This window comes from Trichosurus vulpecula, chromosome 2 (assembly GCF_011100635.1).
Source record: "Trichosurus vulpecula isolate mTriVul1 chromosome 2, mTriVul1.pri, whole genome shotgun sequence".
Classification (NCBI taxonomy): Eukaryota; Metazoa; Chordata; class Mammalia; order Diprotodontia; family Phalangeridae; genus Trichosurus; species Trichosurus vulpecula.
In genome coordinates this window covers 328,696,385-328,768,473 of record NC_050574.1, presented here as the reverse complement: position 1 = coordinate 328,768,473, position 72,089 = coordinate 328,696,385, and the positions used below count along the sequence as shown (strand labels likewise).

Below are 72,089 nucleotides of genomic sequence, written 5' to 3'. Positions count from 1 at the left end.
TCTTATAGCACAATAGTATTCCATCACAATTATATACCCCAACTTATTCATCCATTCCTCAGTTGACGGGCATCTCCTTGTTTTCTAATACTTTGCCACCACGAAAAGAGATGCTAAATATTTTTGTACAAATAGGTCCTTTTCCCTTTTATTTGATCTCTTTAGGATATAGACCTACTAGTGGTATTGCTGGATAAAGTTCACGCATGGTTTTATAGCTCTTTAGGCATAGTTCTAAATTGCTCTCCAGAACAGTTGGATCAGTTCACAACTACACCAACAATGCATTAGTGTCCTAGTTTTCTGACTATTTTCTGATGGCTTACTGTGTGGTAACAAAAAGCCTTTCAGTTGACTGCTGTAGGGAAATAGAATTTGCATACAAGAAATTCAGGCCAACACTATCTCACTTCCCCAGCAGTTTTGGAGTCAGGAAGAAGTGTTGGGGGGGAGGTGGGCAGAGGGATACAAAGAATGGCTTGTGGTTGCCTTATCTCCCTACCTGGTCACCAGATAGGTATTTGGCTATGAACACAAGGCCTCTGTTTCTTTTGTCTCTTGTGTTTATTTTTTCCTAATCTTGGATGAATGAGTATCCAGAGATGGAGTGGACCAGATTATGACCTTGTGAAGTTCTAAAGGCTGACAGAGCCATCAGAGGTCTAGCAATGGGATCAATAAAAGAGTCTGGCAGCAGCCCTAGCAACTGAGTTAAGTGAGGAGTCTGGGTGGAGGGGTAAAAGGGAACAAACATTTATTAAATGCTTACTATGTGCCAGATAGCATGCTAGGTGCTTTATAAAGATTATCTCATCTGAACCTCAGAACAACCTTGGAAGGTGTTAGTATTATTTCCACTTTAGAGGTACAGAAATAGGGGCAGACGGAGGTTAAGTGACTTGCCCAGGGTCACATAGCTAATAAATTTCTGAGGCTATCTTTGAACTCAGGTCTTACTAACTTCAGGCCCAGCTGCTAGGAAAGTGCCTACTAGTGAGGAGACTTCAAAGTTGCAGAGTGGAAGATGGCAGAGTGGAAGATGGCAGAGTGAGAGAAGGCTATTTTAGCCTAGATCACCCAGCATGCCTCCTTGACAAAGATCTAAAAAATGCAGACTGAATTTGATGGGTAAAACCAAGAAAACGTCACTGGGAGTCATTTTTCTAAACCAGGGTAGCTTAGGGAGACAGACAGAAAGGTCTAGCCAGGAACACACATTTTAGTGCCCGGGGATCAAAAGAGGCCCTAGACTGGGCAGCAAGGCAAGAGGCATAGGGGCTTAGAGATTAACCCCTCTCTACCACCTCAACTCCCACTAAAAAACAGAAAAAAATAAGCATAATCAATAGAAACAAATCCAAACAGTGGCCACTTCCAAAAATGGATGAGTCTATACCTTGAGTTCATCATTTCTCAGTCAGGAGCGGGGTAACCTACTTCATCACAGGTTGGTCATTTCCTTGCTCAAAGTTGTTTTTCTTTACAATGTTATCATTGTATATATTTTTCTCCTGGGTTCTGCTCACTTCAGTCTTCATCAGTTCATGCTTCCTATAATTCTTAGAAATTGTCTCTCTTGTCATTTCTTATGGCATACTAATATTTCAATTAGTCAATTAACAAGTATTTATTAAGCACTAACTAGATGCCAGGAATTGTACTAAGCACAGGGGATACAAAGAAAGGCAAAAAACAGTTTCTGTTCTCAAAGTGCTCACATCTCACAATTTGTTCAGCCATTCCTCAATTGATGGGCACTCCCCCTAACTCCCAGGTCATTTCTCTCTTTTATTAAACTTCCATCCCCCCAATTCTCAACCCCACCAGCTGTGAGGATAAAGAGGTTTGGTGTTTTGGGGTTTTTTTTTTTTTGCTTTCTACTCTTCTCTCCTCACTATTATCCTCCCATTTAACATCCTTTTTCCTTATCCCCAACTTTTCCCTCATTGAGTTCATTGTATTTATACATTAAATTGTGTGTGTGTGTGTGTGCGTGCGTGCGTGTGTGTGTGTGTGTGTGTGTGTGTGTGTGTGTGTGTTTCAAGCCTCCTTTGTAATATACAAATGAAGTGTCCACTGCTAGGCTATAACCCGGGGAAGTAATTGATAAAAAGAAAAGCTATATACACTGAAATATTTGTAGCAGTATTTTTTGTGCTAGCAAAGAACTGGAAACAAAATTGATGCCCATTGATTAAAGAATGGCTAAACAAATGGTTTTATATGAAAGTAATGCATTTTTATTGTGCTGCAGTGACAAACTTGATAAATACAGAAAAGCAGAAGAGGCTTATATGAATAGATGCAAAGTGAAATAAGTAAAGCCCGCAAAACAACATAAGTAATGCCTACAATTAATTGAGAGAGTGGCAACCATAAAACAGTTGAAATTAAATGTTGGCAAATTATACAGAAATTATACAACCCTGGCCCCTAAGGAGATATATAAAACACTACTCCCCAGTCCTTTGTAGAAGTGGTAGTACCCAGGTGTAAAACATTGTTTATAATGTCAGATTTTTTTTTGAATGTGTTGTTTTTTATTTTTTTTCTTATCTTCCTCTTTAAAAAAAATGTTTTAAGGGATAGCCCTTTGGGTTCAGAAAGGAATCCAGAGAAAATGTTTACAATCATATCAATGTTAAAAAGCTATCAATATAAAGTCATTTAAAAGTACTTCTGATTGTCTACATTTTGTTTTTTTAATGCCCTAAGTCCTAAGATATAGTCAAGTTTTGCAAAGATGCTATGCGCTGCTGTCAAATACATATTATCTTTTCTATTCCCAATCACCAAACATCTGTCATATCTTAATTTTCCTAAAAATTTTGTTCAGGTACATAAATTTACTCTTGTTATATTTATCCAGGCTAAAGGGGGTACATTGAAATCCCCAACTATTACAGTTTTATTGCCTATTTCTATCTGTAAACTTTAATTTTCCTTTAAACATTTAGATGCTATGCCTTTCATTAATCTATATTAAGTACTTACATAAATTTAATGCCTATTTTGAATTTTAAAATAATGTAGTTTCCTTATTTATCTCTTAAATGTATTTTTACTATTCCCTACTCTGAAATCATAATTGCTACTACCCCTGAAGTTTCAAGTTCACCTGAAGTGTAATAGCTTTTGTTCCAATGCTGTATTTTAACTGTGAATCTTTGTTTCAAGTGGGTTTCTTGAAAATATCATTAATTAGTGGAAATGTGGTTAGCCTATGTATATGCCATCTTGGGGAAGGGGGAGTGTAGGGAGGGAGAAAAAAAGTTGAAACTCGAAATCTTATAAAAGTGAGCGTTGAAAACTATCTTTATATATAATTGGATAAAATAAAATACTATTAAGTGGGAGGGGGAAGAAAATATTATTATTGGATTCTGCTTTTCTACCACTATCTTGTAGTTTATGGTGAGTTCATCTCATTCACATTCATGGTTATGGCTAATCACAAATTTCTCTCAGTGATATCCTCTTTCAAAGTCTTCATACTGGCCCCACCCTACCTTTCCAGTCTTTTTACACCTTCTTTCCAAGTACTCTTGGACCCAGGGGCCCTGATCTCTTTCCTGTTCCTCACACATGACATTCCATCTCCTGAATTTAGGCCCTTTTACTGGGCTCCTCATGCTTGGAACACTCACTCTTCATCTCTACCTCTTGGCTCCTCTGGCTTCTCCAAAGGCCCACTTAAATCTCACCTTCTTTGAGAACCTTTTCCCAATCCTTAATTGTGCCTTCCCTCTGAGGTTACCTCCAGTGTATCCTGTCTATGTCCTGTTTGTACACCGTTGTTTGAATATTGTCATTAGACCAGCTCTTTGAAAGCAGGGACTGGTTTGGTTTTGTTTTATTTTTGCCTTTCTTTGTATCCTCAGCACTGAGCACCTAGTAGATGCTTTAAAATGTTAGTTGACTGACTCTTATACTTTTTCCTTTCTTTGTCTCCTGCTTCATTCTTTATGATGAAGATGAGGAGACAGGTGTGCCTAGCACTATTTATCTATACTTGATGTAATCTGCCTCTCCCTTCTTTGTCACTCTTCCCTTCTCCTCCCCGTATATATCTTATACATACCTAGTTATTTTATATACTGCCTCTCTCATTAGCATGTAAGCTCAGGGAGGGTTTTGTTGTTGTTTTTACCTTTTTTTTGTATTCTTAGAGTTTAGCACAGTGCCTGGCACATAGTAAACCCTCAATAAACATTTGTTGACCGATAATCCTGTTTTAGGATTAGATTAGATGTGGTCAGACTACATCCGTAGTATTGAGTTCAGTTCTAGAAGTCATATTTTAGAACAATTAACAAATTCAGGTATATCTAGTAGGAGCCCGGAAATTATACTATAGAGGGATCAATTGAAGGAACTGGGGGGTGGTTAGCCTGGAAAAGCCTTAGGGTGGAACAAATATTTAAAGACTTATTGTGTGGTAGAGCAATTCTTCTTAGTTTTAAAGGGCAGAATTAACATTAATAGGTGGAAGTTACAGGGAATCAGATTTTGGCTCAACATCAAGGAAATGAACTATCCAAAAATAAAATGAAATAAATGAATAAATAAATAAAATGAGCTGCCTTCAATGAAAATAGTTCTCTAGCTCTGCTTGGGACTTCAGTTATTGATGTCAGGGATGCTGTGGATGGATGGATTCATGATTGGGGTGGGGTAGGAGGCAGGAGTGTTGGACTGGAAAACTTTCAAGGTTACTTCCAACTCTGTAATTCTGATTATTAGTAACAGACTCACTCTGGGTCCTAGCCAATGTAAGCAATTAGAGGATGTGGGAGTGAGACCCAGACATCCTGAATTCCAGTCCAATGATTGTCCTCCATTGTCCCCAAGGTACAGGATTGAGGAGGGAGGGGGAGAAAATAAATCATAGATGGGGGTGGACAAAATTCTAAAGGAAAAAAGATTTGAGGAAGAGTTAAGGAGGGAGTGCAAGAGAGATAGAAGCTAGGAAAGATTTTTAAGAGAACTAAATCAGGGGAGTTTCTGGGCTCTTGGATTAGATGGATAACAATGGGAAAAGGACAAAGAGCCTATAAGAATGAACCACATAGTATGTCAGTTTTCTGCAAAGCCACTTGAAAAGAGCATGTGTGTGTGTGTGTGTGTATTGTGTACACACACCATCGGGCCTAGGCCTAGGCCAAAATCATGGCGTTGTAGAATCTAGACTTTCAGCCAACTCCTCTTTCATTCAAGTCCTACTTGGCCTGAGTGCACAAAATCATTTGAAATTAAATAATCACATTGAACAGCTGTCGGGGAACTAAGTTGTCTCTCCAAAGGTGGAAAAGTGGTAGTCCTCAGGAACCACAATAAAAATAAATAAAGAAATAAACAAAAAGGGTCAAAAGGCATAAATTAGGCATTATTTCTCCAGTCTATCGAGCGAATAAAAACCTCCACCCACACATACACAAAGCATTTTGCATATTTCAGACCCATATTTTTCTCTATGAGAAAGACAGCTCCTATCGGTTACTTTCTGCAGGTGTCTATGGCGAGATCCAGCACCAAGGACAGTACCTTAAACATAGTAGGCACTTCATAGAGGGACAAACGAACTCATAAATAGAATTGAACTGAAAGTGAGACTCTAGGCAGGCAGATCTCCATTGCCCTTCTCCTCTTTCCCCTCACCCTCCTTCTCTGACTCCTACTTCTTCTCCCAACATACCCTCTTCACTGCTCCTTGTCATCCAACAACAAATCAACAAATAGTTGATCTCCCACCACATTCAGCTATCTACTGGAAGACAGAGTAAAACTCTAGTCCCTGTCCTCCCCGAGCTTATACTATAACAGATAATAAGAGCTTTCAAGGGTTCAAAAAAGGGAGAGACCACTATGGATTCTGTGCGTGTACACGTGTGTGTTTAGTGAGGAGTGGGGCGCCACGGGGTGGGAGGTGGGAGTTCTAGGTTGGTTGGTATAAGCAAACTGAACACTTTGCACAATAGCTTTGTAAATGGGAACAAATCTTGGTATTGTGATGCCATCTAGTGGACAGAGCACTGTTTGTCAGGAAACCCAAAATACACCATCTCCATTCTCACGTACTCAACCAAAGTATTGATTAAAGCATCTATGTGCCAGAGATTGCCCCTATATCAAGGAGTTTATGATCTAGCTAAGGTCATAAGACTAAAAATTGCTTTTTCCCTCACTACTCTCCCCCAGAGCTGCACTCTTGAAAGTTATTTTTCATGTTACCTACACTTGGGTAGCCCCCAAAGCCCAAAAGGCTTGTTACCAGTTAATCAGGAAGACCAGAAACACCTGCTTCATGCCAGCTATGGTGCTAAGTTCCGGGGATATGAAAAAGACAGTCTCTGCTCTCCAGAAGCTCAAAGTCTAACAGGAAAGCCAACATGCAAACAATTCTGTACACTCAAAAAATAGGATAAAGTGGAAATATCCTCAGATGGAAGATAAAGGAAGACTGGAAATGACTTTTTTTGGAGGCAAGGGTCACATAGCTTGTAAGTGTCTAAGGCCAGACTGGAACTCAGGTCCTCCTGACTTCAGGGCTGCCTGAATGACAGAAAGGGAATGACAGAAGGCTATACTTTACCTGAGACCTGAAAGAGGTCAGGAGGTAGAAAGTTTCAGGCATGGGATTAGATAAAGTGTGCAAGGAACAACAAGAGCCCAGTGTCTCTGGATCCCAGAGTATGTGGAGGAGAGTAAGGTGGAAAAAGACTGGAAAGGTAGGAGGGTTATAAAGGATTTTGCAGCCCAAATAGAAGATTTTCTATTTTATCCTAGAGATGATAGGGAGCCTGTGGAGCATGGTCAGACCTCTGCTTTGGGAAGATCATTTTGGCTGATGAGTGAAAGATTAGAGGCAGAGAGATCAACCAGAAGGCTATTGCAATGGATCAGTTGTGAGGTGATGAACATATGAGAAATGTTAATAAGGCAGAAACAATAAAACATAATTGTGGGAAAGAGTGAGGGGTTGAGGATGACACCCAATCACGGGTGACTGAGAGAATGGTGGTACCCTTGATAGTAACAGGGAAGTTAGGAGAGAATTGGGGGAGAGGGATAATGAATTCATATTGAGTTTAAGATGTCTGCTGGACATCCAGTTCAAGGGGAAGCTAGGTATCACTGGATAAGAGTGCTGGGATTAGAGGCAGAAAAACCTGAGTTCAAATCCAGCTTCAAATACTCACTAGCTGTGTGGCTCTGGACAAGGGACTTAACACTCTATCTGCCCCCGTTTCCTGAAAAATGAGGACAATACTAACTTTTACTTCCCAAGGTGATTGTGAGGGCACATAGTAAGGTTCTACAAAATGCTATAATCATCATTATGATGTGATGTCCAGTAATCAGTTGAAGATGTAAGACTGGGGATCGGGAGATCTGAAAATCATCTGCACAGGAATTTAATCAATGGTAAGATCGTCAATTGAAAGAATATATATACACATTATATATGTCTATTAGACATATATAGAATATATATAGAAGTTATATAGAAGAAAAAGCCTAGGACAGCTCTCTGGGGGCTCACTACCCATGGGCATGACCTGGATGAAGATGCAAGGTAATTTTGGAACTCTGGTACAAGGAACTGGGGAGACTCAAGGAGGGTTTCATTTAGAAAGTGATGCTTGAGTTAAATCCTGAAGACAAAAACAATGGGATTTGAAGAGGAAGAAGGGAGGCGTGGACAGAGACAGGAGATGAAATGCCATGGATGAGAAACAGCACAGCTTTCAGTCTGGCTAGAAAGTGAAAGGCAGGAATGTAGATAACCTGGAATTGGGGTTATGAAGGTTTTAAATGCCGGGGCAATTTATATTTGATCCCAAAGGCAAGATGGAGCCATTGGAGTTTACTGAGCGGGAGAGTTACCTTTTAGCAAAGATCAGACCAACATTTTAGTAAAATCATTTCAGCAACTCTGTGGATATAGTGGGGATTTCTTTTGGGGTTGGACTAGATGACTCCTGAGGTCCCTTTCTCCTTTTGTGACTAACTCTCAAGCTTAAGATGCCCAGTTCTTTCAAACCAAAAGTGATGGAGAGCCATTGGAGTTTACTGAGCAGGAGAGGGACGATGTCAGACTAGCCTTTTAGCAAAATCAGTTTAGCAATTCTGCAGACATTCACTCCTTAGGTTCCTTCTTCTATAACCAACCCTCTATCTTCCATTCTCTAAGCTCAATAAGCTAAATTCCTTCCATCTTTCTTTGTAATGGTCTAGTTTTCCATTGCTTCACCATCATGGTCATTTTTCTTTATGTGCATCACCTCGTCAGTAGCTTTTTCTAAGACTAGGACTGGACTTTCAACTAGACCACAATGGGATGGGACCTCCTTTGTCATGAATACAGCATAAAGTCACAGTAGCGCTTCATTTTTAACTCTTACCAAGCTTGCAGCCAAAAGAAAAGTGGAAGGGAAGGAACACAAATGGCCTACTATGCTGCTAGGCAGGCACCATGCAAATATTATCTCACAATCCTGAGAAGCAGCTGCTGTTAGTTTTTTTAACACTTGAGGAAACTGAGGCAGGTAAGTGACTCACCTGGGGTGTCTTTTTTGTGTGTCCAAGGCCAGATTCGAGTTTAGATCTTCCTGACTCTATGCACTGTGCCACCTAACTACCCAAAGTGTTATCTGAATATGCCTTCTCTACTGTATTTGTGTGATTGATTTTTTAAATTCACTAAAATCTCATTCTACTCATTCATCCTCTACACATCATCATCCTATGGGTTTGCCTCTTGGTTTGATGTTAGATGCCAATTTGACATGCCTCAATTTACTGAAGTCATCATTAAATGTAAAACAGCCAAGAGCCTTTGACAAGCCCAGAGGCATCCCATTCAAAATAGCCCACAAGGCTGACATTTATATTGCTGTTAGTCAATCGGTTCTGAAGATACCCAAATGTACCCAAATTCAGCCCATGTTTCACATCAATTCAAATATTAAATGCCATTCCTCATCACGGGAAATTCAAAGTTCAGACCACCAAACAAAAATATGCTATCAAAACGAGCTAAAACTCTGCAAATCTCAAAGTACTACACCTCCAGGCTAGTTATTATTTATTATTATTGCTGAAATGAAATATACATCTGTGGCATTCTCTTGATCTACGTAGGAACGTGGCAGAACAAAATGACTGCTAATGACTGCATACCAAACTTATCAGCTAATGCATTTAAAAATTGGCACTGACATTGTCCATTGTTTTACTATTAATTTTGTGTTTTGTGGTTTTTTTACATAGTTTGAAGTCAGTCCTCACTCAATCTGTATCACTTCAAGTCTTCCCATACCAATTTGTATGCTCCGTACTCAGAATTCTTTATATAGCACAATTATATTTTTGCAATTTATTTTTATTACATTTTTTGGAAGGGGGAAGGCAAGGCAATTGGGGTTAAATGACTTGCCCAAGGTCACACAGCTAGCATCAAGTGTCCGAGGCTGGATTTGAACTCAGGTCCTCCTTTCACTGTGCCACCTAGATGCCCCCCTCACATTTTTTTGAATCACATTTTTGAAGTATGCTTTAATCATTTGTCACTTAATTTAATCACATCATTGTCACATCATTTAATCCAACATCTCCTTTGCTGAGATGTCCACTGTGCCACTTTGCAGTGTGTTAGTGTGTTGACACCGCTGACAACTCCCGGATTCTTTCTGCTCTCTGGGTTTTTACAAGACTCCTTTCTCCTGGTTCTCTTCCTACTTGTCTGACCACTCAAATCTCCTTTGCTGGCTCCAGACTGAATGAAAAAAAAAACATTTAATTGCTTATTATGTGCAAAGCACTATGCTAGGGGTCCTGAGAAAAGCTCTCAAGGATCTTTTCTGACAAGGAGACCATATAGGAGACTGCAGCTCATGAGGTCCTGAGAGGTCGGCCACACAGCAGACAGTGACAATTTTTGATCACTTCCATTGATAAAGCCATTTCAGTTTCTGATGCTGTACCATTTTACAGTGGCATCTTCCGACCATGGGTGCTTCCCAAGGCTTTGCAAATCCCAGGCCCAATCAGTCCCCATACCTTTACTTCTCTGGGCAGATGGCTCAGATCTAGTCCTCGTCTCTAAGCTCCCACGTTGCCAGCTTCAAACTGTATGTCCCAAGGACATCTCAAACAGAACTTTTATTATTCCCCTTCCGCCATCAAATTTCAAAGGTACCAATCACCAGTGTCCTCCTAATTAGTCTCCCTAACTCAAATCTCTCCTCCAGCATAGTCAGCTGTCTCCAAGTAATGATGCCCACACAACATGAGTGTGGCTTTTACAGCCAACCTGGCCCTAACCTATTTTTCAGCCACATTATACAAATTTCCCTTCCCATGTGCAACTGGCCTCCTCTGGTACACTCTCCTGTCAAGACATGCACACATCCCCTTCACCCTACTTCACTCAGGGGACCCCAACTCCCCCCTCCCTTCCTCTAACTTAATTGCCAGTTTCCTTTCCTGGCTGGACATCAAAGCCCTCACCTCTACTCCGGTAAAGATCCTGTGCAGCAGACACTCAGATGCAACCTAAGTATTTCTGGACCTTGACACCTGCCCAGGCTGAACCCTTGTCCAAGCCCTTGCTTGGCTTTTCCACTGACCCAGCAGCTGAATTCTCTTACCATGTATTGTCTTTCCCAATTGATGTGTGAACCCCCAGAGATAGTCTTTTTCTATTTGTAGTCTGTCCCTTGCATAGTGCTTGGCACAAAAATGCTTCATCTGTGCTTTTTTCATACTTACATCAGACTCTCCCTCTTCCCTGAGGACTCACCTGCTTCCATATCAGGCTGGAACAACCTGCTGCCCATTTGCTGCACACATCTACGTACACATATTTTTCGCAGACTGCCCTGTTCTGCATGAAGTCTTTCCCCATTGCTCCCAATTCCAATTCTCTCCTCTCCCTCATTCCCACCCCCAATGAATACAAACTTTTGCAGAGCATGGATTTAATTTTTTGCATTTGTGCCAATGCTGGTATTCGGCACACATCATAGTTTATCTATTAATTATATAACACATAATGTAATATTAGAATATAATTACAAGTTTCATTACAAGTTTAACTTGGGGAAGAATCCTAAAAAAAGGCTGCAGTGCCTTACCAGGGTCACAGAGTCAGTATGTGTCAGAGGCAATGTAGCACTACCTCTTGTCTTCTAATGTTCTTACTGTTATGGTAAAGCAGAATTCAACCAGCGTTATCAGATTACCAAATTTTCGGTTATGTTCAAATAAAACATTTACAATCCAAAATTTGTGACTCTATATCTAGCATATATTAAATTTTTCAAAATAAAAAAAGCAAAAAAGCTAAACATTTTTAAATTTTAAACTTAGGAAATAAAACGAGCATTTCTCTAACAAAGTGGAACAGAAAAACCACAATCCATTATTGTAGTGACAGTTTAGATTTGAAGATCTTTCCCACCCATTAATAGGCCATGTAACCTGCTTACATCACAGGAAGCCTAAGTCACAGGTGGTAGGAGCTTGCAAGGGGCAAACGTAAGTGTATCACAGGAAATGCAGAGAGCAGTTTGAGCTGAGGGAAAGGGCCACTTGGTGTGTTAGTGGCTAGACCCCAGCAAGAGGGTGGAATGCTAATGGGTGGTGAGGCTCCCTGCTGTGACACTGTCTTAAGTTCCCTGCTGTCATGGGGGAGTCGGCTGCTGCTTGGATGGGTTGGACTTATTGGTTATGGCATCTGGTTCTCTGGTGTCTGAATAAATGTTTTACTCTTCTGCCCTCTATATGGAGTCTCTCTTACTTTGAGATACAGAATTACACAGGTATATTCACAATTGTCTTCAATGTTGTGTTTATTGCCTGACTAATACACTTATGTACAACTTGTTGTCATGCAACATTTTTTCTTCTCCCTCCCTCTCCCCTTCTTCCAATATGACACAAATATTTCAGTTCTCCGGATGCAAACAGCATCTTCCTTCATTTATTCCCAATACCCAATCTTAAAAAGTAAAAGCCTCAAAAATGAATATAGCAGTCACAAAAATTAATGTCTTTGGGCATTTTATTTAGTCAAGTAACAAGAAACCTCTACGATATTTCACATACCGGCTAGTGACTAGTAACAGCAGTAATCTATGCACCAAAAACACAGCTGAGTGTCTAATACAATCATTTTTAACCTGGTGAAAGTTTTAGCGGCTAAACATTGATGAAATACGCACAGTGAGATGCATGCAAGTACTAGACAAATGTCACCCAACACCAAAACAAAGAACCACGAGCACAAGATGTCCCTTCTTTGACCTTAAGCCTCAACTGATGGACTTTTTTACGACTTTTCTGAACATCCCTGAACTCCCAGGGATACATGTCTTGGGCCAATTAATCAAGAACAATTTGAAGCAGAGGAAAAGCATTACCCCTTCCTCAAACCTGTGTACTACTAAGACATACATGCTCTTGGTTCTAAAGAAGAACAGGACATATTAAAGGCTGTAAGTTTAGTCCAGAAGCACTGGGCCCAACTATGTTGCCTCTTTCACATAAGTGGCTATTATGAAATACTGAATTACCCCCCCTAGATCATTGGTGAGGCTAAGATCAGATTGCACAAGAATTCAGACAGGCACAAATTCAAGTTCCTGAATCTACAATCTCACTTGAAGACACCTTAATGGACCTGCCATTGTCTGGGTGTGTGATGATTTTGGATGACCTCCAAGGAGCCAATGGCTAGAATGGGCATTTGCTAAAGAGTAAAGCCCCCATAACCACATATGCCTCCAGATTTCTTTGCATCTACAATGGCCACCATTCTATTAAGCAAATAAACATGTTCAGAGACCCCCGTAAACCTTCTCCCACTCCACCCCCTTTCCGGTTTAAAAAATCCCAACTCAAAAAAGACAAACCCAAGTCGGTTCTAACTTTCATTAGGACCAGTTCACAAGAAATGCAAACAGGTGGAAAGTAAGCACATTCATTCATTGTTAAAAGTAGGCCCTGACATACTAGTCTAACGGAAAATTTGGAGAAACCACAAGTATAAGGAAAATACCCATATTAAATGGGGGGGAACCCACAAAAACCTGAAACAGTTTTTAGCAATGGCTGACTATTTACTAGACAATGTTGACTACAAGGTATGCTTCTGCAACTAAAAAGGGGAGAATAAAAAGATGCTGAAAATACATGTTAGATACTAACGATCTTCAGGCTTTGAAGATGTCATTGCATGAAGAAAATTATGGGAAACACTGTCCCCGATAATTACGTACACCCTTAGTGTAACATATGGAGATCACTGTCTCCGATATAAACACTGTGGTAGGCAAAAACTACCTTGTTCTTTACTCATTATGGAAGACACTGCTTCCGATAATGTAAGCTAGATTTGTAAAAGAGGTACTGGAAGTTTTGCACTGAAATTCTGAGGCAATGCAGGCATGCCTTCACTGCTGAAATCTTTTTAATAGAATTGGGTTTATGTCATCAACCTCATTATCTTTGTGCTAAATACATGTGAGAAATAAGCCAATTTTACTAAAATGTTCCAATCCTGACATGTTCTGTTCAACAATAGGGTATCTCCAAGAATTTGACTTTATCTCATTTACTCAAAAAGTTGTGGTCAGTTTAAATTTTAGAGTCAAGACCTGTCCAGTGGCAGCACACAAATCAAATGCAAAACTTCTAGTATCTGTCCAGTTTTATTAGCAGATGCTGCTTTTAATTCAAAAAAACGACAGTATAACTGTCATAATTATGGAAGGCACTGCTTCCGATAATTATCTTCTATAAAAAAATGAAACACCATTTATAGTGAACTCTGTCACTGATAAATAAAGACAAATAAATATATCTCAGTGCCAAATAATCGAAAGCTTTCCCATGAGGTTAACTTCTTGGCCAAAATTTGGCAAATATATAGTTTAGAGTTGACAAACTGAGCAAGAGTGATATCTTTTCAATAGTCCATATCAATCTGACATAGTTCAGAGGACTGCACGGAAAAGTCACTAAAGCCAATTTTCTTCTTGGGGAAGGGGGACAGGTAGGAGAGAGAGCAGAAAAAAGTTATCAAAAAAAGTTCTTTGGCTTCTAGTCTCCTCTATTAATGAAGAATTCTAGGGTATACCAGGGTTACGCTTCTGTGATAATCACCAAATACAATTTATTCAGGTGAATCACCTCTATCTTAGCCATTCCTGGCAAGGGAGTCCTAGTCTTCTCCCTGACTGGCTCTGTTTCAGAGGGAAGAGAACTAATACATCTCATAACCTTATCCCTCGATCAACAGCAAGAGATAACACATTAAAGTGGACATTCAAGGTCCTTAGTAGGCACCTTTCTTCCCATGTTCAGGGTAACAGTTGTTGGATTAGGGCCATTATTGGATCTGTGGTTCCCCCAACTGCTTTTGGTTGTGTGAAGGGGATCAGCTGGGAGGCAGTTAACACTGCGAATAACCTTAGTTGGAGCCTACAGATGAACTAGAAGGAAAAGTCTTAACAATTTTTCAAGAGACTGAGTTCAGTTTGGCCAGGGTGCAAAACATTTGCCCGGCACTAAGTACAAGTACCTACCTTGTACTAATTGCTAGGCAGGATTTAATTTTTTTTAACAAAGCTTTTTAACTTTTATAGTCCTGCTGAAAATATTGGATAAGACCAGTAATGACTTTTGAGGACTACACTGCCTTACTGTTCTCAGATGAGTTGTGGGAATTTCATCTAAAATTCATTGTCTATGTCCCAAATGTTACCAGCCAGTGAATTTGCAGCCCCCTGAACTGTCCAGGTAGCAAGGGCTAACTGGTTTCTGAACAGTGTTTCATTGAAGTTACTGTCTCTCTTCTTCAAAAGTTTCAAATGGTCTAACAAAGCTGAGAGAGTATGAGAGCCGGATCCCCAGAAGATATGACGAAAAGGAGTTTCCCTTGGAGAGACATAGGGAGAAAGGAGGCTGTATTCCACCTAAAAGATCAAAAAAATTAATTAATTTCTATTAAAGTACACCAATCTGGTAACCACTTCTAAAAAACAAAACTTTTGAAAGGCAGGAATTCTGAAAGAACTGATGCTACTCATCTCCTGACAAGAAAGGGAACAGACTCAAGATGGAAGGAAACAATTTTAGACGTAGCCTAGATGGAAACTCATTATGCTTTACTATCCAAAAAGGAGGTGAAACACAAAATCTTTTTTAAAAAAATTTAGATTCTTGCTCCAAAGCTTAAAAAATATCTGCTACAATCTCCAAAAACACTATCAAGCAATATAACAATAACTAAAACAAAAATTGCTATAATTATGAAATTATAATCATAAATTATGAAGCTATTGACTAGCAACTTTCATTTTAGATTTGATCTCAGAGATGACCACAAAAAGGTCTGTTAATCTCGTGCCAGAGTTGCAAAGACACAATATACAACGGGTCAAAAAGCTGAAGTGGAAGCAGGCATGAAGTCTACAGGATGAAGTCCTTAGCCCTAGGCAGTTATCATGTATCAGGCAGTCAATATACCTGGTGGCCCAAGTTCAGGTGCGGCTCTAAATTAAAGGTTACATTTACAGAAATTTTAAATCTTTTAAGGCTTTATAAATTTGTTGAAATTTTAAGAATTTCTAATGCAGTGAACCTACTTACATAAAGACAAATAAAGCCACTCTTAACAAGAGTCATCACCTGCTGTGATGGTAAGTAAAATCCTATTTTACCTACAATTCAATATGGAGTTCTGCACCTACATTTCCTACCAGTCTCTAAGTTCAATGCCTAGCTCCCAGATCCCCTCTAGTTCAGGATTCTTGGATTTTCTTCATTCTGTAAATGCAATGTTTTTACCAAGGGGAAATTACTTACTTTCATGATACGATCATTGATTTCTCTATTAACAAGCCTATTGGTAGTGTCTGATCGGTAGAGGTCATTTGTGAGGTCATGGGTAGCCCTGCTAAAGTCCCCACGAGCAGAGAACATCCACTCATAATTCAGATTCAGGCTCTGAAACAGACAACACAAAGTTTACAGCCTAAGTAGCAAAGCATTCTGTTCAAAGTCAACTACCAAAGACTTAATGAGTCCTCCCATTCCTAGACAAAGTATTTCTCCACAAATTTAAGTATTCATTTCAGTCAAGTTCTCTACCTTTCATACAGCAAATCTAATAGAGAAGAGAACCTTTATTGAATTAAATACTGGATTTCTCCTAGGGATTTAAGGAACACAAAGCCAAGTACAGTAGTACTTAAATATTTCTCCTTTTGGCACACTCAAACTTCCCAAGAAGATATAAAAATACAAGGATTCTGAAAACCAAAACCTATATAGTACAAACCTTTAACTCTGACTTGTACACCAAAAGCTTCTTGACAAAACTGAATAACTCTTCATTGTACCTTTCATAATCTAGGTACAACTCATGGTCTCGGGTAAGCCTGATCACCATTTGGACAACCACTTCTGCAGCTGCGTACATCAGGTTTCCCAGTGGAGAAACATCTTTTGCCAGTTTATCGTAAGTATCCAGTTTGGTGCCCAAATATTTGTAAGGTTTATCCTAAAAAAACAAACAAAATCTGATTGGTATTGGAAAAAGAGTTTCAGGAACCTTGAATTCAGGTTTTGTTTCTGAGAGAAATAAATAATTTAGAATATATAATAGTTCTAAGGGAACATAATAACTAAAAATAATTATAATTATTTGTGTAACTATAATATTATAATAACAATAATAGTTCTAAGGGGGGAGGGAGCGTGACTGGGTCATTTTACTAAGTGTTTACCTATGTGGCAAAAATGAAAGCTCCTGACCTCAACTAGCTACATCATGGAAGTAAGATGTGCCAGTTGATGGAAACAGAAAGGGAAAAAGGTCCAAGACCTCAAGGCTATTCTTCTACTAGAAAGGGAAACACCAATACAGTTAAATGCACACAGAGTAAATGATGGGGAGGGCCTAGAAGCAAAGGAACCAGGATAGGTCATAATGGGAGAAGAGGCACCTGAGAGGGGCTCTGAAGGAAATAAGGGATCCCATGAAGCCCAGCACTCCATGCCTGTAAGACAGCCTATGCCAAGGCATGGAGACAGGAGATGGGCCATTGTGCCCAGGAAACAGCGAGGCAAGTCTAATAGCCATATCGCAATTAAGTCAATACACCAGGGATCAAAGGAGGCAAAGGACCCATGTGCACAATATTTATAGCAGCTCTTTTTGTGGTGGCAAAGAACTGGAAACTGAGGGGATGCCCATCAAACTGGGGAATGGCTGAACAAGTTGTGGTATATGAATATGATAAATGATGAAGGGGATGGCTTCAGAAAAACTGTAGAAACTGATACAGAACAGAACCAGGTCATTTTTATCCCACAACAGCAACTCTGCAAGAAACATTCAACACTAAAAGACCTAGTAACTGATGACCCACCTCAAGGCCAAAGGACTTGTGATAAAACATACTCTCCATCTCCAGATGGAGTGCTGATGGACCGAACCTACTTCCCTTTTTTGGACATGGTCAATGTGGAAACTTGTTTTTCTTGTCTATACATTTTTTCTCGCCTCCTCAATAGGTGAGAAAGGGGGAGGAGGGAGGTAGAGAATTCAGAACTGAAAATAAAACTGCATCCAGATTGTGAAGGATAGAGGAATTTCTATTTAATGCTAAAGCTACTGAAGCTTCCTGAGCACAGAAATGACATTGTCATAATATTAAATATATTAAATTGGCAGCTTAATCGGTCTGTTGACCCACTGCAGCACCTACTACTGCAAGAGTTCTTCCCTATGACTGCCACTCCTTTGCTTCACCCTCCTTCTTGCTGCTTTCACTTAGACACTAAGTAAGCATCGGTTCTACTTACTTTGACCCCCACCTCTTTATACAACGTCCAGAACCTTTCCTCCCTTCCTCCCATGTGGGCATTCTTGTTCCTAGCTTTGATAAAGCTGGGTGTCCCCTGACCAACACGCCGCCACTGCCCAATCTCACTCCTAAAGCGAGGGTTCTAAGCCTCTTTTTGTCACAGACCCCTCCCCATGTGAGAATGATTTTTAAATGTATATACACAACATTACTAAGAAACCAATGGTGTTGAAGTATAGTTTTCAAAATATTTTTAGAAAGCATTAGATCCCTGAAATCTCTCCCCAGATTTTTCTTCTACTTATTATTCAAAGGTCACTGGAGACATATTTTACAGATGAATGGACACTTGAACTCCTAAGGAAAGTTCAGCACCTGCTCATATTCTTTCCAGTGACTTCACTTCAGTTTCTCCTTCTCAGCTCTGTAAACATGTCTCTATTCCATTCACCCAAATCCCAAGTTCCAACTAGGATTTCAGGCACCTGGGAAAAATTCCTTTGGAGTGTAGTGAGGGAAGGGCAGACTGGGGAAGAGAGCTCAAAATACAAGGCCGTGTAAGGGAGAAATGCCAGGACTCCTATGGGTGGAGCCTCCAGGAACTTCCAGGTGGGGGAGGACAGAACCCGTACAAGGCAAGCTCACTTGAAGCACAGGAAAGCCTCAGGACGTCACCTGTGCCAACATGTCAGGCTAGCGTGATGGATCAAGGGAGCCCTGGCAATGAAATGACCATCTTGAGACTGAACTGGCAGATGATCTTCAGTGAACACCTCCTCTCTGGGTTACCGTGCCAGGGAAGGCCCCGATCTTCCGGCCCTCACCCCCACCAAGGGACTATTCTCTCTTAGGGCTTAAATTTAATACTCTGTTGATTTAGAGTTTAGTCACCATACCCCCAACTGTCCACATTAAGACCGTTACCAACATTTTGCCTAACGTTTATCTACTGGGTGGCTAGATCAGCCGCTTCAATGTTGCTGCCTTTCCATTACTCTAGATTTTTTCCATTACTTTTTGCCTCAGACTTTGAAAGATTTTCTAGCTTTGTATCTTCTCACCTCCTGACAACTCTCCCCATTCCTGGCCCCCAGTTCAGCAAAACCAGTCAATGCATCAGGCATGTCTCACCCATTATCAGTACTGCAAAGAAAGGAAGGCACTTCTAAAAAAATCCCTTTTCTAGAAGCAACCTTGGCCACTATAAATTGTAAGTCATGAATTTACTTTTCTCTCTCCTTCCCAAGAACATCAGCTTTCCTATTTCCTTTCATAAAATTTCCCCCCTCTCTAGTTTCAAAAGTTGTTCCTAGTCTTTTCTACCCAAGTCTATCAAATCTGAATAAAAGTATTTCCTAGTCAGAAAAGTAACCATGTAAATGATGACCAACCAGTATCAGTCAAGATGCCAATTTTATCAACTATACTAACCAGTCAACATAAGCATTTGTTGAGAATGTACTGTGGGGGAAAAAAGGAGATTCAGCTGGAGACCTTAAACTGTATCAAAAATCTGGCACTGGCTAATTAATGTAAAAGTAGATTAGTGGAACAATACACTAAATGTATTATGAATGACTATATTAATTATAACTATAATAACAAAAACTAATGTAAATGACTATAATAACGGTCCAAGTTGTTTTGGTTTGTTTTTAAAGGAACACTCAAACAAACCTTACCTCACAAAAACGGAATGAAATTGATGGGATTCCAGAATAGGCAAGGAAAGGGTAAGCAGCATTTTCCATTGAAAGTGGTTCCCTGTAAGGCAACCAAGTGTTAGCCATTATGACTACTAAGAATAATACCTCTATAGCAAGCATCTCCCTCTAAAAAGTTTTAGTGAAATTAAATACTGAAGTAGCCCATTTTTAAAAAAGGTGTTTTTCAACCACAATATTTTAATACAGAGCTAAGTATAGAGCCTTCAGCTGATACGATTAGGCCGGTGGGCCACTGTTTCTTCACTCAAGTAGCAAACTTACACCTCACTGATCCAGTTAGTGTCTCTGAAGAGAGGCCGTCCTGTAACTGGATGGTTTACCTGCGTAAAAGAAGAAAAACTAAACTGGCATCAACTTCAATTGAAAGCTGCCCGAGCTGGGGCAAAATTCAGTTAATTTTAGAAACATCTTTTAATCAAGGCTTAGAAGATTTTTAACCAAGACTGAAGAGTATAAAAAGATGTAAATTATTCAATTTTTCATTTCAGTAATACCCTTTTAACAAGGTCCACTTATTTATTAATGTAAAAAATTTTAATTCTAGTTATGCCCACAAGTTGTTTCTTTTCCAAGGAATTACTGATCTCTTTACAACAAGAGTTATTTACTCCCCTGGACACAAAGAGACCAACATGAAAAACTTGCTTGGACCAAAGTTATGCTAGTAGCACCCCACCCACCTCTTGATAAGCTTAGTTCATTTTGCAATTAATGGAATCTTGCACACTAAACCATGGTGTCAACACCATGTATTTATTCAATCCTAAAATATAACCTTATTTATATTTGTTATTCTCCAATCTATTCCAGGAAATCTAGTATGGCATTTCACTTCACAGCCCACAGTGGTTCCTTACTTTTTAACTGGGCAAAGGAACTAGAGTTCTAAACAATGTAACCATACAATCTAGCTGGTATGGTTATTTGGCTATTCTAGCGTGTACTTTGTTTCATCTGAATTAGTTCCTCTACATATGTTCATTTCTTATCTGCATGCTTTTTTTTTTGCATTGGAACCTCCTACCACTAATGCTAGTCTTACTTCTCCACTTTTGTGAAACCCTGAACTAAGCCAACCCATAAAGGCCCTTGTCTAACTTGTTCAGTACTCGTTTTTTTTTCAAATAAATGTTGGTCAACCAGACACGATCTGATGAGCCCTACAGTACGCAGTATATGGTGGGGATTCCCACATTCACTGATTAGCAGGTAAGGGAATCTTAAGTGAAAAGTTAGTCCTATTTGTAAATGCAGATGATACAGGAATGCAGTTTACTATTACGTGCATTATGGCTAAATTTGGGTAAAGTCACCACCTCACGGTGCTCTAGGCAACTGCTGGAAGTATTCATTGCCAAGACAGGCATTACACTGACAGATGGAAATTCCTCACCTGGTAGTTCCCTGTATTGATAAAATCAGTCCCTAAATATCCCAATTAACACACTATAAAAACCAATTCAACCAACTGCAGGACTCACCTCTTTCATGATTCTCTCGATGAGCGTGTACAACAATGGACTGGCAGAGACTCTGAAGTTACTTGAACCTGTAGAGTCAGTCAGCAATACTTATCTTTCACAGTAACTTTTGACATACTAATTTTGATGGTGTTCTAGATTCAATTTTAATGTGATTTTTAAAAAGCCTCATAACCTAACTCAAAAAACCTAATAAGTCATTTAGAAAAACAGGAAAAAAATGACAGAACAGGAAAAAAAAGTGTTCAGTAGTGGTTTTCATCAGTTTTATTAAAGACTATGCTAAAACTCTGACCTATGAGAAACCGTATTGAACACTTTCAGAAGTCAAAGGAACATCTTTTCCTTAGCAAGTATATATAGTACAACGTAACAGAACATAAGCCAGAAGCCCAAGAATATTTGTTTTATACGGAATAATAACTTGAGCAATTTAGTGATCAAATGTTAATTTCCCTGTTGCTCAGCAAAACCCTTAAGGCGACAGCTCTAGGCTTAAATGCTACTCAAAGTTAGAGAAAATGTGAAAATGGACAATTTAGAGCTGTTGGTGCCATTTCTATACATAAAGCTTCCGAGGTCAGCTTCATACTGCAACCCCTGGAAATCTGCAGAACATAAGCTTACCAACAACAGCAGCGTCCAGATTGATGTAAGTGACAGCCTTTAGATGCAATGTGGAAAGGTAACCCTAAACAAGGAGAGAATACAAGCAAAATATTGTGACTCAAAAGTTGGTATTTCTGTTAAATATCATTACCATGTCCATGTTAACCAGTACCATTTAATTAAGAACTCTTGATTGGAAAATTCAGTAAAAACAGCATACCTCTAGCCATTCTGTGGCACCAATAGATCCAAATTCTCCACCACTCCAGCTGGCAAAGACAACGCTTCTTCTGGGTTTATACCCACCTTAAGACAAAATAAAATTTAAGTTTTGTTGATTCTTTTTGTATTAGACCTTAGTTGTTCCCTAACAGACTGCCTCCCTCCAATGAATTCTATACTTTAGGAGGGGTATATAGGAGAGAGCCATTAAGCAAAACTGACCAAGCTGGACAGCGTACAAATACCCAGAATCCTCTACCAAGAAGTATGTTATCTTTTCTTCAAGAACAAGATTAGTCATTTCAACAAATTTTAATCTGATTGCCTGAGAAAAGGGTATTCCTAAGTTTCACTTTTCCTTAAAAATTTAGTTTAAAAAACTTTAGAGTGAGGGTGTAAATTAAGACGCTGTAAACCAGGCAAGTAAAGTCTGCCAGTAATACCACTGTCCAATTAGATAATGAACTCTAGGTGTCATGCTAGCAGGTAGTTCAACTGAAAGCGAGACTCTCCTTGCCCTTGAGGAGCTCATTAGAGAGACTGTACACATAAGAGGTTTCGGTTCTTTGCAGATACTTGGGGTACTGGTTCTGTCATTGTCAAGGATCTTGGAAAGAAACGTAAAGGCAGATGGCACTCAAGTGAGTCCAAGGACCAGAATGAAATGGGGCCAGAGATACCAGCTGGGTCAAGCACCTGGTGGGAAGGTCCAGTTTCTGGCTATTAAGGTAGTCTTGGTGGACAGGCTATTAGAGAGAGGGAACGGAAGGTCCCTTAGCTCCCTGTGGTGAAACTCCAGTGCTTAAACAAATTCTAGGGGTAGGTCTTAACTGAAGACAGAAGCTTCTGCTAATGTACCTGAATGTCCTACGCCGAATAAAAATCATTTTGCCATGACCCTATCCTTATCCGTTCTATGACCAAAAGGCTCACCGAACCTTTTAACCATTTTTTTTCACCCTCTAAATAGGCAGCTAAAAAATAACTTCCTCCATAGCCAGTTATCAGCCAGTCAATAGCAAGCACTTTCACGGCTCAGCTAAGAATCTCACACCTTCTACTTCACCAAGAAAAAAATTTGAGGCCATTTTGCCAAGAGCACCCTCTTCTCATCTGAAATCAGGCAGTTATCTTCCTGCATTATCTCTACCTTCTCCTGCTCCTCTTTTACCAAAAACAAATCTTCTACACACACTTTTGATCCCATCTCCAGCAGGACTGCATATCTTTCTTCCATTCCCTCCTCTACTGGTTGTTTCTTCTACAAGCATGCCCAGTCTGCCCCATCTAACTCTCATTTGATCCATCCACCCCTGCTAGCTACTGATGGCTAAACTCCTTGAGAAAGCAAAGCTCTCTATAACTGTTGCATCTCCTTCCTTTCTCACTCTTCTAATCCCTCTGTAGCCTAGCTTCCAAATCTAAACATTAGATTGGTACCAAGGAGATATGCCTCATTCCATTGAACCTGGCAATAATCTCTGAATTGCCAACTCTCATGACCTCTTTGGTCAAGACTTTGGTGCCGTTGCTCATCCTCTTCTCCAGTATACTTGAGTCTCCTGACTACTGTGTCTTTGCTGGTTCTTCCTCCAGGTCACCTCACCCCATGACTATGCCCTGGGCTTCTTCTCTTCTCCCTTTACACATATATTGTTTATACAGATAATTTCAGTGGATTGAATTACCATTTCAATGTGGCTGAAGCACTGACCACTCTCCTCACCTCTACTCTCATACCACCAACTGCCTTTTAGACATGTTGAACTGGAAGTCCTGGGAAATGGATGAACTGGAAATCCCAAACTCAGACTGTCTAAAACATTATCTTTCCTCCCGTTTTCTGATTATCGATAAAAACGTCACCTCCAGGTCAGCCAAGTTCCCAACTCCAGTGTCATCCTGGACAAAGATTCTATCTTCACAATCTCTTGAATATGTCGTCTTAACTCCACTTAACTCACTGGTACAGGCCTACATCATACCTGAACTACTGTAACAGCTTTCTGGTATAGCCCAAGTGATCTCACTCAAACACAAGTCAGGCCATGCTACATGCACACCCCTGTACTCAAACACAGTGGCTTCTCTAACCTTTTCTTTTATTTGGCCTAAAATGCCTTTCGTAATCTGGCCTTATATCCTCCCAATTTTCTCTTTCAAGTGAGAAAGATAATCTTGTAGATAATCTACAAGAGGCCTTTCCCTTCTCTGAGAGATCTCAGAGATCTGATCTCTGAGGGATCTCTGAGATCTCCCATCTACACTGTATTTATCTTTAATGTATGTAGTTTGCATGCTGTCTCCTTTAGAGGAACTGTACCACTAACATAATGCTTACTGGCTGAACATTAAACACAAGTTCCTCCATAGCTAGTTGATCAACAAAAGCACTGAAAAAGAAAATTCACTAGAAATCCTCATAGTTCCATCTACAGAAACAGATTTCCTAAGAGTTTCCAATTTCAAAAAGGAAGATGGGATACTAGCCAAGATTCAGCCAAACATTCCATAGTTCTTGGAATGCTGAGTTCCATGTTATAATTAAAATGCACAACTATAATTCAAAGTCACAGTTAGTCCTGAAGTAATTTTACCTTTAGACACCAAGTCAGAATATGCACGAGCAATCTCCAATAGAAGAGAGGTCCCAACAAGAGATTTGGCAGCTCCAGGGCCCCACGCATCCCTCTGAGCCCCTACCACAATATAGCGATCTGCAAATAGAAAGATCATATTGAATTTATGTCTAATTCAGTTGTCATACCGTTTGTATGGGTTGAACAGAAGTTTCAATCTGTGAAGAAGTGAAAGATCTTGAAAACAAAAGAGGCTTTTGGGGAGAGACCTGTAAAGTACCACTCTGCTTTTCATCACAAGTTGGGAGTACATACTTTAGGAGAAAAGAGAGCAAATTGGGGTGCTGGCCTTGTAGTCCTACACTTATGATATTATGACTCAGGTAAAGAGTAGGCTCCTCCCTAACACAGCCCCAAATATATGGACAAGACATACCTCTTGTGGACCACCAGCTCAAGTAACTTTAGTCTATAAAAGTCAAGACTTGGCAAGCAGTCAAAGGCTAAGTATTTTAATGTCTACCATCCGTATAGCAGGAAGCATATAGGTACCTACCTGTTAGTATTTCTTTTCACTTGCTAATTTACTAACAGGTTCAGAAGCAGCTCTCTCTCTAGCTCCTACACACTGGAAACCATGATGTCAAATAATGAATTGGAATTCAATGTTTAAACTCAACATATCCAAGCTCCCTAGAATGTTACTGAATTCTCCCTATTAAAAATCATAAACTCAAGCTGTAGGAGCCAACATGGAAACTGCCAGCAGCGGCCTACACAGGCCAGAAGTTCATCAGGGAAAACTAATAATATAAATATATTTATAAGGAGAAAACACCAAAGAAAGTCTTACCTGGTTCATCAATGCCTTTGACAACGCCAAAAATGTTGAGAAGTTTTCTTTCTTCTAGTACATTGTTGACAGTCAGTCTCACATTCACGTTTGAGCTTATTTTACAGTCACGATCTCCAGTCCAGGCTTCAGGACAGGCCTCTCCATGCATTTCACTGAAATGGAAGCATAAAGATGAACTGCTAGCCCCTCCTTTCTGCCAAATAACCATCAGTCATAGTGTTTGATAACAATGTCAGACCTTAGAGAACAAGAGCCACTTCTTGGCACTGCTCTCTTCCCTCTTCAAACTCTTACTTACTTATCTACATACATGCTTTTTCACTATTGTCTTTGCCTCACTATTTGCCTAACAAAGAAATTCTTGAATATAGTATAGACAAAGTTAGGAAAGAGACCCAGAACAATAGATGATAGAATTTAACAGGCATAAAAAAGAAAAATTCTACATTTAGTCGTTTAAAAAGCCTATAGAGGGTAAAGATCTGGCCTGACAACCGGTCACAAAAAGACATTCGGCTTTTATTTAAGTATAAGCTTCACCCTGAAACAGAAATATCATGGATTTAGAGCCAAAAGGACCTTAGAAGTTGTCCTGAGATTTCACAAATGAGAAAAAGATCTTCCCAGGGTAGTAAATAGTAGAGCTGGTTTCCAACCCAACACTCTTTCCACTTACTACAAGACTGAATGGCTTAACAAAAGCCATTTTGAAGTAGACCAAGCCCATCTTTCATCAAAACCCTTAGTTTTCCTGTTCCCCAAATCTACATACATTTACACTACATACATTGACTCTCTTGGGAGTCAATCCCAAGTCTCCAAAACTATACCTTACACAAAGACAACTTCTTACCTGAAGAGTTTCGATGCAAGAGCTCTGGAAATTGTTTGGACAGGAATATTAGGTAATCCTGATGACTGTGATGGTGGGAACTGAGTGTGATTGAAGGAAGGGAATCCAGGTGTAAAGGGATCACCTGTTCCTAGATGGGCCTGTTAAAACAAGATACACTATTATTTCAAGAGTTAATGGACTAGTTTTTATCTGTACTCTATGATCAGGCATATCTAATTAGACCCCAGTCCTAGATGACAGACAAATGACTTAGCAATATCTAGGAACTTGAAGGATTTGGGAAATCAGGAATCCTTGATTAGTACACATGACGGATAGAATATGCCTGATCTTTTCAGAGGTTTATGGACAACTTTGTAAAAATCACAAAGCTGCCAAGATGACACTAAGAAAACCTATTTTACAGAATTATCAACTAATTCACAAAAATCAGAGCTAGATCTCTCAAAATTCATCTCATCTTCTGATCTATAAAGACTAACTATTTCAGAAAGATGCCATATACACTGCTCCTTTCCTTTGATATAGACCAAATCCAACAATTTCTGGAACATATTCATCCAGACAGGGAGAGAAAAAAAAACTTACATGTCCAAAAGGTACAATATCTGCCTCAACGATATCAAAGTCAGAACGGGCAAGGTATATCAAGACACCAACTGCTTTATACTCTTGGGCATTTGCAACCTGGAGAGAAATTATAATATTTAAGTTTTGGCACATTAGTCTAAATGGGGCTGAATTTTACGGGATTAAAATGTTTAGTTTTATGTTTCTACAATGATATAGGATTTAGACTTCCAACTAAAATGATTATGATTTCCTGAATCGGACAGAACTGGCACCAGCAAAAGCAGAAGGCAGAAATTCAGCTCAATATAAAGAATTGTTAAAAGTGGTAAGAACCCCATTCCTAGATGTGTCTAAGAAAAAAGGGCTAGGGATACAAAGCGGCAAAAGACAGTCCCTACCCTCAAGAAATTTGGAATTTTAAGCCTAGAATTTTTTATATAAATTTTAAAAATAGAATGAGAAACTACAGTGACACCACAGAACTGCTTAAGAAGTAAGCCAGACACGAAGGACAATAGGAAAAAGGGAAAAAGCAAAGCCAGCGAGTACAAGCAGCCTCTAAGGGCAGCCAGAGACCACCCAAGGACACATGTAATCTGATAGGCCCTATGTCCAGAGGCAACCACAGCAGAAGGCTCCCTTGAGACAGCTCCAAGGTGGAGAGCTTAGCAGTGCCAGGAAGCAAGGAGAGGCAGGCCAATAATCAGATGAAGACCAGCTAGGGGCTTGTCTCTTAAATCTGGCTTAAAATTCCCGTGAGGGCCCTGAAGATTCAGCACTCTGAATCTCAATGATCTAGGGGGTCCCTCTAGGTGTGAAAGGCAACACAGAAACTCAGGGGATCCAGGGCAAGACCAACCAGGGACAACCACCTCTCCCAAAAAGAATAGCAAGGTTGAGCCTAGAGTTGGCACAAAGCCCCAGTTCAAGAATAAAGCAAAGAAACACCAACCAGTATGAAAAATTATTGTAGTTCTAGAAATCGACAAAAAGGAAAAAGGAAATAAATGTAAGGCTGCAGGGACTCCAACTTCTTCAGAATTCTTTGTTTTGCTAACAGTTCTTCCCACCCTGGTATTATCCTAGCTAATAACCTACTCACCTTCTCCGCAAAAGAAAGCTTCCCAGCTCTAAGTAAAACCACAGATCCATCTATGGCAATATTTCTTGACTTCAATTTCTCGAAGTCATCTCTGAAGCCATAATTAGCATAAACTAGTGTACCCTAGAAGGAAAACAATTGTTTCAAGTCACCATTTTAGTAGGATAACTAATTCTTTATTGTACTGGTAGTCAAAGGCTACTGTGATAGTGCGAAAGGGGAAAGGAAAGTATTTACTCAAACACACATATCATGAATAGTGAGTGACAGCAATACTCTGAATACAGCAATATTGTATAACTGGATCTATATGCTTAAAAAGAAGCACGTAGGCATATTTTATAGTAATAGTTTATCTGACTAAATTGTAGATTTTCTGAAAGTTTAAACTTAAAGAAATATTAGTTTGAAGTCACTGGCAAACATCTTTACATTAAAAGATCTAGGGAACCACTTGGAGCAGGTTATTCTGTTATTGCAGACCATGACCAGTGCTGTGAAAAATCTACTTTCTGAATAACTAAGGAGAAAGAAATGAGCCACCAAAAGTGCAACATCCATGCCCATCAAGTTTAGGTTATTTATTCTAGAACTTTCTAGCATTTCATTATATATAGCCTTAAGAAGCTAGCACAAATTGTCCACAAATTGTTTTTTTTATGTAAGTGCTGAGTTATTAGGAGGAAACATTGAGGTATGAATCTAGTGACAGCCAGGCTTGCCAGACTTCCAAAGTAAAAGCTCTCTTACAGTCAAAACCAAAGCCAACACAAAATAGGGTCAGAATACTTTTCTGCCTCATGACTCACTTACATTTGCTGTTGAATTGTCACTGTATGCCACATAACCATCTACAGGCTGAGTGTCACTGTTATCTCCACTCTCATCCACTATGGTGATTGAGTTCTGGGGACCACTAAAAAAAAAGTTTTGTATCAAAACATTGAAGAATAAAGTTGCTTTAAAATAATTAATGTTTTGATTATATAACAATATCTGACATGATCTACAATTGAATTTTGGCTTATTAGTATGAGTTAGTGTTACTTAAGATAAAAGATTTCACATTTTAAAGCAGCTGCTTTGTAAAATCCCCACTGCTGTCAACATACCTGCCTTTGACTTGTAATTTAACATAGTGTTTATCTTTCCAGACTTTGTTCATTTGTAAGTCCTTCCACTGCTGATAAATAAAATATCCAAGCATCTCATCCTCTTTTGAGCCAGCCTCATGAGAAGGGTACTTCTTATTCAGCATGCTAGAAAGAAAGGCCATTCAAAATTCAACTTAGTTTTGGAAGAAAAATGAAGCAAATTTAAATCATCTGAGACTAACTCAAGTTCTTGAAAATGGGTTCACACAACACTTATTCCACAGTGTCACTTGCCTCAACCTTCACCACCCCACTGGAACTGCCTTTTTTTCCACAGGCAGAGTCACCTTGTTCAGTCATTACCTCTCCATATTTTTTTAAGGTTGTATTAGCCTAATTACTAATTACATTCTCATCTCTTTTAAAATAGGAGCAGGTGGAGAAATTCAGAGTAGATGGAATATTCAGAGCTCCGGATCAGTTTTAGATCATCTTCTACTGTCAATCCCCAAAAGTCAAGTTACAGATTTCTAAAACTACCTAGTTTTAGTTGTAATATAATTCCTTATTAGCTAGACAAAATGTGCTTGCTATTCTACTAACAAGAGTAGCCAATTTGCCAACTGTCATCTCCTTATAATGTCCAGAATGTCTTCTTTAACACCCTCTTCAATTCCTCTGCATCTAGACTCCTCTTCCAGGGCCCCCCAGATTCCATAGCTGACACACTGACATGCTTGCCTCCCAGTCAGCTAGAGGATCCCCAGGCCTTACCATCACCTTGTCACTAAAGTCCTCTGGATCTTACCTGTCTTTGAGGCTGCTGGGCCTCCAGATTCCTGCCCATTTTTACCTGACCTGCTAGTTCACCTTAAGCATCCTTCGTTTTGTTTCTTCAAGTTAGACTCTGAGTTCCTAGACAAAGGCTCTCATTTTCTCTATTTGTATTCCTGTATTAAGTATTGTAGTTTACACTAATTAGCTTATGCATTAAGCCTTTATAATTCAATCTTACTTTAAACTAGAGGTGTAACTTAAAACTATAAAGAAAATCTTCAATTGTAATATCTATTTTGCATAATGGTTTGAGGCTCCTGGAGTAGTGAAATGATGGAACTTTTCTTAAACAAGTATTTAATTGCCTGCCATGATCTACCAAGATTCCTGATAGGTACTTAGCCCTGTAGACATGAACAACTTAAACCCTAAACTAGCTGAATATACTTATATGACATAAACTAGTACGGTGTGATGACCTATACGAATAACTTAGCGATTCTCAGCAATACAATGATCCCAAGACAATTCTGTAGGACTTATGAATGGTGCTGTCCATCTCCAGAGAGAACTGGTACAGCCTGAATGCAGATGAAAAATAGTTTTTCTTTATTGTTCTTTGGGGTTTTTGGTCTGTTTTCTTTCACAGAATGACTTAAGAGATGTGCTTTGTATGACATGTATAACACGTCAAATGGGGTGTACAGACTGCCTCAACATGCAACAGTAATTTAAGAGAATGTACATTTAGCAGTTTGGCCTTGTAGGACATTGAAGAACAGGGGCAGGTGTGGGTGGGTAAGCAAATAGATGAATAAATGGATGAGTATGTGTATACAGTAAATAAACAGTGATAGAAGTTTGACTGATAACCTGTAGAGCCTAGAAAATTGAACATGAATCTGGACTTTATATTTGGGAGTTCTAATGGTCTAAAGGGAATTCAGTCTCCATTTTCAGTTGTGTCAGTTGTGACCTTCCCCCCCATCCCATGAGGCTTTCTTGACAGATACTGGTGTGGTTTGCCATTTCCTTCTCCACTATGCCCCCATTTTACAAATGAGGAACTGAGGCAAAGAATGATTAAGTGACTTGCCCAGGGTCACATAGCTAATAAGTGTCTGAGGCTGGATTTGAACTCCATTCTTCCTGACTTGAAGGCCTGGAGGTCTATCCACTGCATCACCTAGCTGCCCACAGGGTGTTCTACCGGATCATTTGTATAGCACTTTTGTCGACTGTAGAACTTTTCTTTATTTGATCTTTTCTTCAGAGCTGTTGGAAATCACACAAGAGTGCTTACTAGATACACTTATCTTTTTATTCTGTTCTCTCTAAGGAATTCTCTTTCACTGCTCACAAAAATTATCTAAACCATCCCTTCAAGCCTTCCATGTTCCCATCTTCTCAGCTGGGGACCTCACTTCTTAGTTTTACGGAGAAAACAGGCCATTTGCCCAGAATTTCCTCATCTCAAAACCCTTGAACCCAGCAGACTCTTCTCCAGCAGACTGCCCCCCTCAATCATGCTCTTTCACCTTATCTTCTCCCTACCTACCGCTTCCTTAACTGAGCCCATCAAAAACATAGCCTTTCCTTCTCCAGACCCTACTTCCACCTCAATTATAACTCACTTTCTCAGCCAAACTCCTAGAAAAAGACTTTGCCTCTCTTTCCTCTCCTGACTCCCTACACCTTTGAAATCTAGCTTCCAACAATCATTCAACTGAAAATGCTCTCTCCAGAGTTACTGATAAATGTTCCCGATGGTCCTTGGTTCCCCTAGGCCGAGGTGCTGTGCTGGACATTGGACATTCTCCACTTCCTTTTCTGGGTTCTTTCCTGTTTCTTCTCTGCCTGGCAGCTCTTTTTCAGTTTCTTTTGTGTTCTTATTTACATGCTACTTAACTGTCCCCAAGGCTCAGCTTTTCTCCCATGGCTCACATCATCTCTTTGTATCTATCCAGTCCACAGGCTCCCAAGGTCTGTAATCCTACACCATTAGCCATCCATTGGACATTTCAAAACAAAGGCCAAACAAGTCCAAAAAGTTCCTAAGACCCCTGTCATAGGTCACCATTCTTCCAAATTCCCAGGCTTATGACCCTGGTGTTATATTTGCCTCTCTGCTGTCATATCTCACAATATCCAACCAGTTGCCTGCCAAACCTTGCCATTTCTGTATTTCCACATCCACAGCCACCACCTTGGTTCCAGACCTCACCACTTCCCCCCTAAACTACTACAACAACCTCCCAATTCATGTCCGCGTGTAATGGTAATCAGGGCAGGACTTTTTGCTGTTTTCTTTTGGGATGCTAAGACTGTCAAGCACCTTTGACGAGTCTAGCCTTTGTTTGAATGCGGCAGGTAAAGTGGGACTTTTTAACGTCTTGGAGTCATTGGTTGGAAACAAAGTATATGATATAGTATTAATGATTAACTTTCCCACAACCTGGATGGTGAACCTCAAGCCCTCAGGGCCCTGAACAGGTGTATGTACTGGAAGGTTAGCATTTCACTTTTGGGGGTACACTCATTGAAAGAGTGTGGGAGACAAGACTCTGGGCAAGCCGTTGAAATAGCCCCCCTGAAGCTTTAAAACCCAGATGTTGGAGCTTCTCTGGTAACTATAGTGATTTGATCAGACGACGTCTGGTCTGTTTGTAATTTGTATTTGCCCTGAAGTTCAGGGTGCTGCCTTTCCCCCCCGAACTAAGTGAATGATACATGTTTATTTAAAGTAAGATTGTTAACCCCTTAAAGTTGCTTTCCTTCGAAAAGCAGATCAAAGAAGCTGTGTTGGCGGCCCTTCTATGAGCTCTTGTAGTTGGTCTTACACAGCCATAGTAGCTGCTAGCAACATTGTTGTAGCCCCATCTCCCCCCTCCCTCAGTATAACTATACCATAGGACCAGGAGGTGGTGGTGGGGTGACAGTGAAGGCCCTTAAACCTCCATCCTTTACGTTCTCTCCAACTTGCTTTTCCTGCTCCTCACATAGGACATTGACTAGCCCACATACCATACTAGGTACAGCATTAATACTTGCAACCTGGTTTTTGTCCCTACCATTCTAATCAAGCCCAATGCCTCAGGTTTTTATCCTAAATGTTTAAGATTTGAAAGTCTGTCCTTAGCTTCTGTGAAATGGTATTGTTTCTAGGGCCTTTCAATGTGAGATTTCCCCAGGCCCTGAGAGCACAGGCATTTTAAGATGGCCCTTTGGCTTTCCTTGCTACAGTCATCCCTTCTATGTGGGTCACCCCAATATACTGCTGGTCTGAACACTTTCTTCCACTCTAGTCACACATTTCCAACTACGGATAAATGCCTACATGGAGCATTTCATTAGGATTTCAATGTCTAAACTGCAGACTCATTCCTACGCAGGTCTGTCCCTCTTACATCCTTATTTTTGATAAATGACCACCACCCTGTCAGGTCTTTTCTCACCAATTCTTTCTTTCTCTGCCTAGTTCAGGAAGTTATTCTCTATCTCACTGTACTATTGCTATATTATCAATAGCTCTATTATCTAAAAAACACTTCAGCTCTGATGATGTCACTCACCTTCCCAAGTCTTTAAGGCTTCCTTACTACCTACCAATAAAACCTATAAATACATAACTTTTTAGCCTGGTAGTCAAGGCTCTCTACTTTTAAGTCTCCCACTACTCCCCAGAACTACTCACAGTTCCCCTAAATATGCCTGCTATTTTCCTATCCTCCTGCCTTGTTTAGCTTTCCATTTCTACCTGGGGAAATCTCTGTCCACCTAAGATCGAATTCTGCCTAAACAAAGCTCTCTCTGGGAAATAAAAAGCATTATTCTGAATCCCCACAGTACTTTTTCATACTTCACAATGCTTAACCAAAATAGCAAGCAAAATATAAGTGCTAATCTCCATTAGAATGCACCTTAATTCTTAATTTTATTAATTCAACTTGGCATCTACAATGTGCAAAGGATTATGCTAGACGCAGGGAATGCAACTTATAAAGTTTTACTGTAGAAGGCACTTCATACCTGAAAATGATCCTATCCGTTTATTTTAATGGGTCTCGTACAAGATAAGAAACAGACCCAACTTAGATCTTAAACCAGAACTCAATATTGCCAAGTTCTTACCTGACTGTGTCATCAAGAGTTCCAGCATTCAGTCTCTCTGACACCATTCTTTTCAGGTCATTCCAAGATAATGCAGGTTGAGGTTCCAGGAATGGAAGGTCTCCTGGGGAATCATCCTTTTCATCTTCCTGAGTTTGCTCTGTTCCTCCACTGGAACCATTCGAACATTTAACATTGTTTTCTAGCTGTTTACAATAACCCAAGTAGCCGACCATAAATCCTAAGGATGAACAAGAGTTGCTCTCTGAGGCATAGTTCCAACACTACTAAAATCTTCCCCTAGTCATATAACCCTATTCATAAAATGTCACAGCTACGAGGGATTGTGGGTCATCTAATCCTCAGTTTAAAAATGAGTTAACAGACAAATGTGTAATTGATATTTTTAAAAAACTAAATACCGCCTAAGTTATTGCTTTTAACATTTACTTAAAATGGTGACAAGCCCAAAGCCAAACCAAAAATAAAAACAAAACAAAAACTTACCAAAAGGTCTCACTGGTCTTATAATTTAAATACCACTGACTGATCTTTGATTCAACTTTAGTAGTGGAACAGATCACATTTACCTAGGATAACATTTTATACAGATAAACTGCTTTTCACCTACCAATGCCATACATGGAGCCAGGACACAATTCCTGGTCTTATATTTTCTATAACACTACCGTCTCAGTGAAACCTACTCCAGAGTTAGCTTCACAAAGCAGAAGGTTGGCACAAAAAAGGATGAATGATGGATGATTTGATGCCTTCTAAGGGTCCTTCTCCTTACCAATCAAGAAAAAGATCGTAATGGCAATAAGCCCAAAGCAGATGTTTCCACCAACGGTTTTTTTTTTGACGACATGGGGACGATTATTCTCTATGGTGCTTTCACCACTGTCTTCATCTTCTGCAGCCAGTTTCATTTCCACGTGACTGCTGTCACCATCCATTTGCCGGGCCAAACTAAAGCGTGTATATGAAAGTGGTTCTCCACTAAACTAAGGTTTAAAGAGAAACAGATAAAAAGAGGATGAAAAGGAATTAGGAGTCACATCAGAAAGGGGAAAGCACGTGAATTCAAGAATACTTTTATTTAGGCTCAATTCAATTTCTCTCCTACCTACACATACCTAAAACATGTCTCCAACTGGCTCCTCTCTCATTATTCTAGTTATACCAGTCCTGTCCTTTATAGACTTTCATCTGTACATCTCCTACCCCTTGTTACGAGTTCCTTTGCTGAAACATGAGCTGAAGGTGTTTTTCTTTTAGACATTATGTCTTACATTCAAGGCTTTTACAGCAAAGTGCTCTGATTAAACCTATTCTAGAATAATCACCTTTTGAAGGAGGAGTTGGGCCTCAGAACCCAAAGTTTCATCACAACTTAGAAAAAAATTTGCTTGAAGCGGTTGTGGTAACATTTGATATTCTTCCTAGTTTTATCACTACGGTCATAGCCATGCTTATTAAGAAGCATTTACTAATGGGTCAGGCACTGTGCTCTATTGGCCCTGGGGATACCAAGACAAAATTAGTTCCTACAAGAAGCAAACATTCTATCAAGGGAGATACCATGTAAATACTAAGTATAAAAGAATAAAGACCAGGTGGTGAGGAGAGACGAGAAAAGGCTTCCTACAGAAGGAAGTGTCTGAGCTGTGTCTTGGAAGGAGGTAACTCAATAGGTGGAAATAAGGACATTATTTGAGGCATGAGAGGCCGGTTCAAAGTCACAGCACGAGCTGAATACTGCAATGGGGACCAGAGAAAACACTGGCGTGGCTGGTCTGTGGACTACTGTAATGGACAATCATGTACAGCGAAATGAACCCAGAAAGATTAGACTGTGGCCAAATCTTGAAGAGCTTAAAAAGCCATGAGTTTATGTATTTCACGCTTTTTAAGACTCACAAAGAACATGTGTAACATAAATCTTACCAAGTTGGAGATTGCTGATCTGGCATGGTCCATCATAACTGAACTTCTATACCAACTGCTCCAATAACCTAATAAGGTAGAATAAGAGGAGTTATTAAGTTACATAATTAAGGTGATGACTACTAATAGCCTATGGTTCAATTATCTTAGTTCCTATGCCAGATCTTAGCACCTATTTAAATAAAATCATGAACATGATTAAGGATATTCTATGCATTTATTTTTTCCTTCATCTTTGTTTCTTACACCATTATACCGTTCAATGTGAAGACAATGTGCCACTTTTCTTTAAACAAGCAAAGTAAGATGAGTCATGAAACAAGGACAGTCAGCCATCACTATTTAGGAGAGAAGCTTAATCAGGAATGCTTAGGATCCTATTGCTTTGTTCCATGAGATCTTCCCCAACAATGCCTCATTTGCTCTAAGATATATTAAAAGGATAAAAATCTACCTTGGTCACTCAACTTCTCAAAAATCCTACAATGGCTCCCCCACTGCCTACCAAGTTCAAACTCAAGGGCTTTGAATGCTAGGCAACCTGGTACAATTCTACCTTGCAATGCAACCTTCCCTTCTATAATCTCTTATATAGCTATCCCTTCCACATCACAGGGGTTAGGGATGTGGCACCCCAAAGATCTGGAAAATCCACATAAAATTTTGGCCCACTCTTTGTACCAGATGAGTCTGATCTTTTTTTCTTTTATGGGGTGTTTTGGTCATATTGGCTATACTGTACATATTTTATCCATTTCTCAGTTTCTAAACTTCTGTGTCACCTGCAGCTTCCACAAAACTTTCCAAAAATTCCCATTTAATTTCCTATGCCAACCTGTGCTATATCAATACGTGAGATGGGATACTGATTTTACCAAGAACATACTTTGTGCCATCAAACCAATCAAAGCAGTATTTATGAAGCATCCTACTATATACTGGAGATACAAGAACAAAAGTGAGACAAGTCTGTCTTTAAGAAGCTTACTAGAGAATACAGGTAAGCAAATGTAGGATAAAACCAACTTAAAACAACTTAAAACTGTAAAACACAGATGAAGGTGGGAAGTCACTCCGAACATACTCTACTGGGATAATCAGCAAAGGCCTCTAGACGATGCTTCAACAGACCCTTGAAGGGAAGTGGGGATGTAGGGCTGAGAAGGGATGACAGACAGAATGTTCCATTTGGGTAAAATCAAGTAGGCCAATTTGGCTGGGATACAGAGCAAACAAGAGGAGAAATGTGTCATCCGCCTGAAAAGGCAAATTGTAAAGGACTTCGAATGCCAAACAGGAGTTTAGATTTTATTCTGAGGACACTTAAGTTTGAGTACGGGAGGTCACTGCCGGGCCACACCTATGCTTTAGAAGTATCAGTGTGAAAGAGGAGAGCAGGTGCAGGAAGATCAATAAGGAGCCTATTGCTGAGGTTACAGTGATAAGCGCTGTCAAGGTGACAAGGGCCTGGATCAAGGTTATTATAATAATGTTAACATGGAGAAAGAATTGAGACTTAGTAATTTCGGGGATTGAGAATGAAGAAGTGAGGTTGACTCCTGGGCTACAAACCTGCATGCTTAGAAGAGCATTGGTACATTCCACAAAAACAGGAGAAATCACGTGCAAGGGTGGACTTAGGGAACAAGACGATGGACCGGGATAAGCCTGTGGCATGTAGGATTGGAGCTCAGAGGAGTGATAAGGGTTGAATTTGTAGATCTGGGAATTATCTGCAGAGATGATAGTTGAATGCCAGAAAACTTCTGCAATCAAGAGAGGACCAAGACCAAGCTACTCTCTGGTATCTTTGCTCAAGATATTTTTTAAATTAGAAGCCCTTCCGTCCCCATGAAGACAATCTCACCTAAACGTTAATGGATATTTTAAAAATGATGTAAGGGCTTCAGAGCAGCTAGGTGGCACAGTGGATAGACTCATTTTCCGGAGTTCAAATCAGTTCAGAAAGTCACTAGCTGTGTGACCCTGAGCAAGTCACTTAATCCACCTGCTTCATCTGTAAAATGACCAGGAGAAAGAAACGGCAAACCACTCTAGTATGTTTTGCCAAGAAAATCCCAAATGGGGTCAAGAAGAGCCGGACAGGACTCATCAAGGGCCCTAAATGGCTTCCAGATAAAGAGGACACTAGCACCCTGAAGGCAAGAATTGTGTATACTACCTCCCCCTGCCCTGCCAAAATTAATACTTACAGACTGACGGAATAACAAAAATTCAGCCAAGATAGCGCCTATTTATAATTCACTGTGGATAAATTTTAAGGGCAAGCTATCATGTATTTTTAAAATTATAGCTCTGACATATACGGCTCTTCATGGTTATCTGATGTTAGGTCATGACTGACATACCAATGAGCTGTTTAAAAACTGTATTTTGAGAAGTTTTATTTTAAAATTGAAGAATTCTACAACTTCTGAAGTTTAATGGTTTGATACCATAGTTATTTCAGGTAGTTCTCAAACTACCAGCGAATACATAGTGTATACTATAAATATATATCTCACTTGGCTATAAAGTAAATTAGAGACAGTGTCCACAACTCCTAAGAGCCCATACGCTAGAAAGGCCATCAAGGTCATTTTCCAAAGAACATTAAAGGGGAAATGGAAAAACCAGAGCTGAAGTAAGAAATGCAATTCCTAGAAGCATATTCTCTTACTCTTCTGGGAAGCGACTTATCGCATCCCCTCCAGAGACCAAATCTCCAGTGCCAGAAGCTCAAGAGTCACCACACCTTTAATTACGTAGCCATTTTCCTCAGTTCTGCAGCACAGAAGTTAACACTTTTGGCTGATAAAACTGGCCAAGTGTCATAGTAAAAAGTACTCTGGAAAGACTCATGGTTTGTGCCATATCACTGGAACTAAAAAATGGAAAGGTACCTCAGAAACCACAGGAATCCCAATCAGCGGTCACTCAGCCTTTGTGTGGAGAGCTGTAGTGACAGAAACCTTAGCTAATGAAGGTAGTAGCTCTGTTAGGAACCTGACTGCAATCCATCCCCACCCTATTTCTACACTTGTGTTCTCTAGGGACAAAAAGAACAAAATACTCGGTCAGGATTAGTAACTTACATTTATATAGTTCTTAAGTCCAATCCTTTTTGTGTACCATGGCATTCCTTTACATAATTACCACATTCTCACACACTCTACCCCACCCCCCTACATTCCTTGTACTTCTCCAGGCTATACATCCCTAGCTCCTTATGACATGGTCTTCATTCTTCTTCACCATCTTGGTTACTCTCTTCTGGAATCACTCTAGATCTTCCTAAAGTGAAGCACTCAGAAATAAACACAATATTCCAGACCTGGTCTGATCAGGGCAGAATACAGAGCTATCCAACTATTAAACTTCTTACTGTAGAGAGAATATCATGACATTTGTTTTTCAAGTCACAATGTTATTACTCAAGTTTTTCAACTGACTACAGTCTGCAGATCTGTCATTCAACATATTAGTCTGTTTGAAAATTTTGATAAGCATGTCTTAAGGCTCTATCTCTAACCAAGTCATTATTAAAAGTATTCCATAACTTGGAGTCTAGGACAGTTGGGAGCATTTGGCAGAGCCTTCTTCTAAGTCAGTGTCAGCCATCAAACCTTTTGAGTCTGGTCATTCGAGTGACCCAAATCTGCCCCACTGTACTACTGTCTTGTATTACCACTGGAAGGTCACAACCTAGCAAATCAGACTGACAGACCAGCTTGGAAATATGCTGGAGATCTTGGATGGGGCTCCTATACCTAGTAATAACTAGCTTCTATTTATAGTTTGGATGTCATTATTAAAAATGAGGAAAAAAAAGACTACTATGTAACAACATTCCATTTCAGATTATGGATCAAGAAGCAATCTAATTTACTGAGTCCTTATTCAGCTCTGTGCTAGAGGCTGGGCATAAACAAAACAAAAATGAAACAATCCCTGTTCTGCATAGATACGTTAGTAGCAAGTAACTCCTATTTGGGGTACAACAATTTATGTAAAATGAACTTTCCCAACCCCAGCTGATGACTCTGGCTTTGCTCCCATCGGGCTAGTTTTGCCACGCGAGTCATGGGCAACGTTCTCCATGAAGGGTATAACCCCCGCTGTTTCTATTACACAGGTACACGCGTGGGAGTTCTGCGGTACACTACTACTGAAGGCACAATTCTCAATTTAGAAGAAGCAGGCCGGGATAAAAGGATGTCAACTTTTGTTTCATGGTCAATGAGGTCGAATTTCTGGGCTACCAGAGATCACCGAATCAGCATCTTGTATTCCAAACCCATCTCTAAAGCCAGAAGGAAAGGTATCAGGTGTCAAGGGCCGGCTTCCTCTTTTTTTCCACTTTCCCTAAGGCCATCCGGAGATAGCAACTATGCTCTGTCAAAGAAAGAAAGTTTTTCTCCTCACCCTATAAAAAAACTAAAAGGTACAAGGTACAGATTTTCAGCCATTGGCTTATGTTTACTTTGCAAGCTGACTGAAACTGCAGTATCAAGATCTTAGGTTCTGATATAGGGAAAAAAACACTTTGTCCTGGGGATGCCCTTTAGTTCATGAAATTCAAACTACTCAAAAAACTTAAAATTCCAGTAGTAATTAAAGGGTTGCCATTTTACAAGGGGCTAATAACAAGCTTAGGTGACCTGGCTCAAAGTCACTGGCAAAATCCTGAGTAAGAGAAATAAAAGCTGTGCGCGGTAGTGGGAAAAGCACCTCCCGCCCCCCACTTACGCTCCAAGGTGCCGGCCAGGGTCTTCCAACTTAAAAAAACTGAAACCCCAAATACCTCCAACCAGGCCCCCTATTCTCCACATATGAACAGGCCTTTCTTTCCCGGCCAAACATGGAAGATGAATTCTAACCCAAATAGCCAGGGAGGGACCACAGAGGTTTCCCAAAGCACAGAGCCGAGGACACCCCGAGTCCTCACCCGTGGATCGCCCAGCTCCCTTCACGGCCCCACCCCGGGCAACGGATGAGCAGAGAAATCAAACTCTACTATTAAAGTGGTTTTAATGGAGACTCGGACTTTCCAGCCCGAGGCTCCAAGGGCCCTAAATTGTACAACCTGAGATCATCAGACCCAGGAGCCAAGTTCAGCAAAAACGCACGCACGGGCGAACATGCCGCGGTCCTCCTGCGCGGGCTGCAATCCCCCAGCCCGGACTACGCGCGGCAGCCTCGCTCCTTCCCAGGAGGACCGGGCGGCCACCCGAGCCCCGGGAAGTGCAAGGCTCAGGGCTCAAGGTCACTTCGCGGAATCTGACACTCGTTCCCCGAGGCTACTTCCTGCAGCTGCGGCCACGTGCTCCAGAACGAGCAGGCAAAACGAGTTGCTGCATTACCGGCCAGAAGGGACCGCAGGGGGCCTCGTTCTCGCCTCTCACGCAAGGGCCACGGAGCCTAAGGCGACTCCTATTCAACTGCGGGGGCCTCAGTGCCATTAAAATCAGGGGCCGGGGTGTGGGGGAAGCAGTCGGGAAAAGCACGCATCTCGGAGGCTTGGGCATAGGAGGGTGATGGAAGAAAGCTCGGGGGCAGTGTGGGTGGGGGGGGGAAGGCAAAGGGTGAAGGGAAGAGCCGGCACCTCGGAGCAACTACCACGCACAGCGCACGCAAGCCCACGCGTGCCCGGCGAGGATCGTGCGGACGCTTCGGGGGCGCCCCCATGCACCTGCAGTGCGCTCCGTGAGGCGCGCGCGCTCCAACCCCCAGGGCTGGAGGATGGGGGACGGGGTGGGGAGTGGGGGAGAGGTCCGGTCCAGCTCTCCGGCTCCCCCTGGAAAACCCCTCGCTGCATCCCCCGAGCCTCGGCTGCCCCGGGACAAGGACTGGGGAAAAAAGCAGGAACGGGGGAGGAGAACGGGAAGCCGGCTACGCTCATCCCCGCAGACCGGAGAGCAGGAGGGGAGACCCTGGGATGGGGAGAGGGAGGCGCAGGTAGCCCTCGCCTTCACGTCACTCACTTCAGAACGTCCTCCGCCGATGCCGCGGCCGCCACGCCGATGAACGGTACCCACCGCGCCGCCAGAGCCCGCTGAACGCCGGAGTCGAGCACTCCACCGCCTTTATGCCAGACGGTTTTCACGTCACTTCCTCTATCACGTACGCACTTCTCTCCCAAACCCCTCAGCGGTGTGGGGGGGGGTGGGGGGGAGGCAAAAGCCTGGGAGCTGGGAGGTGCAGCGCGAGCGAAGCCTAGGCACAGAGCCCTCCCTCCCACTGCGCCCAGAGGCGCCTGGGGCACGGAGGAGAAAAGGCGCCAAACGGCTGCCGGGGTGGGGGCAGATCCTGGAGGATCACGGCCCGGCGCCGCTCTTCCTTCCTCTGCCCTTAGAGTCACGCCCCCCCGGCCGGCCCACCACGTGTCCGTGTGCAACCGTCAAGCGGAGTGGGAGATGCGATTTGGCGCTGCTGGAGCTCGCACGTGTAGTAGACCTCTTAGACCGGGGGTCCAAGGTCTACCGTGCAAAATCAGACCGTGCCAGGGTTGAATTCTTGAGACCTTGAGGTCCAAGATTTCTCTAAAAGTTGGATTGTGCTTGGCACATAGTAGGTGCTTAATAAGTGCTTTTAAAAAAATACTATATAACTAATGTTCTTTGAATCATTCCTTGTTTGTATTTTATTTATTTCATTAAATGTTTCCCAATTGCATTTTAAAAATAAATTTTAACAATCATTTTTTTAAATTTTGAGTTCCAAATTCTCCCCCTCCCTGCTGCTTGAGAAGGCAAACAGTGTGGGTGCTGATTATACATTATACAAAACGTTTATTAATGCTTCTCAACTTGATTTTCCTCCTTCCATACAAACTTTCAGAACTTCCGAGGCTATATATGCATTATAAATACTGATGGACAAGCTCCTTAGGTTGTCCGCCTAATTTCTTCTTCCATCTGGTTTTTCTTGTGTGGATAGTTAAGCCAAACTCTTTTGAATGATTACAGGTCTCACCCAAGAGTCTGCAGTGTTCCGGAATTTAATGTAACCAGCTCAACATCACACACAAACAGGAACACTTAAAGAACTTTGTAACCTATAGGAAATGTCTCTGAGTTGGATTCTGAGCTGAATCTCTTCCGTGACAATGATGAACACCCCTGGCAAGCATATTTTTCCATGTTTTATGCCTTTCTGGCTGGGTGGATCAGTGGATAGAGCACTAGGCCTGGAAACGGGAAGACCCAAGTATAAATCTGCCTCAGACACTTACTAACTGTGTGACCCTGGCAAGTCACTTAGCTCTGTTTGCCTTAATCCACTGGAGAAGGAAATGGTAAACCACTCCAGTGTCTTTGCCAAGAAAACCCCATAGACAATAATGGTGTGCTATGGTCCATAGGTCCATGAAGAGTCAGATGTGACTGCACAACAACGTTACTGATCAAAATGTCCTTGAACAAGGTCATCTCTACCCCAGAAATCTGTCCTGGGCCATCTTTCTATTGTCTCTCTAGGTGACCTCATCATTTCCTATTGATTGAACCATCATCTCTATGCAGGTGACTCCCCAATCTAGCCCTCACCTCTTTCCTAAATTCCAGTCTCTCATCTCCCACCGCCTGCTGGGCATCTCCACCTGGATGTCCTATACACATCTCAAACTCAACATTGAAAACAGAACTTGTCTTTCTCCTGAAATCTAGCCCTCCTCGTTACTATTCTGTTTCTATGCAGAACACCACCACCCTTGTAACAGCCCAGGTTTGCAATAACTACAATGCAGCCATCCTCATCTCCCCACTCTCACTCCCTTCTTTTTTTTCCTTTGGAGAGGGGAAGGCAGGGCAAGTGGGGTTATGTGACTTGCCCAAGGTCACACAGCTAGTAAATGTGTCAAGTGTCTGAGGCCATATTGAAATTCTGGTTCTCCTGACTCCAGGACAGGTTCTCTACTCAACTGCCACCTAGCTGCCCCCTCACTCCCTTCTAACCAGTAATCCGGTCCTGTTGATTCCATCTCCTTAATAGCTCTTACAGCTATCCCTTTTTTTTCTATCAACACCCACCCCAGTCCAAGTCTTTATCACTTCTTTCTATTCTTGAAATAGCCTCCTAACTGCTCCCCCTGAATTCAATCCCTCTCTTCTCTAATCCATTCTCCACACAATTGCCAAATTACATTCTTAAAATGCAGGTCTGATTATCTCCTTCTTAGGTAAAAGGAGCTTCAATGGCTCGCAATTACCTTGAGGATAAAATGCAAACTCCTCCCATTTGACAGATAAAGCCTTTCACAATTTAAGTATGGCCCATTTTTTCTTCACTCTTCCTCACTCATCTGCTATTCTCCATAACCCTGATGAGTAGAAAAGGAGCTGCCCACTGGGCACCAAACTGGAACTGGCCAGTTGGGCAACATAGGTTCCCTCCTTCCCTCCTTCCTTCCCTCCCTCCCTCCTTCCCTCCTTCCTTCCCTCCCTCCCTCCTTCCTTCCTTCCTTTCTTTCTTTCATTCCCTTCCCTCAGTCCACATAAGGTATCACACCCTTACCTGTGGATACTCTGCCCAAAGGGAATGTGAATTTTAATCTCTGAAACCTTTTTTTTTTTAACCTTAAAAAGCAGTCTTAAACCCAAATCACTCTACTTCTCAATGATTGGCCAACAATAGATCTCAGGCGCAGTGGCTCAGAATGAAAGTAATCAGCAATTGTTTCTGTTTGGACCAGAAACCCGAGGGTCTTCCCTTCTCAGGTCATTTTTATTTATGTGTTTGTTAAAATTTTTGACTAGGTAAAGAGGCCATGCTCTGCCTCAATACTTATGAAGAGGGTTTGGGGTGAGGGGTGCTCGACACCCCAAAGTACCAACATACCGGGTCCTGCCGAAAGAATTCGACTCAAGCTTCTCAGCCAAGGGAAAAGATAAAGTTTATTAAGAGTTAGCCAAATAGGCCTGCCCCAAGAGATCCCACCCCTTGCGACGCCTGTAAGGAAAGAGGGCCAGATCAATCTGAGCTAGATTGGATCTGACCACCTTCATGGAGGCAAGATGGAGATTATATACACAAAGGTTGTGGGAGGGATTGAGGGGTGGTCTGGGGTGATGGAAATGACGGACAATAATGGGCTAGGGTATAGATATTTTGATCAGGATTAAGGATGGGAAACAGGATTGAGGGTAGGAAACAGCTGGACAATAGAGGACTGGGCAAGGTAGGCATTTGGGCCTAATGGTTATAGCCTCAGGCGAAGACCAGATCAAGTGGGAAGATTCAAGGAGAGTTCAAGGGTTCAAGGGGTTCCCAGAGACTGTGCCCTCATCACTTATTAAGCCTTAATCACTAATGGGTGTTACCTCAGTCAAACTGAGACCTGTTAAAGACCTTAGCTTGAAAAGTTCAAGGTCCCCTACTGCATCCCAGGCCATCTCCAGTCATCCTGATCTATATCTTGCCACTGGACCCAGATGGCTTCAGAGGAGAAAGCGAGGCTGGTGACTTTGCACAGCCCTGCCTCCCTCAATTCCAATTCTCTTGCAAGTCATGACATCACTTCCCCTATGTCATGGTCCTCTGCAAGAACAAAGGACAAACAGCAACAATTATATCTCCCGCTAATATGCTCTTGCATAGAATATTCCCCCATCCCTGGAATTCTCTATCTTTTCTTAGTCCCCCTAGCTTCTTCCACTGCTCGGCATAAGCATCACCTCCAGCAAGAGGCCTTTTCTGACTTCCCCTATTTGTTTGTATCCCCCACAGGCACTGTGTGTGTGTGTGTGTGTATGTGTGTGTTTAAACACATACACACACTCCCTACATACTTACATACACATACACACCCACACATATGTGTGTGTATATATAGAATATATAGTCTATAATTACTTATCTCTGACCATTGTATCCTTTCAGAATAATGTAAGAGAGAGAACAGTCTCGTTTTTGTATTTGCACCTACCACAATATCTGACAAGGCAGGGTGTTCAATAAATGTTCGGTAACTGATTGACCATTTTATGTTCTATCTTTCAAGGAATGTTGCATAATTTTGATGTTTGCATGGAGAACTCTTTGTTAAAAGTGAACTTTCAAGGCGGTGTTTTACTTCCTTAAAGACTTAACTTCCTATTAAATTTCTTCTCACTAGATTCAACCCAGTAGTCAATCTTGTCTAAGAACTCTTTTGACTCTTCCCATCCTCAAACTGCAAGTTTGATAAGTGTGCTATTTGTTTCTTTAACCAAGGCATTGATAAACATATTAAAATAGCATAGCACCAAGCACAGATCTCCGGGATATGCCACAGAGACTTTCTTCTAAGTTGATTGAATGAATTGAATGAGTAAATGAATGAATGAAAATTTATTAAGCATTCACTCAGTGCCAGGCACACTATTCTAACTGCTGGTGATACAAAGGCCATTACTGACTGTACTGCACTTTGGGTCCAGCCATTCTGTCCCAATTCTACCTGAATGTGGTATTATTTACTGAGTGGGGAACCTGAGGCCTGGAGGCTACATTTGCTACGTTTGCCTTCTAGGTCCTTGGGTGCAGCCTTTTGGCTGAGTCCAAATTTTACAGAACAAATCCTTTCATTAAGGAGATTTGTTCTGTGAAGTTTAGATTCAGTCGAAGGGCTGCACTTGAGGACCTAGAGGGCCATGTGTGGCCTCAAGGCTGCTGATTCCCCACTCCTGGTCTGGTCCATATCTCTCCGTCCTGAATACAAAAACTACATGAGAGATTTTTTGAGGTGCTTTGCTAAAAATGAGAAAACTATATTTATAGCATTCCTTTGAGCTAGAACTACACTTGAGTGGAAATTTCATTTCACAGCAAGGCGTGATCTTTAAGATGTGATATAATTCTCAAACAGGAGATCACTTCCAGTTCTAGTTCCTCACATATGGGCCGAGAGAGAGAAATCACAGAATTTCAAAGCTGAAACTCAGCCATCTGGTCCAACCTATACCTGAAAAGGAATCCTCCATACACCATAGTGGACAAGTGGTTATCTATCCAGGCTTTGTCAGAAGACCTCCAGTGAGGGAAACCTAGCAGCTACTGTTAAGTCTGACCTTATTTTACAAACATAAAAGCTAAGCCCCAGAGAATTTCCGTGCCTTCCCCATCACATCTACCAAAGTCACACAGCAGGCCAGTGGCCAAGCTGGGTTAAGGCTAGATAAAAAAGCAGGTGCCAGTTTTCAGCATAAAATTCTTTTTAAAATTAGCTAAGAGTTTGCTTTTAAACTTGACAATAAATGGGCAATAAATATTCTTTGTTTAATATTGCAAAAGAACTTGGAGAGAACACAACATAGTAACTGAGTTTGTGCTTAGAAAGTTTGGAGTTTGCCTCAGATTCCTTATGTCTTCTCCCTTTAAATGCTTAACTGAAGAAATGAACAAAAATTCCAAATAAACAGAATTATAAATTTTCAACAAGTAAGGGAGTTGCTTAGCTATTTTCACAGTTAATAGAGAGAAGGCCAGAAATTTACAACACTTTAAATATTTTGTGTATAGACATATACATATATGTTATATATACATATATGTGCATACAAAGAAGTATATGCCCCATGTCCAATGAGTTCAGAGGAAGAAGCAATCGCTGAGGCTGGAGTATTCAAAGATTAATGGAAGATATGAGCCCTAAACCTAGGTGCTAAACAAAGGGTAGTTTTATTTCTTCATTTCCTACCCTAAATAGTGTAGCTCTTTAAATATTATTTAGTTATTTTAGTTAGTGGCTTCTTATGCTTAGCTATTTTGATAATTATATCTTGATTTTAAAAAGCATGTCATTTGAGTGGACCAAACATGTTTTGACTCAGCCAAATCAATTGAAAGCCTGGCTTCTTGAATGAGGTGACCATCAATCAATCAGCAAGTCTTCATTTGGCATCTACTATGTGCCTGGCACTGTGCTAGGCACTGGAAATACAAGTACTGTACAAACAAGGAAACAATTCCTACTTGCAATGAGCTTATATTTTTTTCTTTTTTTTTTAAATTTATTTTTACTTTTCAACATTCATTTCCACAAGATTACAAGATTTTGAGTTACAAATTTTCTCCCCATCTCTACTCTCCCCCTCACCCCAAGATGGCATATATTCTGATTGCCCCTTTCCCCAGTCTGCCCTTCCTTCTATCACCCACTCCCCCACCTTTATCACCTTTCCCTTTACTTTCTTGTAGGGCAAGATAGATTTCTGTACCCCATTGCCTGTATATCTTATTTCCCAGTTGCATGTAAAAGCAACTTTTTTTTTTGAGCATTTGTTTTTAGAACTTTGAGTTCCAAATTCTCTCCCTTCTTCCCTCTCCACCCACCCTCCTTGAGAAGGCAAGCAATTCAATATAGGTCATCATTATGTATCATTATGAAAAACACTTTCATAATAGTCATGTTGTGAAAGACTAACTATATTTCCCTCTACCCTGTCCTGTCCCCCTTTATTCAGTTTTCTCCTTTGACCCTTTTCAAAAGTGTTTGCTTTTGACTACCTCCTTCCCCAATCTGCCCTTCCTTCTATCACCTCCCCCCCACCTGTATCCCCTTCCCTCCTACTTTCCTATAGGGTAAAATACCCAATTGAATGTGTATGTTATTCTCTCCTTAAACCAAATCTGATAAGAGTAAGCTTCACTCATTCCCTTTCATCTACCCCCTCTTCCCTTCCATTATAACACCTTTTTCTTGCCACTTTTATGTGAGATAATTTACCCCATTCTATCTCTCCCTTTCTCATCCCAATATATTCCTCTCGCACCCCTTAGTTTTATTTTTTTCAGATATCCCTTCATATTCAACTCACCCTGTGCCCTGTTTCTCTCTCTCTCTCTCTCTCTCTCTCTCTCTCTCCATATATGTATATATATATAAAACATAAATATAAAGTGAATAAATACAAATATATACAAAACAGTTGACGTTATAGTACTTTGAAGGGAGTCACTAGCACTTGGGGTAGACTGCCTTGAGCAGTGTCTTAAAGAAAGAAAGGGACTCTATGAGGTGACAAAGAGGAGGAGACATTTGGGATCTAGGCATGTAAGAAAGAGCAGAGAGTTGAGACATGGAGTGGCATGTGTGAGGAGCAGAAAGAAAGCCAATTTGTCTAGATCACAGAGTATGGAAGGGATTAATAGTCAATGCGGCTGGAAAGATAGGTCGGAGCCAACTTACATAAGTTTTTGAAAGCTAAACATAATTGTAGGCTAAAAGAACTTGAGAGAAAAATAAATGGCCTCATGAATACTAATCCAGTCTACCAAAACTTGAGGAAGTGATGGCAGGTGGAGAAAGGAAATGTATCTGCTTTTGGTACTCTTCCTTTTGTCATTAAAACCCTGCTCTGTCACTCCAATGACAGATAGCATAAGCCCATTTTCTGTTTTTGAGGTATTAGGTGTCCACAGAATGTTAAATGGGCCTTCCAAGGTAAATAAAATTCCCAACTCTGTGGTAGCTAATCTGATGGAAGGCAAAGACTTCCTCAAGGCTAAATCTTAAAAGTCAGGTTAATTTGTAGTGCGTTGTGCCACTCATTGAGTCTTCCTTCTCCTTCCTCTCAGTTCAACCACTTGTTAGACATCTGTCATGTACGTATCCTCTCACTGAGCCAAGAAGCATGATTTAAAGAAATTTATTTGAGTCAATCTAATAATTTTTTTAAGAAGGACCTGCTTTATGAAAAGCATTGAGTTAATCGAGGCACTGTGCCTGGAAACCTTTTCGGTGACTGCAGAGTAATACATACTTTGGTCATTGGTGGTTTTAATGTCTTACTTAGCAGTAATCCTAATTATCTTCAGACTTAGGACCACAGACAAGACCAACTCTCCTCCAACTGGAAAACATATATTATATTTCCTGATTTGAGAAGCTCTTTGTAATCTCAGAATCATGGTGGCAAAAGGAAAGAAAAATGCTGGAGTCAGTTAACTGGGAACTAAATGTAGCCTGGAGAACAGTTGGATAGAGTTAGCTCATAAATTTGAGAGCAGTACAATTTTCCATTTTATTTTTTGCATTAAAATTTCCAGCCCTAAAAAGGACCTACATGTGCAAAAATATTAATAGCGGCCCTTTTGTCGTGGCAAAATACTGGAAATTGAGGGACTGCCCATCAATTGGGGAATGGCTGAACAAACTGCATTATAGGAATGTAATGGTGTATTGTAATGTACTATGCAATAAGAAATAATGAACAGGCAGATTTTGGAAAAACTTGGAAAGACTTGTACAAACTGATGCAAAGTGAAATGAACAGAACCAGGAAAACATTGTTCACAGTATCAGCAACATTGTGTGATGACTCAGCTCTTCTCAGCAACACAGTGATTTGAGACAAGTATGAAGGACTCATGAAGGAAAGATGAGGGCTAGATGCTAGTACAGTGAGACTAATTGGTCAATGGCTCAATGTCATCTGGAAGACAGGTCTCTTTTAGGGGGATGCCCAGTGACCTATGGGACCTTAGGCTGGTCAACATTTTTATCAGTGATTTGGATGAAAGCCTAACTGGCATGCTTATCGAATTGGCAGATAACATAAAGCTGGCATGGTTAGCTAACACACTGAATGATAGTATCATTTTGAAAGGTCTTTTATCAGGCTAGATCAATTTGCCAAATCTAAAAAGATGGAATTTAATAGGGATAAATGTGAAAGTCTTAGCTCCCTCTCATGAAAATCTTAGGCAGTCAGTTGGTAAATGGGCTCAGCACTGAGGAGAACACTTAGGGCTAGTAATATCAATTTAGGAGTCATCCACATAAAAATGATTCATTTATTCAACAAATATGTATCACATTGATCATAAACATTGTTTAAAGGAATGAAAGTGAAACCTCTGAGACAAAAAGAAATATCCCTCGCAAGCCCCTTTTTTTCAGTCTACCAATTCACAAATATATGCAGGCAAGCATGGCCTGCTCTATGCCGGGCATTACGCTAGGTATTGGGGATACAAGACATCTAGGAATTGACTTCTGTTCTCAAGGACATTCTATTGGGGGAGAGGGGAGAGGAACAGCATGAATACAGATAAGTATAGATAAAATAAAAATAAGGTAATTATGCCTGGAGATGCAGAGGTTTCATGTAGAAGGGAGCATTTGAACTGAACTGAACTAAGCTAGAAGAAAATCAGTGATTGTTAAGAGATAGAGGTAAGGAAGGAGCATCTTCCAGGTAGGAAAAACAACCTGTTCAGAGATACGGGGACACAAGACAGAGTGTCACGTGGAAGGAAGAGCAAGAAAGAGAGGCCAATTCGTCTGGACAAAAGAATGTATGAAGTCAATTAATATGTGATAAGGCTATATGTATGCCCATTATATATGTCTTTGTAACAATCATGACAATCAGTGTTGATGATCAATGTAATACATTTGTTAAATAAATGAATCATTTATACAGGTACACTTGACTCTCAAATCTGTATTCATAGCCCTAAATGCTCTGCTGAACTTGGGGACCCCTATACATACGGACATACATGTATACACATATACGTACACAGTGTATGCATTTCTTGTCCATTTGTCAACCTACAATTTTGTCAATGTAGGGCATCCTCTGTCAGTAAACTTCTTCCACAAATGCAGATCTGAAACTATTCTAAACTTCTAGCCTTAGACTGTTGCCTGGGGCACTGGCCACTTGCCCAGGACCACACAATTAGTATTTGTAAGAGTTGGGACTTGAATCTAGGTCTTCCTTCCGGGCTGGTTTTCTATCCACCACTTCTCATCGCCTCTGATATAATCATCTGTAAACATATATATGGTATATAGAAAGAAAGATGTGTATGTATGCCTGTGTGTGTGTGTGTGTGTGTATATATATATATATACGTAATACATAGAGACTGCAATTATGGAAAACACAAGTGTCTTGATTGCATCGTTTACCTTTAAATTCTGTCACTATATTAGAATCTGTTTCTTTTTAAAGAGTAGGCATTTTTTTCCTTAATCTTAAAGCTAGAAGTGACTCGGAGAAATTACTAGTATACCCCTATACCTTTGGTCAGGGATATATTCAAGCCACCCAATGGACTGCCCCTTTGTCCTTCTAGTTTACATAATTTCTTTTTTTTTTGTTTTGTTTTTTGGCAGGGCAATTGGGGTTAAGTGACTTGCCCAAGGTCACACAGCTAGTACACGTGTCAAATGTGTAAGGCTGCATTTGAACTCAGGTCCTCCTGACTCCAGGGCCGGTGCTCTACTCACTGTGCCACCTAGCTGCCCCAGTTTATGTAGTTTCTGGAGAATATGCTCTTTCTTTTTAGCAAGTTGTGGTAGAAGCGAATAATTTTAAAGGTCACGGTCCCCCAAATTTGAGTCACCCTGACTCTTTCCCCACCTTTTTAACACCCTGATTTGGAACATTCTTCCACGTGAGCTTCCTTTCCTCTGTAGAGTTAGTTCAGGGAATTTTTTTAAAGTGGCTTTTTTTTTTTGAAAAGCAGAAGGCACAGATACCATATTGTTAAACATTATGTCTAATGTCTCAAAATGTGGGCCAAAAAGAATAGAAATGTACTTCCAAAAGAGCAATGTGTACCGCAGGATGGCTGCTGATGTAAATTGGAAAGGATGAATCAAGGAAAATACTTGCAGAAGACCATTAAATCTAGTCTTAAGACAGCAAAGTCAGTGTTCAAGAAAAATACCACATCAGCAAAAATCATTGGTTTCCTTAATCTTCTATGCAGAGTACAGTAGACATATGCATTTTCCTAGGGTTTGGTAAGTGGCCCTGCCAAAAGTACTTTCCACAGATATAAATATCATGGAGAAGACAAACGTAGTTATAAGCTGTTATAAGTTGGAATTGTTAGGATGGTACAGGAAAAAAAAATTGGCTCTAGAGTGAAGGGACCTGCCTTCAGATCTTGACTCTAATGATTACTACCTATGACAGCCTTAAGCAAATCCCTCAGCTTCTCTGAGCCTCCGTTTCCATATCTGTAAAATGAGACTCAATAGCCTTTGATATCCCTTCCAGATATATGATCCTGTGTTTAACATTGGACAGTATCTGCCCATCAGGTATGGCAAATTCCAATAATAAAAAAGTATTTCCAAGGCTGGGGCATCTAGGGATTGAGGATTTTCCTGGTGGAATTATGATAGCGAAGATTCAAAGTAAAGGAGACCAGAGAAGAATTTGTCATTGGCAGCCCCACCTTTCAGAAAGGTGTTAGATAGTCTTTAGAACATTATTTAGAAATGACTTGGTGAGACTAGATGATAACTTTAAGAGATTATTCAAAACTGGGCATGATCATTTCTCATAGACTGACCTTGAGTCTTAGCCTTGCTGACAGCAGAATCTGAGATTTGGAAGGGACTTCAGAAATCACATAACCCAGCTCCCACCCATCCAGATTATGAATCCTGTCTGCAGTGCCCCCAGTGTCCCCAAACAAGTGAGCAGCTAGCCTCTGAGGATCCCTGGGTACAAGGAGCCTACAAAAGCGGTGAGCCATATCTCAGAGGATCCTGATGTCTTCTAGTCCAACCCAGACCGTACTCCCTGTGTCTTGGGTCAGAACTTCAAGGGAAGAAAAATGAAAACACAAAAACTACATACACCTGAGTCACTTGCTTTAAATCAATAACATGTCCAACAGTGAACTTTATTAGCATAAGGACCTTCAGAAAGGTGAGGGTTATTCAGCTACTCTTCCTTGTTCATAGCAGACTATTTGTAGCAGAATTAAAGAAGCCAGAACAGAAGCTCTGAAAGGATTTATTAACTTGAGACCCACCTTTGGGATCAAATTAAGCCTTTTAATTTTACTTGAAAATAGTTCTCATATCTCCCCCAAGTCTTATCTTTTAATAATGGTAATGTCGTTGTGGTTATTATTCATCCTTCATTCTCTCGGAGCACCATGACATCAAGGAGGTGATGCCGTGACTTGCAAGCGGATTGGATTTAAGTGAGGGAGGGCTGTGCAAAGTCACTTGCCTCACTTTCTCCTCCGGAGCCATCTAGGTTCAGTGGCCGGATATAGATCAGGACGTCTGGAGATAGCCCTGGATGAACAGTAATAATGAGGGGTAACATAGCAGCACTTTAAGGTTTATAAAGTACGCTTTACAAATGTTACCTCATTTTTATTGCTGTAGCAGCCCTGGGATGTTTGTTCTCTTGTTGTTCAGTCACTTCAGTCATGTCCGACTCTTTGTGACTCTGCATGGGGTTTTCTTGGCAAAGATAATGGAGCGATTTGCCATTTCCTTCTGCAGCAGATGAAGGCAATCAGAAGTGAAGTGACTTGTCCAAGGTCACCTAGCTAGTGAGTGTCTGAGGCCAGATTTGAATTTAGGTCTTCCTGACTCCAGGCCCGGGGCTCTATCCACTGAGCCACCTAGTTGTCTCCCTGGAAGGTAGGTGCTATTATTGTATATTTTACAGATGAGAAAACTGAGGTAGACAGAGAGAGTTGAGACCTTCCTAAGGTTACACAGCTAGTAAGCATCTGAAGCTTGGTTTAAACTTGGGTCTTCCTGACTGTAGGTCTGTCACTCTATCTATTGTGCCATCTAACTGCCTCTTATCCAGTCTAAAGTTCTTTCAGTAGGTGGATCCCCATATGATATGATCTTTAGTCTCCATACTGTTCTGGTTGTCCTTCTCTAGACCCATTCTACTTTGTCATCAGTCTTCCTAAACTTAGTACCCAAAACCAACCTTAATCCTAACTCCAAAGTGCTCCAGATATGTTCTTACCAGATTCAGCTATATTTCCTATTCTGGGCACAATGCGATTTAAGATAGTGTTTACCAGACATAGTAGCACATGCCTGTTGTCCAAGTTGCTAGGGAGCTGATGGATCCTTTGAGGTTGGGAATGGACAATTGGGTGTCCACACTAAATCTGGCACCAATATGGTGAGCCTCTGAGAGTGGAGGGCTGCCAGGCTATCTAAGGATGGGTGAACCAGCCAGGTTGGAAAAATGGTGCAGATTAAAGCTTCCGTGCAAATTGCTACTAAGATTGGACCCATGAATGCTCACTATACTTCCAGCCTAGATGAAGTAAGGAGTCCCAGTCTCAAAAAAAATGGTATTAACTTTTTTGGCTGAGTCACGTTTTTGACTCACTGAGCTTGCAGTCCACTGAAATCCCTAGATCTTTTTTATATGAACTACATCTGTGTAGTCGATTTATGACCCTAAGCATAGAATTTTACATTTATCCCAATTAAATTCCGTCTTAATAAGTTTGGCCTATTCTATCCTGTTGAGGGATTATAGATTCTGTTATCTAACATGTTAACCAACCCTGTGTTTATGTCATTAGCAAATCTGATAAACATGCTATCTATTTCATTCACGTCAATGATAAAAATGTTAAACTTCGGGCCAAGGCCAGGTCCCTGGCAGGTTCTATTAGAAGTCAAGCTGACTTTTAGGGTCCAATCATTCGGTCAATTCTGAATCTACTAAACTAACTCAAACTTCATGTTGTCCACAAAGACTGCATGAAAGACTATCAGATGTTTGCAGAATTCCAGATATGGGAGAATTCCCCTAATTTGACCCATCAAAGAAAGAAATTAGATTAGTCTGGAATTACAAGTCTTGTTGTGACCCAGGCTAGCCCTCAGTACTTCCCTTTTTAAATACTCATAAACAATACTTTTAATAATACATTTTTGCATTTTTGGCCAGAATTTTGGGTCAACCACATTGGCCTATAGTTTTCAGACTCCTTCCTCCTTTTTTGTTTTGTTTTAAAAATTAGGACATTTGCCCAACTATATATAGTCCTGCAAATTGGCTCACTTTCTCATGATTTCCCAGATTATTTACAGCAGCTCAGCAGTCAATCTGCTGGGTTATCTCAATATCCCGAGATGTAGATTGTGTGGGCTGGGAGCTCTGTTACCATCTCCACGCTACACATGGGCTTCAGTTCCTCATTAGTCATTTTTTGCTCCATCCTTCCCAATGTAAAGGTCATTCTCCTTGGTAAAGAAAATGGAAGAACATATGAATTAAGCAGCCCTGTCTCTTCTTGCCATCAGATGCCATCGTCTCATCCCCGGTAGCTGCAGCAGCCTTATCCCTTCTTTGATCTCTCTGTCCCTGTTATAGATTAAAAAGCCCTTTTTGTGGTTCTTTGCATTCACTGCCAACAGCAGCTTGTATTGGGGATTAGCACTTTTGACATTATTCTTGTCAAAACTGTGCTACTCGTGTATTTGTCCTTAGATAATTTGCCCTTGCTTCTACCTTCTATACATGATTTTAAAATTTAAACTTTTATTTCTATCTTTTGTTTTTACATCATTTTCATTTCTCGATATGTCCCTACAGAGAGTCATTCCTTATAACAAAGGATAAAAAATAAGGGAAAAAGTAATTTAGCAAAACTAACCAATGCATCAGCTAAGTCCGACATGATTTACAATGTCCCACAACCCTAGTTCCCCACCTCTGCAAAGAAGAAAGGGAGGTACACTCTCATATCTCTTCTGTGGGGCCAAGTTGGGTCATTAAAATTTCACAGCCTTCAGTTTTTATTTTTGCTGTTATCTTCCCATTTGTATTGCTGTAATCACTGTGTAGATTATTTTCCTGGTTCTGCTTCCTTCACTTTTGTAACAACAATGTTGCTAGCAGCTACTGTGGCTGTGTAAGACCAATAACACCAGCACACAGAAGGGCTGCCAACACAGATTCTTTGATCTTCTTTTCCAAGGAAAGCAACTTTAAGGGATTAACAATCTCATTTTAAGTAAACATACATATATCATTCACTTAATTTAGGGGGGAAAGATCTGAACTTCAAGGCAAATACAAACAGAAATTAGAAATTACAAATAAGAAATCACAAAGAGAAATTACAAATAAACAGAACAAATAACGCAAACTAGTCTCTCCATAGCAATACGTAGTTACCAGAGAAGCACCAACATCTGGGTTATCAAAGCTGGGGGTGGGGGGCTGCTTCAACGGCTTACCCGGAGTCTCATCACTCTTTCAATGAGTGTACCCCCAAAAGTGAAACGTTAACCTTCCACTACGTATACCCTGTTCAGGACCCTGAGGGCTGGGGCCAACTTAGCATTTAGGGTGTGGAAACCAGGGTGTGGGAAAGCTCCTCAACCACCAGCACCACATCATACACAAATCAATGACTCCTGATTGCCTTAGTGCTGAGAGATACTCCAAGAACGAAAAGATCCCACTTTACCTGCCCCATTCAAACAAAGGCCAAACTCATTAAAGGCACTAGATAGCCTTAGCATCCCAAAGGAGAAGAACAACAAAAAATCCTGCCCTGATTACCATTACAACTTTGCATCTAAGTCTTCAAAGAAGTCTTTTTGTGCTTCTCTGTATTCTTCACACTCATTATCTTCCTACAGCATATAATATTCTATTACCTTTGTGTGACAAGATCTGCTTAACCATTCCCCAATAATGAGCACCTACTTTGTTTCCATATACCTGAGTTTCAAATCTAAGTTGTTTGATGAGTTTTCTGTGTATCCACACTGATCTCTTTAAATAGATCTTTTTTTCCACCCTCACTGGAGTAATTTGTGTTTGTCTCTTCAGAAGTTCATTCTTGATTCCATCTGTCTTGGTCCAATTTCCCTCTCAGAGTTTTCAGCCATAGGATCCCACTTGTTCTTTCCCTGTACTCTTTAAATACCACCTTCCCTAAATCTAAGGCATGCATCAGACTACGCCCAGATTTTTTCCCTCTATTTCATGCACTCTGAGACCACTGCTTCCATCATTTCAAATTCAGCAACTACCTATAGTTCTCTTTGTTGGTGAGAGTCAATCTAAAGTAACAGGCCTCCTCTTTTCTCCAGTCATTCCATCTACATTTTGAAGAATAAAATTAACAGGAAAGCAGGTTACAGATCTCTCACTGTTCTGCTTTTGACAAATGCTGCACTTGTTTAGGGAGCAGTATGGCAGGATGGAACTAACTTGGGACTTTCAGACACAGGCCTTAAATTCATCATATCCCTTTAACTGCTGTGGGAATCTTGTGCAAATGACTTCACCTCTCTGGGCCTCAGCTTTCCGTTCTGTAAAATTAAGGGGTTGGAAGAGATAACCTCTAAAATACTTCACAATTCTCTCTCTGGGATCTCCTGTCTCCATAGTTGAAGTCCTCCATAATTACAGTAGAATGCTTAGTGGGAATTTTTTACCTGCTCCCTAAATTCTTCAGCTGATTCTTCTGCTTGTTCAGGCGGTCTGTAGTTTATTTCCGTGGTAATATTATTTTTTTTTTACCCCCATGTTGACTTTCACCCATGCACCTTCCTTTATTTTTCTCCTCCCGGGCTTCTGGTTTCCTCGCATGAGTATATCTTCTTAGTATACAAAGCTTTTCCACTCTCTCTTAATCTATTCTGTCCCTTCTAACTAAGGTGTACGTTTCTATAACTATAGTCCAGCGATTAATCCCATACTACTCCATCTTAATGATGCCTATGATGTAGACACAGCCAGCTGGGTGGAATAAATAGACTCAGGAAGATCTGAGTGCAAATCCTGCCTCAGATACATACTAGCCGTGTGATGCTGGGCAAGTCCCTTAACCTCTCTGTGCCTCAGTTTCCTCATCTGTAAAGGGGCACCTACTTCCCTGGGTTGTTCTGAGGATCAAATGGTTAACATATGTAAAGTGCTTTGCCAACCTATATAACTGCTAGCTATTATTATTACAGGCCAATTAGGCTAGTTCTCTTTTTGCTTGGAGCAGAAGGGACAAGCCAAAGACAGACAGACTGAAGAATAGCCATGTGCACAGCCCCCAGTTCCAAAAACATTTGACCAAGTTGGGATGGGGCCTTATCTGACCTCCTCTAGATTGTATGGGCCACTGGCTCCCTTCATCTAATCTCAGTATAAAACCACACAGCCCTAGAATCTGTGCCCCTTCTAGGGTCAAGCTATTGGTCTGGATAGAAGTGAACTCCTGGGGGTAGTGTTAGGTGCAGACAAAAGAAGGGAGACCCAGCAGGTGGCATTGGAACAGATGGGGAGATTTCTTCTTTGTGTGAAAGAGTAGGACCATGTGGCTTGTTTTTATTCAGTAAGCCCTGTAATTAGATCAGCTGGATGTGAGGTTCCACAACATAACCAGGATGAATTCATTTCTTTCTCTTTTTCTTAAGCAAGTTCTTTCCTTTTATTTCCTAACTGCCTTATTGGTCATTGTCTTGCTTCCTATTGTCTTGTTGCCCGGCGGGTATTCTGCTCTGAGAGAAGGAGGGGCGGGGTGGAGATGCCCTTTTGTGCAAGATGGCTTGACCATAAAAAAATAATCCCTGGCACATATCCCTGAGGTATGATCCCTGAGGTAGAATCAGGTCATAAGGGAGGTTGCAATCTATCTAAAATATTTGATGCCCTTTGGAAATCAGACTCTTGCCACCATCTTTCAAAAGGCAGTCACAGCTAAAACTACTGTGTACAGGCCTACAAATCTCACAGTGTGGTGGGGACATTGCTATTGTGCAAGGATGAGGATGCCAGCACGTACTTTGGCCTCAGTCTGGGTCAGTGGCTAAAGGGCAGTGCAAAGCAAATTAAAATCAGAGACCCTGTATGGTCACAAAAATAAATATTATCCAGCCTAGGTGTCTTTTGTTTCTAGATAATTAAGGAAAAAGGCTAAATTCCATCTTCATTTACGGAAGGGCATAAATTCCTTTCTGGGGCAGGCCCATGGTCAATCCAGCCCACTCTTTTGTGTCTCTTTCTCCTTCCCCCCCAATCTCCTCCTTCACCCCCCTCTTCAAGGGCCGTTGTGTCAGGCAGCATGGTTATCTTCTATGATGCCGTTCTCTAAATATTAGATAGGGATGTATCCTAAACATCAACTCCTTTCCTGTTACATAGATCAATAATATGTTCATCTAAACCTTACTCTTCGACCTATTTTTATCTTGAGTCCATACAGTCTCTTGGGAAAACAAATTCCTTAAGTTGTATAAATTGGTGCTTCCTTTTAATTTTCCTACAGCAGTTCCTTTAAACTTCAAGGGGTTTAGACTTTGGGACCACCCACTAAGTTCCTGCATCCTGTCTGAGGGATAGTTCCAGCTCTCAGCAAATCTGTAGAACAGAGATGGCTGTTGTAGTCTAAGTTTGATGAATTAGCAAGCCTTTTCCCAACTTAAAGTGGCCCCTATTGTCACTCAGATGCCTCTCCCTTCCCCCAGTCCCCTTTGGGTGAGTGGTCCTGTGGTAGTGTGAATAGCCCCCTAGAGTGGGAGTCAGGAGACCTAGGTTCTAACATTTGTTTCTGGCCACAAGCAAATCACTTAACCACTCTGGACTTCATTCTCCTCGGCTCTAAATTGAACAGAGCAATTGCCCAGCCTACAACACAGGGCTTATGTGAAGATCGATTAAAAGATCATGGATCATTAGAGTTTGGGTGGAGGGGTGGGTATTATTCCTTTGTCTTAACTGCTTATGAAATGGCACCAATTGGAATCCTTTCTCTGGGGACAGCACTGAGGCTTTCTACTTTAGCTGGCACCAAGTAAAGCCCCCATAATCTACCTCTAACCTTTCTGACAATGCGTCTGTCCCCACCCCTTTCAGAGGAAACCCCAAAATTCTACTCTACTCTGACCCTTAGATCCACTTTCCCTTCCCAGTGATGGTGGGCCATTCCTCTCCAGGATCTTGTAATGTTAATGGGATAGGAAGATCTTCCCTGCCCATTAATAGGCCTATGTGACCACATGTGTTCAATCATGGATGCGTTACTGCCTTAAGGTCCAGCCTGGCTCACAGCTGTGGTACATCCTGAGTCACAGAGCCCATTGGGGGAGGGAAGCTTGCTTAGAGGAGGCTTGCTTATAGAAAGGCTTTCACACCTTTTGGTACTAAGTTGATTAGGCACTGAGTCATCAGGGTTGTGATGCCTGCTGGCTCTGAGAAGTGTATATATACTCGGAGTTGGTATTTTGCTTTGGGGGTTTGCTTGTGAGAGGGAGTTTTTGATTTCCTGGTTGTGACTCTGAGTAGCCGGTATGTTCAGACTCCCAGACTGCTCAGATGTAAAGGCTCTCTTGGTCCAGTGGTGTATGTAAATTGTATAGCAATATTGCTTTGATCAGGCAGTTAAGAGCCCTGTCCGTTGGTCTTTATGCTAATTTCTCTGTATTTTCTCTGCTTATATTTTCTCTGAAGTTCAGGGGACTGACTTTTCCCCTGAACTAGTGAATGTAATTAAAGAAGACTGTTGACCCTTTTAAAGTTGCTGTCCTTTAAAAGCAGATTAAAGACCCTGTGCTAGCAGGCCATCCTGGGTGTGCTAGGGTGCTTGCTGCTACAGATCTCCACCTTACCAGGCAGACAGGACAATGCAGCCCAAGGACTCCTAGGAATCCATTCAATAGATGTTCCCACAGGACATTTGGCCTTTCCATTGCCCTGCAGCACACACCTCCTATACCTGTTTTCTTACCTAATTAAAGTGTGATCTCCTTGAGAGCAGAGATTGCCCTTTTCCATTTGTATATCCAGTGCTTAGCCTGGTCCATATATATACTTTTTCTTCCTTCATCTATTTCGACAACGACCCTCCTCCCACATACATATACATTTTTCTCCCTCGCCTCCCCGATCAGAAATAACCTATTTGCTAAAATAAGTGATAGATACACAAATACGTCCTCCCTCCCATCAAAAGAATGCTACCAAGTCCTATGTGCATCATTATCCAACTTTCTCATAACTCATATATTAAAAAGGTGACTGCCGTCTATCAGTCAGTCAACAAGCATTTATTAAGTACTCTTAATTGAGCATTAAGGATACAAAAAAAAAAGACAAAGACTCCAGCTGCCATTGTCCTCTGGAATAGAAATATTGCTGTTGCTGTTTATTATTCTGGACAGAAATAGGATTGCCTAGGTAAAATATGTGTGACAGTTTGTCTTTCAGGGGCCAGAAAAGACAAATGAGAAAATGGGTGTCCACTTGAGCTTGTTGGCAAATGTATTCTTTTCTTCCATCTTTGTGTGTGTGTATGCCATCTATGATTTGTTTATTATCAATAAACCCTGTAGTTACATGTCTCAGTCTATTTTAGCTGCTTTGGGGGAACTTACAACTTTCCACAGAAGAGGAAGATGGGCAGATAAATGCTAAGAACGATAGGCCTTTTTTATCTCTTAATCTCAGGTTCCAAAGGGTATGAAGAACGGCTAGGCACAGGAAGACATCTGCATCAGTCACTGGAGATACAAGGATGCCACTAGATCTCCAGAAGGGATAGGACATTTATATAATTTAGTCAAGGGAGTGATATCTGGCTAGTATGTGACCTAATATTCAGACCACGGTAGAAAAAGGAAGGAGATTAATAATTATATTACAATTATATAATTATAATCTATTAGATATTATGTAATTATAATAATTATATTATATATACATATATCAGGTTATCCTGACCAGACACTCAGATTATGCCAATGATGCATTCATGTCTACCTTATGTTAAAAATAGCTAGGCTCAGAAAACTGACTTTTTCATAATATGCGTGGGTATATGTACATATATTTATACATATATATATATATGTATGTGTAGATATATAATACATGCTTATTTTTATATGTGTGTGTATACAGAGAGAGAGAGAGGGAGAGAGAGAAACTATTCTTCCTCGTGTAGAAGAAGCCCTGAACCCTCCTTTTGTGCTATGTGTGATCTGAACCCTTGCTAAAGAATATACCAGTGACTCCTTGTTGGTCCCTTGGGGTTGAGGGGGTGAGAATAAGAGGAGGTTGTGTTGCAGGAGACTGGTGATTAATTTTTTCTCGGGTTAAGAAGAGATATTGTTGTACCAGAAGCAAGCGAGACACACCACAGAGTATAAGTTTTAAGTGGAGAATTTATTAGCCGGTGGCCATCGGGGTACGGCACCACAAATCAATGGCAATGTGTTGAAGCAAAAGGGTAGTTTATATAGGATATGGGGGTACAGAGTGGGGGGGAACAGGAACAAAGGTCCTGGCTGATCAAAAGATTCAGTCAGGTTATCTTACTAGTGGGATAATCTCATTTACATCCCTTGGTGGAGTCACAGAGCCCCAGGGGGTTTGCTAAATGTCAAAGATATCTGAGTCCATTCTTTCTGGGGGTGCTTGTCAGTAGCTAGGGGTTACTCAGGGGTTCCTAATTTTCCTTGTATTACAATATCTGTAAAGAAACAAGGTATTCTCATAAAATTAACATTCAGTTAGTATCCAGTTTTTCGTATTGAACAGAATTAATTTACCTCTTGCTCTTTACTATTGTTAATGAGTTTAACTAATTTAATTTAATTAGGGTTAGTCAGCTTTGCTCTCTTCTAGTTTTACAAGGCCAAACAGGCACCTAAGGGTACAGAAAGGTGTCAGAGGTTACTGGATGCACTAACTCCTAGGTTGGTGAGTTGAAGAACATATATGATTTATTTCCTTCAGAAATTGTACTTGGTAGGCCCTTAAATGTTGATTGGATTTAGATTTTTTTATATTTTTTATTTTTAGGAAGAATGGGAAACTCTGCTAAAAGAAGAATAAACCTAACCACGCATCTCAGAAGGGGTTAGCATCAGGCTTTCTTTTGTTTGATAAGGGGGCTTCTATACAACTTTGGGTATATATGTACATATTTTTTTTAGGTTAAAACCTTTCTTATTATGATATCATACACCAGATAAGAAAAATTTGTAAAAGTGTTACAGGGATAATTAGCATTTTTCCCCCAAATGAATCATAACTTCCCAAATGAATCATAAGACTCTTAACAGTAGGGATTTAGTCAGAGAGAGAACACACACTTAGGTGGCAGATTCCATCTTTCAACTACTAAGCCGCTGATGGATCGGTAAAAAACCGTAATATTCTCCCACTCGACTTTCAGGCCATTGATTCTGCTGTGGGTGCAGACAAGAATATATGTCCTCTGGTTTCATCTAAACCAAAACAGTGAGTACAGTGAAAATGACCCTTGGACTTGGAATCAGAGGCCTGAGTTCAAGGTACCAGCTCTATTGCTGTGGGCAAATTACTTTACCATTCTAAGCTTCACTTTTGATTTCCATAAAATGGAAGCAATAGAATTTGTACTGCCCACCCAACAGAGTTTTTGTGAGGAAAGCCCTTTTTTAATCATCATGTTTTATAGAGATATGTTATAGGACTTCTCTCTGCTCATGCAGCCATCACCCTAGTCCAGGCTCTTACCATGCCTCACCTCGATTACTGCATGGCCTCCTAATTGGTTTCTCTGCCTGAATCTCTCCCCATTCCAGACAATCCTACACAATGTTGCCAAAGCCATTTTCCTTAAGTATAGACCCATCCATTCCATTCCCTTATTTATTCAAGTCCAGGGGTTTCTTTTTCCTTCACATCTTTCTTTGAACATTTCTCTCTCCTACACTCACGACTGAACCACAACTAACAACGTATTAATGTGCTTGTTTTCCCATGCCCCTCCAACATTATTTCCATCTCTTATTATCCTTGATTTGATGAGTATAAAGTAAAATATCAATTATTTTAATTTGCACTTTTATTAACAATTCAATAATTCAGTTCAATAAACATTTATTAAGCACCTGCCATGTGCCTGTAATTTGGCTATTATTAGTCATTTGGGACTTTCATATGATTGCCGTTGGGTTGTAATTGTTCTCTACTTGTTTGAACATATCCTTTAACCCCTTATTTACTGGAGATTGACTCCTTCGTTATCCTTGTTCAATCCTTTCTGACTCTTCATGACCCCCTTTGGGGTTTTCTTGGCAAGGATACTGGAGTGGTTTGCCATTTCCTTCTCCAGCTCATTTTACAGATGAGGAAACCGAGGCAAACAGGGTTAAGTGACTTGCCCAGGGTCACACAGCCAGCAAGTGCCTGAGGCCAGATTTGAATTCACAAAGATGAGTTTTCCTGACTCCAAGCCCAGTGCTCTATTCACTGGGCCTCCTAGCTGCCTTGAATGACCCTCTACTCTCATGTATTTGTTAAAGTCTATTTTTATAGTTCAAAAAACCCTGATCTTAAATCTTTAAGCCAGTACTTAAGAGGATCCATGATTTCATTGACATAGGCATGCTTTTGCTGATGCAGATCACAAGTTTCTCCAGGCCTTAAGCAGATAATCTTTGTGAAATGCCCCCACTGCCCAAATCATTCTAGAATCTTTTCCATCAACCAAGAATTGCACAATCATTTAGTCTTGGGAGAGAAATTTCCTGGTAATATGGCAAATGTCTAGAAGGTGTGGTCAACAAAGAGCCAGCCTCTAAGCCAGAGAGACCTAACACATATGTAACACTGGCCAACTCACTTAACCTCTCACTTGTCTAGTCAGCTCTCTAAGATAAGAAGGTGAAAAGAAGATCCTGAGCTGAATTGGTAGAGGGACTTTCCTTATCTGGGAGTTCTATATATCAATGAAATCCCATGTCCAGTTTCTATTCTTCTTGTTGTTTGGCTGTTTTCAGTGGTGTCTGACTCTTCAAAAATCCCTTCTCGGTAGAGATACTGGAGTGGTTTCCCTCTCCAGCTCATTTTACAGATGAGGAAACTGAGGCAAACAGGGTTAAGTGACTTGTCCAGGGTCACACAGCCACTAAGTGTCTGAGGTTGAATTTGAACTCCAGGCTTCTTGATGCCAGGCCCAGCTTTCTATTCACTGTGCCACCTTGCTACTAAGTCTCTATTCTTATCCCTATTCATATACTAAAAGGGGGAGCCATCTCCATTCATCTTGATCTGTATCTTGCCGCTGGACTCAGATGGCTCTGGAGGAGATAGTGAGGCTGGTGACTTTGCACAGCCCTGCCTCACTTAAATCCAATTCACTTGCAAGTCATGGCATCACCTCCCCAATGTCATGGTCCTCTTCGAAAATGAACGACAAACAACAACTAAAAGTATCATTTCCTGGATTGACATCACCATGTGATAGACTTCACTGTTCCTTCTAATATGGCACACTGGTTATTAAGATAACTGGTACTATTTGAATGTTCCTCAATTTTTACATTTATTTCTTTACCAGAGCTAAATTATCTCTTCTCTCTCTCTCTCTCCCTCCCTCTCTCTCTCTCTCTCCCTCCCTCTCTCTCTCTCTCCCTCACTCTCTCTCTCTCTCTCTCTCTCTCTCTCTCCCTCCCCTCTCTCTCTCTCTCTCCCTCCCTCTCTCTCTCTCTCTCTCTCCTCTCTCCCTCTCTCTCTCTCTCTCTCTCTCTCCCTCCCTCCCTCCCTCTCTCTCTCTCTCTCCCTCCCCCTCTCTCTCCCTCCCGCTCTCTCTCTCTCTCTCTCTCGCGCTCTCTCTCTCTCTCTCTCCCTCCCTCTCGCTCTCTCTCTCTCTCTCTCTCTCTCTCTCTTCCTCCCTCCCGCCCTTCCTCTCTCTCTCTCTCTCTCTGTCTCATTCCCTCTCTCTCTGTCTCATTCCCTCTCTCTCTCTCTCTCTCTCTCTCTCTCTCTCTCTCTCTCTCTCCCTCCCTCCCTCTCTCTCTCTCTCTCTCTCTCTGTTTCTCTCTCTCTCATTCTCTCTCTCTCTCTCCTTCTCTCTGTCTCATTCCCTCTCTCTCTCTCTTTCTCTGCCTCCTCTACTTCCTCCCCCTTCCTTCTCTCCATATATATGCTTATGTACATATACACACACCTATACATATGTTTCAAGAGTTATCAGATACCAAGCTCCGTCTTCGCTTGAGAATCTACTGGTCCCTTTTTGTGGTTCTGCCTTACTGTAGGCTTTAGTGGTTCCTTTCTTAACTATTCTTAATTTCATATTTATAGTGTCTGTAATGTTATATTCTTCCATCCCTGCCACAGGGGAAAGAGCACCAATTCTGGCGTCAGTGGGCTTGGGTTTGAATCCTGACTTTTCTACTTACTATTTTTTTTGACCTTGGACAAGTTATTTGACGGCTTTGGGCTTCAGTTCCTGCATCTGTAAAACTGACGGGGTTGGATGCTAGATCTATGTGCACTAGGGTCTCCTCCAGTTCTCAGTCTATGATCCTGATAGATCCATGCATGGAATCAAAGTTGAGAAGCAACATGATACAGTGACTAGAGAACTGACTACAAAGTCAAGAAGACCTGTATTTAAATCCAGACTTTCACATAGACTGGCTGTTTGACCCTGGACAAGTCATTTAACCTGTCAGTGGCCAGCACAACTATCTAAGAGGATAAGTGGTAAAATCGTTGATAACCTAAATGGATGGAGGAAATTTCTGCATTTGGAGCTCTCCTTCTGTTCTCCACTCTCTCCCCACCCCCACCCCCCAGGGAAAAAAAGTCATATCATAGAATGTTAGAACTGGGAGAAACCTTAAAGAACATATAGTCCCACCTACTCAATCTATAGAAGGGGAAACTGAGGCCCAGAGAAGTTAAACTCAGATCTTTTGTCTCCCAATTTCGGGTCTTTCTCCTATTCAACCTCCTCATTTTACAGATGTTGAAATTATTCCTGGAGAGGAGTCAAATGACCATCCCAAGATCACACACAGAACCAAGACTAGAACCCTGCTTTCTTGATCTGGTATATTATCCTAATAGCCTCATGTAACTCCCTTATGTACTTAAGTCTTCATTTGTATCATCGTGTATTATCATTATGTATCTGTGCATATTAGGTGCTTATGGGAGGCAGCAGAGTTAGCTGGAGAGCTAGCCTTGGAGCCAGGAGTACTTAGGATCAAGACCCACCTCATCCCTGGGGCTGTGTGACCCTGAACAAATGGCTTAACCTCTCCGGGGGCACTAGGCAGCAAAGACTATATAAGATGCTGACCTGCACTGGTAGAGGGAGTTCCCTTACCTAGCAGTTTTTGGTGTAGTGAACTTGGAGTTAGGAAGATTGGAATTTAAATCCTACCTCAGACACTTACTAGCTGTGTAGCCCTGGCTGAGTCACTTAAAAAAAAACAAACCCTCTGCTTACCTCAGTTTCCCCAGTCTGTAAAAATAGTAACTACCTTACAGGGCTGTTGTGAGATAATACATGTCAAGCACTATTAAGCTTTTATTATTAATGATGATTGTTATACAACATTAATATAACAATGGCACATTATATATAAAGAGTAAAATGTAATAATTATTAATAATAATAAAATCACAGGTCCAGTCCCCAGACCTATCAAAGTTCTTATAATAAGGGTTTTGTTTTTTTAAATCAGCAACATGGGCACGCCTATTGCGTACGACAAAAAACAGCCAATGATAATTCTATTTTAGTAATAAAAACAAAAGACAAAGTGAGGGCACTGGTCTGGAGTGACGGCAGAAAGCAGAGGCAAAGGCCAAGCCCATGATACAGATCACAGCAAGAGGCCCAGAGCTCCACAAGCTAAGACAATGACTCATTGCAATTATTCTCTAAGAACAGAGTTGTTTTCAATATCTCATAATCCTGTACCCCTGGAGTTAGAAGGGCCTTGCAGATGCTGTCGTTGATTTGCTGCCCTGTCCCTAGGGAGAACTCCTCTACACCATTTTAGAAAGCACTAGAGGAGAATGAAATCCCTCAAACATGTCCTTCATAGACAATACAGTGTTGAGGATTCTGACTGATTTTTTTTTTCCTGTAATGGAACTAGATTTACACCAATCCATTCATTTGTACTAATTATATCAAATGGCCTAAATTAACTCTAGCTAACTCTGGGCCATCTTGCTATAAAGGCTACATGTCATAGAACTAAAATTTTCTTCTCAGTTTCTGAAAGCATAGTATCCCATCTGTAGGGATTTGAGAACCTGCTTCTCAACCCATCATCTCTCCCTCATTCTTTTGAAAAACAAAACAAAACAATAATAATCTCAAAAAAAGTGCTATAAATTATTTTTATAAAAGAAAAATTTTATATAAACTTTGGGCAAAATAATAAAGTGACATTTTATTTGCTGTGCCCTCTTCTAATTGCTTTTCTTTTTTAAAAAAAATTATATCTTTTGAACTGATTTATTTAAATAGATGAAGCTTGACATGGTAGATGGAGAGTCAACTTCCAAGCCAGGAGATATAGGTCACATTTCCTCTGACACATCCTCTTGGTTGTTGGTGTTTAGTCATTTTCAGTCATGTCAAATTCTTCATGACCCCATTTGGGGTTTTCTTGGCCAAGATACTGCAATGGTTTGTCATTTCCTTCTCCAGCTTATTTTACATATGAAGAAACTGAGGCAGACAGGGTTGAGTGACTTGTCCAGGGTCACACACGTAAGAAGTGCCTGAAACCAGATTTGAACTCTAGGAGATGAGTCTTCCTGACTCCAGGCCTGTCACTCTATTCACTGCATCACCCAACTGCCTTGTGCTACCTGTGCTGCCCAGCAAAAGTCACTTGAATGCTCTAAGCCTCTCTCTCAGATTGAATCACAGAGAAGGCTCTGACCAACATTGGTAGAGTGAGTCACTTCACCCAGATGTTACCTATAGCAATGATATCATAGGGTCAACCCTGATTCTCTTTTAATTTGCCCATGGTGAATATTTGTCTGTTACTGTTTTCCTTTTGCTCTGCTTTGCCTCTTGCCGCATTTCTCCCAGTCATGTTTTTTATGGCACTATATTATTTCATTGCATCAACACACCACAATTTAATGTCATCCCCCATCTATAGACATTTGGTTGTTTCTAGTTTTTCATGATTCCAAATAAAACTACAAATATTTTGTATAAATAGATCTTATTCTTTATAAAATAATATCTTTAAGATATTGTCTTAGTGGTGGGTACCTCTGGGTGCCACTTTAAAATTCAACTCAAATGCCACCTCCTAAGGCCTTTCCTGATCTCCTCAGTTGTTAGTGTTCTCCCCACTCAGCCCATTCCCAATTGCTTGGCAAATTTTTTATATTGACTTATCTTTATCTATCTATCCATATATATATATATGCAAACATATATATATTTCCCTCCCTCTACACCCTCCTTCCCCAACACTGCCCACAACAGAATATAAGCTTCTCGAAGGCTGGGATATTTTTGCCTTTGTCTCTCTGGTACCTAGCACAGTGGCTAATACTCATAAATGCTTGAATTTAACTGAATCCCTACTACAACATTTTAGACAAGCCTCTGCTTGAACACTTCTAGGGTTAGGACCCACGTCGTAAAATAGCACATTTCCATTTTGGGACTGTTTCAATTTACGTAGTTTATATCTTGAGCCATGATCTGACTTCCTGAACCCATCAGTACTAATTCTGCCCTCCAGAGCCACACGTAATAAATTTAATCCTTCTTCTTCCCCAGGATGCCCTTCAAGTACTTGAACATAGTAATTATATGCTCCCTAAGTATTCTCTCTAGGCTAAGCATGCCCAAATTCCTTTTATCCTATTCCACCAATGAATTGGTTCCCCATCCTGGACGTTCTCTTCTAAATACGTTCCAGCTTGTCAATACGTATAGCTCATTCTCCAAGAATTCATGACTCCATCAGCATTGTCCTTCACACCCCTGATGAAAATCATAATTGTGGTAGGCGGATTGCATATCTTAGTAGAATGGTCTTTGTGATCCAAGGTAGTTCATTGCCAGCCACATTACATTTATTAAAATCAGGAATTATTTTAGGCAATGAGCTCAGTTTAGTTCCTGTGCCTTTCCCTCATGCGGTTCATTTACATAAGAGACCAAAAGAGTCTTGGTTTCCAGAATCTGTAGAGAGCCAAAATCCGGAGAGCCTTTGGCAGTTTGCTAGGATTGCCCTAAATTGATGAGGAATGGGTACTGATATGCAGGGAACCACAAGGAATTTCTAACTCTAAGTCAAAGTGAGGCCTTTAGCCTGAGGGCATTGGGGCAGCTCTGCACTTCCTGGTGCCTAGGACCAGGGATCTCCTTCTAAAGAAGAAATAGCTATTCTAGTTAAGGCTCAAAGAAACATACAGAGTATTTTTAAACCCTTTGTCTAGTGATTTGGTGTGTGAGGTCTCTTTCTAAATTAAAAAAAAAAGTTGTAGTAAAAAGACCTTTGTACTTTAAGCTAAGTGAGTGATGGTAAAGCCTCGTCTTTCTCTCATGGGGAAGAGGTTGCACCTCAGGTGATAACTCCAGCTGCAGCTAGAAGCAGAATGATGCTCTGTAACTGCATTCACAATGGAGTAGTGCCTGACAGACTATGGGACAGGTGGAGTATCTACAAGTAGTGGCCACTACAGGCCAATAGGGAGGAATGCCTAGTAGACGCTATACCCCATACCGATGCTTCTGGGAGAGACTGCGTATAGTGCCTGGTAGAGACTACAGCCTTCAGAAGTCCAGCAGGGAAGGGGCCTGGTGGGAGTAGCAAGAAGACACTACCAAAGACATTAGCAAGGTAAATTAGGGGAGATAATCAATCAGAGTTATTCTGAGCCCCAGTTCACAAATGGGTAGTACAACTCCTCATAGGCCTATGGAAGAGGGATGTTGTTACCTCCTAACTCAGGTATCCAGTAGCCCGAATGAAAAACAAAACCCAGGTTTCAGGGCTGTCTGACTTGTATACCTCTGTGGGAAGCCCTTCTGAGAAGGCTAGAGATCTGCTAAAGACTTTTGTCTTGGCTTCAGGGTTGTCAGGATGCTCCCAGGTTTAGGGGATGGCATGGTGGTATTACTCCACACTTTCCTCTTCCATCTTCTCATCCTGACTACAGTTGTCCATTCACCTTTCCCTTTCTACACTAATGGCCACATTTTCTCAGCTCCGCTTCTTAACCCTTTAGTGTCCCAGAGGACTCCCTACCAGATAGAGTTCTTGCCTAGTGATATGACTTCTCTTCTTATATTTCTACAACCCCAACCATCATGGGTCATGAATCCTTGGAGCTCTCTTCCTAGGCCATAGCCAGTCTTAGAGAAAGAGAAGTCCTGAGTCTAGGAATCATAGGCTCATAGATTTGAAGCTAAGAAGGGACCTTAGAGGTTGTCTAGTCCAGCTACCATGTTTTACGGATGAGAAAATTGAGGCCCACTGAAGTTCAGTGACGTGCACAAAGTCATACAGGTCATTAGTGACAAAAGCAGTATTTGAACTTAGGTGCACTGTCTCTCCCAGTATGAAGATGACTCCTCTTTCATGTCTAAACCCAAACCTCACCCTGATTTCTAATTTACACCATGAAAAGCATTTTCCCAAAATCCACGTGGGGCCAGCCTGATGGGAATTTTCCAAGTTGTGCCATAGAAGGACCACATGGGGAAATCTTCCTTCCTGTTTAAACTTTGCCACATTTACCAACTTTTCCCCACA

The 72,089-nt window shown here is 40.9% G+C and overlaps 1 protein-coding gene across 2 annotated transcripts; it reads right to left on the bottom strand.

The window, feature by feature from the left end:
- Positions 1–12,049: 12,049 nt before the first annotated feature.
- TFRC (transferrin receptor) lies at positions 12,050–42,176 on the bottom strand. 2 transcript variants are annotated; one of them, XM_036747900.1, is made up of 19 exons: positions 41,800–42,176; positions 35,816–35,883; positions 34,662–34,872; positions 33,887–34,106; positions 28,997–29,143; positions 28,698–28,800; positions 27,885–28,007; positions 26,798–26,896; positions 26,207–26,346; positions 25,351–25,505; positions 24,516–24,635; positions 21,917–22,002; positions 21,715–21,778; positions 21,088–21,155; positions 19,868–19,926; positions 19,562–19,643; positions 16,349–16,570; positions 15,874–16,014; positions 12,050–14,981 (listed from the first exon to the last, which is right to left on the bottom strand). In XM_036747900.1, the coding sequence occupies exons 2-19, from the start codon at positions 35,849–35,851 to the stop codon at positions 14,739–14,741; spliced, it is 2,319 nt and encodes a 772-aa protein (XP_036603795.1). In that variant the 5' UTR covers positions 35,852–35,883; positions 41,800–42,176; the 3' UTR covers positions 12,050–14,738. The 2 variants fall into 2 exon arrangements, with proteins under 2 accessions (XP_036603795.1, XP_036603794.1); XM_036747899.1 differs by lacking the exon at positions 41,800–42,176 and adding an exon at positions 40,902–41,097.
- Between the last annotated feature and the right edge of the window lie 29,913 nt (positions 42,177–72,089).

Excerpts from the sequence above, each read along its gene's own strand:
- TFRC (XM_036747899.1), bottom strand. Across the intron at positions 21,156-21,714 it reads TCTGGACGCTGCTGTTGTTG|GTTCAAGTAACTTCAGAGTC; the intron begins GTAAGCTTATGT and ends CTGACTCTACAG. Across the intron at positions 16,571-19,561 it reads TTTCATTCCGTTTTTGTGAG|GATAAACCTTACAAATATTT; the intron begins GTAAGGTTTGTT and ends TTGTTTTTTTAG.